Here is a 69,054-nt window from a genome sequence, read left to right as displayed (position 1 = left end):
ACTGTGACGTTAACGTGTAAGCTCAATAATGAACTCCAGCTCAACCAACCATATTGTAATATCTAAGTAATCATCTTGAAATATGACATTAATAATTGTAATATACATACATCTTATTGTGAGGTTGATTTCACATACACTACTTCGACGTTAGCTTGTCTACATACTTGAGCATAGCCAATTTAAATTAACCTTAGGATGCATAAAGTTCCTACCTACATAATAAAATATCTCTCTAAGTTACAATGATGACCTTATTTTATCAACCTCAAACAGAAGCCTTTTGTTCTACAGTATTATCCCACTTAACGCTTAACACTTGTCTATTTCGTTTTAACCTTTATATATACAGTCTATGGTTTTAAGTTAACTTGGAGGCTAAGATTAGCATCGTTAGCACCGATGTAGCTACCACTCGCTTACACGCAAACCCAAGCCTTAACATTCATTACGTAGCTGATTGAAATCATAAACACATAAATAAAGTACTCGAATTTCACTTACCGCAAAACGGCATTCATGCACCGTCTGTTTTAAGCGCAGAGCGAGTCACAATAGTCCCATATATAAGCATGAAGAACAAACAAACACGGCCGGGGTCAAGTTGTGTTCCCTGGATGAACTGACCAGGCAGAGTCCCTGTAGCTTCACGGACGGAGCAGCTAGCAGAGAGACAAGAAGCTAACAGCAGCAGTCACTTGACAGAGCTGTCACTCAATGTGACCACGCCCTAATTTATGCAAAAACTTTAAGACCTAATATAAATAAAAGGGTCATGTTAGAAAACAATTCACTCACAGATTCATAATCATGAAGGTGGAATCTAACTATATACATAATAAAATGTATTGCAGCCAGGGCTAGAAACGTTTTTTTTCTGCTGTGAAAATGGGCATTTTAACATGGGGGTCTATGGAAATTGCTCCTTTCTGCAGTCATCGCCTATCGGCCAATATATGAACTGCAGTTTGTGGCACTTCCGTATTGGCGTCCCGGCTCTTTCCCAGAGTTTGCCGCTTGGTAGCACCAGATTAACGGGAAGAATATCAACTAACTGAAGATATGAACCATTTTTATCAAAACAAAACACAAGTCTCATAAGAAGCGTCTAAATGACCCCTGAGCGAAACAATTCTAACGCACTGCGGCACACAATTCAAGATAAAAATACCCTTATTACTTATCGTAGCTGCACATACAATATAGCCGATTAAAGCTGAGACTACACTGATTATTTAGGTATAGTATCATCACTGAGCGATCCGAACTTGCGACAGGGGAAGCAAACACAGACATCACAACACGTACCTTTACGGAGCTTTTACGGCAGATCGTCTCACCGTAGCTGTCAATTAGGTCAAAAGACGTGTTCAATGGCATTAAAACGGAAAAAAAAAATGCTACAACTGTTGATACATAGGTTCATAATGTACCTGTGCCTTTGAAAAAATTATTTATAATCCATAATTCCATTTTGTATGTAGAAATCGGAGCGGAAAAGTTAGCTGCTAATGGTAGCCACCAGAGTGTATGCAGCTTCCGGTTTTGGTAACGCGTCACTCTCACTCCTTATTTGTTAATGTTTTGGTGTGTATATAACTTTCCCTCGATTCCATTGGCTCTAGCGGTTATAAAGAGATTTCATTCATCAAAATCGAGCAAGGGGGGCCAGAGATAGGTCAAATCCACCCAAATGACCCCAGAAGTGTTTTTTTTGGGCTAAATCTCTCTAAAAAGGTCAAATTTCACTTGTTTTGCATCAATCTTGATACAGGTGTATATATATATATACATATATATATATATATATATATATATATATATATATACACACACATATATATATGTATATATATATATATATATATATATATATGTGTGTGTATATATATATATATATATGTGTGTGTGTATATACTGTTATTTCACACACGCTAAATGGAGGAATTATTTCTGATTTTAGTTACATTTTTGAAAGAATAAGCCAGTGAAGTAATTCACAGTGATGAAGACGAGTATCAAATGGATTCTGGGTCACAGCCATCAACATCTGCCTCATCCGAACTACGACGTGCATCAGATCAGCATACAGTTGCCCCAGAGCCATCAACATCCAAGCTACGCCGCCGGACGTCTGCACCAGTACTAACTCAGCCTCCCTCTGCATCTTCTGATTCTGAACCATGGTCCCTCAATGTTACATTGCAGTGGTGAACAGCTTCCTTCTCCACATGGAGCTGCACAAGATGAGGGGTGACCCCGGCAGGACGAAGCCACACACCCAGAAGTCCTTCAGGGAGCTGCTTGCTGCAGACATGAGGGGTGAAGTCCCTGCAGCACCACCACCACTCCCCCCATCATCACTCGTATGCATTCCCAAGTATTATGGGGAAGATGCCACCGCGCTCAGGAGGTACTGCAGGAGGTGCTCTGATGCTGGCAACAAAACGGTGAAGACACCTATCTACTGCACTAAGTTCCTGGTCCCTCTGTGCCTCAATTGAAAGAACTGTTTCGAGGCGTGGCACACCTCTGACTAAACACATTCAGGTTTTGTGTACATTTTTTTTACCAGTGTTTACAAAAAAAATGCTTGTGGTTTTATTTCGGTTTTAGTGTAGTTTTATTGTATAGTGTGTTTTTGAAATAAATCTGCTCCTGTTGGAGACAAATGTATCCTATGTTTCCTCATATTTATTGAGTAAGTAAACCTTCCTCGAAGTGTTAGTCGGGTGATAAACATGTAAGGACTGTGGCAAAGTCCACCAACACACACCATTTAAAAAAAAAAAAACATAAATGTAATTTAAAAAAAAAATTAAATTTAAATTTTTTTTCTTTTTATAAAAACACTTGTGTTTGGATGGAATGATTACCTATAGTGATAATACAATTATTTTTACAGTATGCTACCTGAAAAAGGTCAAATGGCACTGATGGTATCCAAATGTGCCCAAAGGTCAGTCCGCCTGGACTTTCTTTTGCTAAACCTCTCTAAAAAGTTCAAATTTAACTTGTTTTGCCTCAATCTTGATACAGGGTACTTATGTTATATTTTGGATTCCTAAAGCTTTTAGTCTACCATCCCATCATTCAAGGGTGGTTTTCACTATAAGTAATGGTTTTTTTTTAGGCGGAGGTAAGAATTTACCTTTTTTTACTATGTTCCATCTGAATTTACTCTGACACAGAAACATCTATATTGATTCTGACACTTCTACATCCAACTCACAGATGTAACCTTGCTTTGATAAAAGAAATTATTCATATAACCCTTTTAGAAGTTAAGTTATAGTCATTTGTTTTGGGCATAGCATTTTCGAGCCTGAAACCTGAAAAACAGGCTCAGGGCTTAACAGGTTAATGGTGATTAGATTTTTAATTGCTAACACTTAACAGGTTTTTCTGGCTGTGTGTTTCCTGTTTCCTGCAGACGTCCAGCTGCTGGTGGTGGTTAAAGAAGAGCTTCTCCCTGACCAGCAGGAGTGGAGCACCAGTCTGGACCAGGAGGACCCAGAGCCCCCCCCACACATTAAGCAGGAACAGGAGGAACTCCGGATCAGTCAGGAGGGAGAGCAGCTTCAGGAGCTGGAGGAGGCTGATATCACCAAGTCCACTTTCACTCCTGACCCTGTGAAGAGTGAAGATGATGAAGAGAAACCTCTTTCCTCACAGCCTCATCAAAGACAAACTGAACACATGGAAACAGAAGCTGATGGAGATGACTGTCGAGGACCAGAACCAGCCAGGAACTCAGATCCAGAGAGCAGTTTACAACCAAAGACTGAGGACGACACTGGAGACTGTTCTGAACCTGACAATGGAGACTCTTCTGAACCTGACACTGGAGACTCCTCTGAACCTGACACTGAAGACAGTGCTGATTGGAAGGAGACAAGAGAACCTGCGTCAGGCTCAAACTCACTGAAAGATAGACAAGAATCTGTCAGTGATTCAAGCCGTAGTGCTGTAAAGAAACAATTTGGCTGCTCTGTGTGTACGAAATATTTTACATATAGAAGCAATGTTCAGAAACACATGAGAGTCCACACAGGAGAGAAACCATACAGATGCTCAGTTTGTAAGAAAGCTTTTTCAAAGAATATACATTTAAAGGAACACATGAGAGTCCACACAGGAGAGAAACCATTCAACTGCTCAGTTTGTACCAAATCTTTTTCACAGAGTGGAACTTTAAAGTCACACATGAGAATCCACACAGCAGAGAAACCATACAGATGCTCAGTTTGTAAGAAAGCTTTCGCACACAATATAAATTTAAAGGCACACATGAGAGTCCACACAGGAGAGAAACCATTCAACTGCTCAGTTTGTACCAAATCTTTTTCACAGAGTGGAAGTTTAAAGTCACACATGAGAATCCACACAGGAGAGAAAGCACACAGCTGCTCAGTCTGTAAGAAATCTTTTTCACAGAGTGGAAGTTTAAAGTCACACATGAGAATCCACACAGGAGAGAAAGCACACAGCTGCTCAGTCTGTAAGAAAGCTTTTTCACAGAGTGGAAATTTAAAGTCACACATGAGAATCCACACAGGAGAGAAAGCACACAGCTGCTCAGTCTGTAAGAAAGCTTTTGCACTGAATACAAATTTAAAGAGACACATGAGAGTCCACACAGGAGAGGAAATGTACAACTGCAATGTTTGTGACAAAAGATTTAAATGGCGTGGTGATTTAAAAAGACACAAGTGTGTTGGTCGTCAGTCCTCACAGCTTAATGAAATTCAAACTGAGGATAACAGAGGCAGAGCCTCCAACCAGCAGCTCAGCTGAACACATGGAAACAGAAGCTGGTGGAGAGGACAATGAATAAGTCTTATGACATTTCACACGTGAGAAAAATCTGTCTGACTGGATTAACATTGTTGCACAACATTCATATAAGACTTAAATTAACTCCATCTTTATCAGCACAAGTGGAAAATATGTTTAATGTTTTTGTCATACTGATTTTCTGATGTATACGTTAACCACTGACTGTTGATGAACCATTTTATTTTGGATTGAGGGCTCCAAGTTTCCATATAGAGATATAGGATGATTTGATGTATTGTTCTTTATTTCTAAATGTTTTGTATCATTGCTATCCTGTTAATGAGCCCTGTTTTACATAAATGTACCTGTTATCTGATTGTTTTTGCTTCTGTAACTGTAAGGGAATACATTTGTCTATTTTGTATCCTGATGACCTAATGCCGTTACATGTAATACGTTACTCCCTAAGCCTGATTTCACCCACCTGCAACCGATTCGCAAATAATCACGAATGTTCATTTCTTTGACCCCTTGACTCGACTATTTCTTGTTTAATAATCGTTACATCTCCTCAGGACCAAGTTCCTGTGTCCTGCCTTTCACCTGCTGATCACCCACTGCTCATTTAAGGTGGACTGACCTTTACAATGGACCAGCTAGTCTTAGTGTCTTAAAGCAAACGTTTTGTAAAGTGATGCTAGACCAAAGACGTGCTGTTGGGTTGTGTGCTCTCTGCAGGACGGTGTCTGTACTCAAAGATTGTTTATGAAATGAAAGCTTCACTCTGTTTTTGTTGTCCAAACGACACCAACAGAGCGATTCGTCTTCTTTCCAGCAGATGGCATAAATGTTACATCATCCAGTTCAACTGTCATCCACATATTAATGATTCAAAACAGCAATGTGTAAGATATGGCTAGTAATTGACTATTTCAACAGAATGTGAAGAGGTTACAGTCTTGAGGCCATGTCCAATATGTTTATGTTTTGTTTGATTAAATCTACTGAAATGAGCATTCAATGACTAAATTATTCTTAATTACTGTCATTACATCATGGGTTTGCATTGCAATATTAGAACGCATAAAACCCAACTTTATTTCTTCCAAGTTGCGGGTGTTCATTTTTTAGAAGTCTGCTGTGTTTCATCCAAGCGTCCACTTTGTGCTCCGATAATACTGAAAGTATCTGTTGTATGCTTTACCTGCTCCAGTAACAAAAGAGTAATTCACTGGACAGAGACAAGAGATAGTGGATGGACCCAGAGGAGAACCAGAAGATAGTCCGTATAGAGCCTTCAGGTTCTGAAGATTATCAGGGATAGAGCTAGAACAAAACTCCAAAAACCTGAATAGAGCTAGAAGATAGCCAGAACAAAGCCAAGAAAGACCCAGTAGAAAGACAGGAAGGAGCCAAAAGAGTTTGTATTTTTTAATATTCAAGCTCTTCTCTTAACCCCATTATAGCAGATGCCACATTGAATGGATGAACACATTTATGCATCAATAATTACAACAGAGTATTTCTAAATACAAGTTGTAAAAATACTTATATGTATTTAATACTAATAACATAATGATTAATTTCAGATGATAATACTTTTCAGGGTTAGGGTTAGGTCCGGTCTGACAGCGCTTAGCTCTCTGCTGCAGAGAGGAAGAGAATTCACTGCACTAAACAAAGTCAAAAATCAACATACAGTAGGCAACATAGGGGGGTGGGGGCTGGTGAACGGTATGGTAAATGTTTGTAAACACAATCCCCAGGATGTGTCCTAATCACAAACCTACAGACTGGGGGTTGGGAGATCACAGGAGGGGGGGGGGGGGGGGGGGGGGGGAAGAGCTGTGGAATGTGACCATCCCCCTTGGGAGGCTTCCTCCACACATTCCGATGGCCAATTAATTTTAAACAAAGAGTTCTCAACATACAGTATAGTCAACATGGGGGGTGGGGGCTGGTGAACGGTATGGTCAATGTTTGTAAACACAATCCCCAGGATGTGTCCTAATCAAACCAAAAGAGAAAATGTAGTTATACAAATACTGTTTCAATCACATTAGTATGCATACAAAGTGACAGGTCACACCTGCCTCTACTATACTACTACTTATGCTAATGAGCCCCTTTGATATGCTAATGAGCCCCTTTGTTCGAGGTGTTATCACATGTAGGTGTGATATTCCCCATTGTAGTAGATCCTTTGTTGTGTAATCTAATTAGCCTTTGATGTCTGATCCCTTTGTTGTCTATCCTTTGATGTGAGGGGTGAGGTGTTTGTGACATGTAGGTGTGAACTCCCCATTGTAGTAGATCCTTTGTTGTGTAATCTAATTAGCCTTTGATGTCTGACCCTTTGTTGTCTATCCTTTGATGTGAGGGGTGAGGTGTTTGTGACATGTAGGTGTGATATTCCCTATTGTAGTAGATCCTTTGTTGTGTAATCTAATTAGCCTTTGATGTCTGACCCAGAGGGGTGAGGTGTTTGTGACATGTAGGTGTGATATTCCCTATTGTAGTGGATCCTTTGTTGTGTAATCTAATTAGCCTTTGATGTCTGACCCCTTGTTGTCTAATCTAATTAGACCCTTTGATGTCTGTCCTTTGATGTAAGGTGGGAGGTATTATAACATGTAGGTGTGTGTGTGCACCGGTGTGTTATAAGCCTTTGATGTCAATCGAATTAGCCCTTTGATGTATGTCCTTTGATCAGTGTTTGTAACTATTGTCAAGGTAGTCTCTTTGAAGTTGTGTCAGACTGTCTCGCACCCCATCCTCCTCTCACCTCTTCCCCCCTTCCTTTTGCTGTGATGTCAGAAGATAGAGGTGGAGGGTGGAGTTAGATGATGTAAATAGTCCAAGTGCCATGGTAGGGGGGCATTACGGAACTCAGGAGTCCGCCCTTTGAGGCGTTGTTAACATTAATGCTTTTGTTTTTGTTACTAAGATACTTTTTAGATACACTTTTGAAGTGAGCAACACTTTACAACTGGTAGAAAGTTAAGTACTTTGTATGGAATTGGGTTTTCTTTGGAGCTGTTTTCAGTGAGACAATGCAGTTTCTGATCATTTTAAGTTTCAAGTTTCAAGGCTTTATGGCATATGCCCATTAGCTACAGTGTAGATATGTCAATGAAAAACATAGGTCACAGGCTCCTCCAACAGTGCACATAAAACAGATAAAATACTGCAATAGAATGTTTTGATATGACAGATTTGTGCGTAATTCTCTCACAAAGGAACTGTAAGATACACGTTTATGTATGGAAAACTTTATAACTTGGTAAAATATTCATTCATTTGTAATGAATTGAGTTTTCTTCAAGAATCAAACTCTAAATGGAGAGTTTGTGATTTTAACACTGTTTCGATGAAACAATGCAGTTTTGATAACTTGACTTGACTAACATTACTTTTTTTAAATATATGTTTTTAGATGCTTTACTTTTGATTTCTTTCATGTTATTTTAACACATTACTTTTTTCATATTTTTCAACATACTGTGATATTTGTTTTTTGCTCTCCTTTTTCCATTACATTTTTGAATATACAGACATTCAACGCAATAAGTCCCACCCCAATCAGCAAATCATCCAAAACTAAGGACCCCCCACTAAGACGAACAGATTTTCTTTAAGACTGTGACTCTTAAAGGCACTTTGGGATTTTAGTAAGACAATCCAGTTTTCTGGAAATAACTTAAATGATTTTCGTTTTTTCTCCTACAAAGATACTTATAGTTACACTTTAATGGATGCAAAACTTTATAACTTGGTAAAATATTAATTAATTTGTAATGAATTGAGTTTTCTTAAAGAATCAAACTCTAAATGGAGAGTTTGTGATTTTAACACTGTTTCGATGAAACAATGCCGTTTTGATAACTTGACTTGACTAACATTACTTTTTTAAATATATGTTTTGTTAGACGACTTTACTGATTTTTGCTTTTTTCTTCCTTGCTTTTGTTTGTGTTACTAGGATACTTTTAGATACACTTTGAAGTGTGCAACACTTTACAACTGATAGAATAGTACATTGTAAGGAATTCGTTTTCTTGGTAGAATATAAAGTACTTTGTAAGGAATTGGGTTTCTTAACAATCCTGCTCCACCATTAAATCACTTAATCTGCTACTTCCAGGCAAAAGCTTTAAAACTTGCATCGTGTATTAAGTCATGTCTTGGCAAAAATGAGAGTCCTGGGTGCTTTAAAACATTTCTTAGAACATTTTGATATATTCAAACACATAATGAACTGCAATGACTCACTGCTGCATCAAATTTATTTTACACTGTTGGGAGGACAAAACTGTGAGCCTCTCAGACCCTTTTGTTGTCAATCTAATTAGCCTGTCCTCATTCTAACTAAAGTAATTTAACCTAAGTGGAGCCAACCTAAGGAGTGGGCCCTACAGTCTGGGAATAGTTTACTTTTTAACATTCTACTCAAAAGGCCCGTAAATATTATCTCCGCCAATATGCTATATTAAAATATCATTTAAAAAATAAAATAAAAAATAAAACTCATTTCATGTTGAAATGATCAAGGAAAAGCCAGTCAATGTTATGCTAACACAAACAAAAGTTCTGTTTTATATGTTGAAATATAATTTAAAAAACAACGATATAGTATTTTCAAGTCTTACTTTAGTATGGTAAAATTAAGAATAAGTCACATTAAAGTTTGTCATGATTTTCCGTAAAAAAGTCAAGTATAGTTTGTCAAAAGAATATGAAAAAATCATTTTGTAGAGTAGTATGTTGAAAATCTCAGTGTTTAACTGAACACCCCTACATGTGATAACACCTCGAACAAAGGGGTAATTAGCATACAAAGGGGGGTCACTAGCATCAGTGGGGGAAAGGTGCTACGGAAATGAACTTTGAGGAGGGGGAACTTGTAAGAATTTCCAAGGCGAGAGGGGTCTTTGATAAAAAAAAATATGAACAGAGTTATACCGACTAATTATTTACGGCGTCCGAACGCATACCTCGTCAACCATCTGTTTACAAACTCAAAGATTATGATGGAGAAGAGATCAAGGGGACTTTTTTATGAGAAAGAGTTAAAAAAAGTGAAGGTAGTACTTTTTTCTGAACAGATTTTCTTTAAGACTGTGACTCTTAAAGACATTTTCTAGTAAGACAATCCAGTTTTCTGGAAATAACTTGAATGATTTTTGTTTTTTCTCCTACAAAGATACTTATAGTTACACTTTAATGGATGCAAAACTTTATAACTTGGTAAAATATTCATTAATTTGTAATGAAATTAGTTTCTTAAAGAATCAAACTCTAAATGGAGAGTTTGTGATTTTAACACTGTTTCGATGAAACAATGCGGTTTTGATAACTTGACTTGACTAACATAATTTTTTTTTTAAATATATGTTTTTAGATGCTTTACTTTGATTTATTTCATGTTATTTTAACACAACATTACTTTTTTCATATTTTTCAACATACTGTGATATTTGTTTTTTCTCTCCTTTTTTCCATTATATTTTTGAAAAACTACACAGTGATTTTTATCAAAATACAACATGCAACTAATACATTATACAATATTACGACTTTTTGCGATATTTTCAACACAATATACTTGTACCTTTTTCTGTAGGGCTTCAGGATATTTGGCATGTCATGCATAAAACCGGTGTCATCTTTCCTGAAACTGACGTGCTGTCCGTTTTACAAACAAGTTATCTTTCTGCTTCTTCACCCTCTGAATTTTCCTCCCCCGTCCCTATTCCTTCAGCCATCACAACAACAATCAAGTCAGATCTGTGAAATTAAACACCTCTCCCCAAAGCGTGACTTCCCTATTGAGGGAGTGGGGCAGTAGGGCCTAACCCGATTGGCCTAATATACTAACATGCAGAACGTATGGTATGTTTGAAAAAAGACTAACCATCTATCCAGTTCAAGCTGTCTTTAAGATGCGACATTGTGCTCTGACTTTTTCCGTAAAATCGTGACAAACTATTACTTATTCTTACATTTGACCTCTTGCTGCTTGGTTGAAAATGATAGATGAAAAAGCTACAACGCTTAAAGAACTTTCTAAAAACTCTCAATTCTACAGATGAATCCCCCCACTCAACGCAATAAGTCCGCCCCCCACTCAGCAAATCATCTAAAACGAAGGACCCCACTAAGACGACCGTTGAAAACTAGCCGGGGATCTGAGAAAAACCAAGTCTCCCCCGCGAGTTGCAGCCAGGAACAAACTCCTGTCTCCTATCATCACCACCATTGTGGAGACCCACATATTGCAGTACTACTGCTGCTGATGTTACTCCTGGGGCCAAGACGTCTCTGTTTATGAACATAGTGAAATCGGAGTTGGTTGATATTCTGGAGAGGGTGCTGCATCGGTACAGAGAAAAAATCTGCAATGGATGCCGAGTCAGTAACCCGGCCAGAGGCAACACGATTGTCTGAATGACATTCCAGAATATTTCTTCAGAAACAATTACAACGCGTTAATGAAAAGTCTTTGGCTCCCCGACTTCATTACAGTGAATGACCAGAGTCTTAATGATAAAAAAAAAAAAAACATTTACACGGCTGAATGGAGGATCCAAGGCGCTTCGGAGGCTTTTCTGTACAATCTCAAAAACTGCAGACGCCTCAAGGAGAGACTTGAAAAGATCCATGCCGAGCTGGATGGATAGGAAGAAGACTAATAACCAGCGGTTGATTGAAGCCGGGGATTTTTTTTTTTTTCGATACTTTGACTTTTCTTTAAAGTAAAATAAAAATGGGTAACTACTATGGAAAACAATCTGTATATATCTATCAGAATGCAGTCAATACCTGTTTAATAAGTGTGTTGTTGATGACGATTGAAAACAGAATGAATAGTGATCCCCGTGTAAACAGAACGGCTGAAGTTTGTAAACTAGAAGACATTTTGGATATCGTTCATTCTGGCAGTACTATTCCGGGTCATTGGGAAACGATTGTAAACGAAACTTTTAAAGTGGTACTGGAATCTTCATTTTCCGAAACATTCTGTAACATTACCGAAGAAATGAAACAAACACCAAAAGTGTTTTGTGTGTCAGTGTTTCAATATGTCAGTGTTTTGTGTGTCAGCGTTTTTGTGTGTCAGTGTTTCAGTGTTTCAGTGTTTCAGTGTTTTTGTGTTTTTGTGTGTCAGTGTTTCAGTGTTACAGTGTTTCTGTGTTTCAGTGTTTCAGTGTGTCAGTGTTTTTGTGTGTCAGCGTTTCAGTGTGTCTGTGTTTCAGTGTATCAGTGTTTCAGTGTTTCTGTGTTTCCGTGTTTCAGTGTGTTTGTGTTTTTGTGTTTCAGTGTTTTGTGCTTCTGTGTTTTTGGGTGTCAATGTTTTCAGTGTTTCAGTATTTCAGTGTTTCAGTGTTTCAGTGTTTTGTGTGTCAATGTGTCAGTGTATCAGTGTTCTGTGCTTCTGTGTTTTCAGTGTTTCAGTATTTCAGTGTTTCAGTGTTTCAGTGTTTTGTGTGTCAATGTGTCAGTGTGTCAGTGTTCTGTGCTTCTGTGTTTTTGTGTGTCAGTGTTTTCAGTGTTTCAGTGTTTCAGTGTTTTGTGTGTCAATGTGTCAGTGTGTCAGTGTTCTGTGCTTCTGTGTTTTTGTGTGTCAGTGTTTTCAGTGTTTCAGTATTTCAGTGTTTCAGTGTTTTGTGTGTCAGTGTTTCAGTGTGTCAGTGTTTTGTGTGTCAGTGTTTCAATGTGTCAGTGTGTCAGTGTTTCAGTTTTCAGTGTTTCAGTGTTTCAGTGTTTTGTGTGTCAGTGTTTCAGTGTGTCAGTGTTTTGTGTGTCAGTGTTTCAATGTGTCAGTGTGTCAGTGTTTCAGTGTATCAGTGTTTCAGTGTTTTGTGTGTAAGTGTTTCAGTGTGTCAGGGTTTTGTGTGTCAGTGTTTCAGTGTGTCAGTGTTTCAGTGTTTCAGTGTTTCAGTGTTTTTGTGTTTTTGTGTGTCAGTGTTTCAGTGTTTCAGTGTTTCTGTGTTTCAGTGTTTCAGATTTTTCAGTGTTTCAGTATTTCAGTGTTTTGTGTTTCAGTGTTTCAGTGTTTCAGTGTTTTTGTGTTTCTGTGTTTCTGTATGTCAGTGTTTCAGTGTTTCAGTGTTTCAGTGTTTTGTGTTTTTGTGTTTCAGTGTTTTGTGCTTCTGTGTTTTTGGGTGTCAATGTTTTCAGTGTTTCAGTATTTCAGTGTTTCAGTGTTTCAGTGTTTTGTGTGTCAGCCTTTCTTTGCTCTGATCAATCCCTAGGGATCCTCCCCTGGAAGGAATATAGCAGGACGAGAGAAAAACATTTAAAAAAAACGTATCTTAGAAGTGGCTATAGCATTTGATGCAATTCTAAAAGATAGTCAGATTCCTAAAAAGTTACAAACGGATGCTGGAAACATTTGTTTCTTCATCATCCGTTTGTAACTTTTTAGGAATATAAATATATATATATTCCTTCCAGGGGAGGATCCCTGGGGATTGATCAGAGCAAAGAAAGGCTGTAAACACTGACACACTGACACACAAAACACAGAAACACTGAAACACTGACACACAAAACACTGAAAAACTGAAACACTGAAACACAAAACACTGAAATACTGAAACACTGAAAACACTGACACACTGACACACAGAAACACAAACACAAAAACACTGAAACACTGAAACACTGAAACACAAAACACTGAAACACAAAACACTGAAATACTGAAACACTGAAAACACTGAAACACTGAAACACAGAAACACTGAAACACTGAAACACTGACACACAAAAACACAAAAACACTGAAACACTGAAACACTGAAACACTGACACACGGAAACACTGACACACAAAACACTGACACACTGAAACACAGACACACAAAACACTGAAACACTGATACACTGAAACACTGACACACTGACACATTGAAACACTGACACACAAAACACTGACACACTGAAACACTGACACACAAAACACTGAAACACTGAAACACTGAAAACTGAAACACTGAAACACTGACACACAAACACATTGACACACAAACACTGATACACTGAAACACTGAAATACTGAAACACTGAAAACACTGACACACAAAAACACAGAAGCACAGAACACTGACACACTGACACATTGACACACAAAACACTGAAACACTGAAATACTGAAACACTGAAAACACAGAAGCACAGAACACTGATACACTGACACATTGACACACAAAACACTGAAACACTGAAACACTGAAATACTGAAACACTGAAAACATTGACACCCAAAAACACAGAAGCACAAAACACTGAAACACAAAAACACAAACACACTGAAACACGGAAACACAGAAACACTGAAACACTGATACACTGAAACACAGACACACTGAAACGCTGACACACAAAAACACTGACACACTGAAACACTGAAACACAGAAACACTGTAACACTGAAACACTGACACACAAAAACACAAAAACACTGAAACACTGAAACACTGAAACACTGACACACAAAAACGCTGACACACAAAACACTGACATATTGAAACACTGACACACAAACACTTTTGGTGTTTGTTTCATTTCTTCGGTAATGTTACAGAATGTTTCGGAAAATGAAGATTCCAGTACCACTTTAAAAGTTTCGTTTACAATCGTTTCCCAATGACCCGGAATAGTACTGCCAGAATGAACGATATCCAAAATGTCTTCTAGTTTACAAACTTCAGCCGTTCTGTTTACACGGGGATCACTATTCATTCTGTTTTCAATCGTCATCAACAACACACTTATTAAACAGGTATTGACTGCATTCTGATAGATATATACAGATTGTTTTCCATAGTAGTTACCCATTTTTATTTTACTTTAAAGAAAAGTCAAAGTATCGAAAAAAAAAAAAATCCCCGGCTTCAATCAACCGCTGGTTATTAGTCTTCTTCCTATCCATCCAGCTCGGCATGGATCTTTTCAAGTCTCTCCTTGAGGCGTCTGCAGTTTTTGAGATTGTACAGAAAAGCCTCCGAAGCGCCTTGGATCCTCCATTCAGCCGTGTAAATGTTTTTTTTTTTTTTTATCATTAAGACTCTGGTCATTCACTGTAATGAAGTCGGGGAGCCAAAGACTTTTCATTAACGCGTTGTAATTGTTTCTGAAGAAATATTCTGGAATGTCATTCAGACAATCGTGTTGCCTCTGGCCGGGTTACTGACTCGGCATCCATTGCAGATTTTTTCTCTGTACCGATGCAGCACCCTCTCCAGAATATCAACCAACTCCGATTTCACTATGTTCATAAACAGAGACGTCTTGGCCCCAGGAGTAACATCAGCAGCAGTAGTACTGCAATATGTGGGTCTCCACAATGGTGGTGATGATAGGAGACAGGAGTTTGTTCCTGGCTGCAACTCGCGGGGGAGACTTGGTTTTTCTCAGATCCCCGGCTAGTTTTCAACGGTCGTCTTAGTGGGGTCCTTCGTTTTAGATGATTTGCTGAGTGGGGGGCGGACTTATTGCGTTGAGTGGGGGGATTCATCTGTAGAATTGAGAGTTTTTAGAAAGTTCTTTAAGCGTTGTAGCTTTTTCATCTATCATTTTCAACCAAGCAGCAAGAGGTCAAATGTAAGAATAAGTAATAGTTTGTCACGATTTTACGGAAAAAGTCAGAGCACAATGTCGCATCTTAAAGACAGCTTGAACTGGATAGATGGTTAGTCTTTTTTCAAACATACCATACGTTCTGCATGTTAGTATATTAGGCCAATCGGGTTAGGCCCTACTGCCCCACTCCCTCAATAGGGAAGTCACGCTTTGGGGAGAGGTGTTTAATTTCACAGATCTGACTTGATTGTTGTTGTGATGGCTGAAGGAATAGGGACGGGGGAGGAAAATTCAGAGGGTGAAGAAGCAGAAAGATAACTTGTTTGTAAAACGGACAGCACGTCAGTTTCAGGAAAGATGACACCGGTTTTATGCATGACATGCCAAATATCCTGAAGCCCTACAGAAAAAGGTACAAGTATATTGTGTTGAAAATATCGCAAAAAGTCGTAATATTGTATAATGTATTAGTTGCATGTTGTATTTTGATAAAAATCACTGTGTAGTTTTTCAAAAATATAATGGAAAAAAGGAGAGAAAAAACAAATATCACAGTATGTTGAAAAATATGAAAAAAGTAATGTTGTGTTAAAATAACATGAAATAAATCAAAGTAAAGCATCTAAAAACATATATTTAAAAAAAAAATTATGTTAGTCAAGTCAAGTTATCAAAACCGCATTGTTTCATCGAAACAGTGTTAAAATCACAAACTCTCCATTTAGAGTTTGATTCTTTAAGAAACTAATTTCATTACAAATTAATGAATATTTTACCAAGTTATAAAGTTTTGCATCCATTAAAGTGTAACTATAAGTATCTTTGTAGGAGAAAAAACAAAAATCATTCAAGTTATTTCCAGAAAACTGGATTGTCTTACTAGAAAATGTCTTTAAGAGTCACAGTCTTAAAGAAAATCTGTTCAGAAAAAAGTACTACCTTCACTTTTTTTAACTCTTTCTCATAAAAAAGTCCCCTTGATCTCTTCTCCATCATAATCTTTGAGTTTGTAAACAGATGGTTGACGAGGTATGCGTTCGGACGCCGTAAATAATTAGTCGGTATAACTCTGTTCATATTTTTTTTTATCAAAGACCCCTCTCGCCTTGGAAATTCTTACAAGTTCCCCCTCCTCAAAGTTCATTTCCGTAGCACCTTTCCCCCACTGATGCTAGTGACCCTCCTTTGTATGCTAATTACCCCTTTGTTCGAGGTGTTATCACATGTAGGGGTGTTCAGTTAAACACTGAGATTTTCAACATACTACTCTACAAAATGATTTTTTCATATTCTTTTGACAAACTATACTTGACTTTTTTACGGAAAATCATGGCAAACTTTAATGTGACTTATTCTTAATTTTACCATACTAAAGTAAGACTTGAAAATACTATATCGTTGTTTTTTAAATTATATTTCAACATATAAAACAGAACTTTTGTTTGTGTTAGCATAACATTGACTGGCTTTTCCTTGATCATTTCAACATGAAATGAGTTTTATTTTTTATTTTATTTTTTAAATGATATTTTAATATAGCATATTGGCGGAGATAATATTTACGGGCCTTTTGAGTAGAATGTTAAAAAGTAAGCTATTCCCAGACTGTAGGGCCCACTCCTTAGGTTGGCTCCACTTAGGTTAAATTACTTTAGTTAGAATGAGGACAGGCTAATTAGATTGACAACAAAAGGGTCTGAGAGGCTCACAGTTTTGTCCTCCCAACAGTGTAAAATAAATTTGATGCAGCAGTGAGTCATTGCAGTTCATTATGTGTTTGAATATATCAAAATGTTCTAAGAAATGTTTTAAAGCACCCAGGACTCTCATTTTTGCCAAGACATGACTTAATACACGATGCAAGTTTTAAAGCTTTTGCCTGGAAGTAGCAGATTAAGTGATTTAATGGTGAAGCAGGATTGTTAAGAAACCCAATTCCTTACAAAGTACTTTATATTCTACCAAGAAAACGAATTCCTTACAATGTACTATTCTATCAGTTGTAAAGTGTTGCACACTTCAAAGTGTATCTAAAAGTATCCTAGTAACACAAACAAAAGCAAGGAAGAAAAAAGCAAAAATCAGTAAAGTCGTCTAACAAAACATATATTTAAAAAAGTAATGTTAGTCAAGTCAAGTTATCAAAACGGCATTGTTTCATCGAAACAGTGTTAAAATCACAAACTCTCCATTTAGAGTTTGATTCTTTAAGAAAACTCAATTCATTACAAATTAATTAATATTTTACCAAGTTATAAAGTTTTGCATCCATTAAAGTGTAACTATAAGTATCTTTGTAGGAGAAAAAACGAAAATCATTTAAGTTATTTCCAGAAAACTGGATTGTCTTACTAAAATCCCAAAGTGCCTTTAAGAGTCACAGTCTTAAAGAAAATCTGTTCGTCTTAGTGGGGGTCCTTAGTTTTGGATGATTTGCTGATTGGGGTGGGACTTATTGCGTTGAATGTCTGTATATTCAAAAATGTAATGGAAAAAGGAGAGCAAAAAACAAATATCACAGTATGTTGAAAAATATGAAAAAAGTAATGTGTTAAAATAACATGAAAGAAATCAAAAGTAAAGCATCTAAAAACATATATTTAAAAAAAGTAATGTTAGTCAAGTCAAGTTATCAAAACTGCATTGTTTCATCGAAACAGTGTTAAAATCACAAACTCTCCATTTAGAGTTTGATTCTTGAAGAAAACTCAATTCATTACAAATGAATGAATATTTTACCAAGTTATAAAGTTTTCCATACATAAACGTGTATCTTACAGTTCCTTTGTGAGAGAATTACGCACAAATCTGTCATATCAAAACATTCTATTGCAGTATTTTATCTGTTTTATGTGCACTGTTGGAGGAGCCTGTGACCTATGTTTTTCATTGACATATCTACACTGTAGCTAATGGGCATATGCCATAAAGCCTTGAAACTTGAAACTTAAAATGATCAGAAACTGCATTGTCTCACTGAAAACAGCTCTAAAGAAAACCCAATTCCATACAAAGTACTTAACTTTCTACCAGTTGTAAAGTGTTGCTCACTTCAAAAGTGTATCTAAAAAGTATCTTAGTAACAAAAACAAAAGCATTAATGTTAACAACGCCTCAAAGGGCGGACTCCTGAGTTCCGTAATGCCCCCCTACCATGGCACTTGGACTATTTACATCATCCAGGGCTCAACACCAGTAAATACACCTCTCTTTATCCGCTCTCCTAGCCTCCAAGGGCGGACTCCTGAGTTCCGTAATGTCCCCCTAACATGACACTTAGATTATTTTCATCATCCAGGGCTCAACACCAGTAAATGTAGCCTCATGTAACTTCATATAGGGATTCATTAATAGTTGTGTGAAGTAATTAAACATTACAAAATACAATATCAGGGGGTCATTAACATATTTTAAATTATTATTTTCCTCTCAGAGAGACTTTGTTGTAGTTAGTAAAGTAATTAAACATTAGTTCACAAGCCATACAACTTAAGAGAACATCCTTAGTTAACACAAATCATATTAAAAACGAATCTAATTTAGAGAGGACAATAAAAGTTTTAGGTGACTTAGTGAGTGAAAATTAATGGCTGATAGCAAAATCAGGAGGTGACGTGCAGGTGGGAGGGGTGGGAGGGGGTGTGAGGGGAGACAGTCTCACACATCCAGACTCCATTTTTCATGAAGAGCCTCAGACGGAGGGTCTGAACCCGTCACAGATACTGCACCCGTTTCTTGACTGGTGCTCCCGACGGATGGCGGTAAGTTGTCACAGGCGTCTCGCTGATTAAACCCATATCGATGCGTCTCTTTGCCCTTTTCGTTTTTGAAAGTTTAGGTGACTTGGTGAGTGGCTTTTTATCTAGTTTGCACGGATTTCTTTTTCATCTAACTCCACCCTCTATCTCTATCTTCTGACATCACAGCAAAAGGAAGGGGGGAAGAGGTGAGAGGAGGATGGGGTGCGAGACAGTCTCACACAACTTCAAAGAGACTACCTTGACAATAGTTACAAACACTGATCAAAGGACATACATCAAAGGGCTAATTCGATTGACATCAAAGGCTTATAACACACCGGTGCACACACACACCTACATGTTATAACACCTCTCACCTTACATCAAAGGACAGACATCAAAGGGTCTAATTAGATTAGACAACAAGGGGTCAGACATCAAAGGCTAATTAGATTACACAACAAAGGATCTACTACAATAGGGAATATCACACCTACATGTCACAAACACCTCACCCCTCTGGGTCAGACATCAAAGGCTAATTAGATTACACAACAAAGGATCTACTACAATGGGGAATATCACACCTACATGTGATAACACCTCGAACAATGGGGCTCATTAGCATATCAAAGGGGCTCATTAGCATAAGTAGTAGTATAGTAGAGGCAGGTGTGACCTGTCACTTTTTATGCATACTAATGTGATTGAAACAGTATTTGTATAACTTACACTCATAAAATAAATGGTAGACATATCAGTACTCTTAGTGCCAAGTTGTCTCAGACAATCTGCATTTCCTAATGTGGGACAGTTCTGTGCAAAATGTGGGACACTGAAAAGTCTATGTTAAAAAGCCTCAGTCACCTTAGTTCATGTACTAAAACATCTCAGGTCAGTAACACTGAAAGCTAAATGTGCAATACCATGTTCAGCTATGTTACTATTTATAATGTTATTGTTGTTACAACAGAAGATGTTTTTCTTTAAATTGAAGTTAAATGCATCAATCTGGTGCACTTTGAGGGCAAAATTAAGAGATTTATGGATACAGCTCTCAACACTCATATGAAACAGAACTGTTCTTACAATGTGTGTTGGATACCCATATCTAAATAAATATGTGTGTCCCGGGCCAAGGAGCGTATTGAGCAGGAAAAAAGAAGAGATGGAATGATGGAGCAACTGCGCTGTCATATGTGTGGGCTGGACCTGTATAGTTTAATTTACAGGAAAGGAATGAGCAGAGGGTAGAGTTGTACTAAAGAGACGCATTACCATGGAAACCAAACAATGGTGTAGCTGTATTGAAGTCCGAGTGGAAACAGTAATATTTGGAGCGTTATGTTAGAATGAAACAGCCAGGTCGTGACTCACAAAAAAAAAGTGTTACTTCACTAACTGTAAGCTTGTCACTTATGCCCCTTTCACACCGGCGCTTTTCCAGCTCCTGCTCGGAGCTGGAGCTGGAAAAGCGCAGTTTTTTCCTGTTCACACCGCAGCGGCGGCGCGTCATAGCTCCGGAATGCGGTTCACTTCCAGCTCCAAAAAATTGTCGGTCCAGAGGCAAGAGCTTCGGAGCTATGACGCGGCGTCGCTTACGTCTCTTACGTCGAGGCGTGCAGGAAACCTTACTTTGACCATCCGTTCGCTGTTATTGATCATTGTGGAGATACATGGGCTGTACAGGTTGTCATGTCCGACTATCACAAGTAGAATCATAATGAAAAATACGCCGGTAAAATGTGCCTGTAGAAAACGGCTTAGAAAGTAGTCAGTTTAGCTTCGGTTGCTATGCTAACATCACCCATGTTATACCAGAGAAACTTTCATAACAGCGTTGTGATGCCAAACAGCGTCAATTCAGACTGACACACATTCACTAAAGGGGAACTGGGGATATGTATCAGCTGCTTGTGTGACAGTCAGACAGTGAATACTTTAGAGCCGTGTGAGCTAACCCGGAGCTAACGGGAGAATAAACTCCCGTGGAAGTGCAGCCAGCACTGCAGCGGTCGGTAAATGCAGCTGAAACACATTAATAAACAATGAACCACGGCACTCTGGAGAAAAGTATAAGGTTGGAGAAGTCGTTATTTAATTTAATCTGGCTTCGTATGATTAAAAGCAACACGATCATCGACCCGACGTAGTCCCCAGCCCGTTGTTGTTGTGGGAGGAAATCAGCGACGTAAACTGTGACGTCATGACGCAGCAGCGGCAGCTCTGGGCAGTGTGAACAGAGCGGGAGCTGAAAAGGGAAACCGGAGCTGAACCAGAAAAGCTCTCGCTAGGAGCTAGAAAGGGAAAAGCGCTGGTGTGAAAGCCGCATCAGAGTAACCTACAGTTAACTTAACTGCTGGAGAAGAAAGATCAGGGGGGGGGAGAGAGCTGTGGCTGATGGGCCATTAGGTGTGTAAACACACAGCTGATCACCTGAGGGCTGCCGTTTCATTCAGGTGCCGTTTACACGAGGACAAAACGGCTTGTATCTGCATAGTTTATCTTGCGTATAGCCCTATTATTTACACGAGGCCAATAGAAACGGACCCCACAAACGATAACGGGTCCCAAGGTGGATAGATTTGCAAACGAAACGCTCTGGGGGGTCAAACGAGTCCGTGTAATCGCCTCTATACGAATATTGCCTGAAAAAATAACGATAGCCCCACCTCTCCCCGCCTCTGCTGCTCACTGCTGTAGCATGGCCAGTAGCCATCTGTAACGATCAACTATCAAAAATAGCTGTGTTAATTAAACGCACAAGGGGTTCTTGAATGAAATAATATTATAAAAGGCAAACCAGAATTGTTAACGCCCAATATACTCCTTAAACAAAATAAACGGAGTCAGATTTCATGCATTGATCCATTATATTGACAATTTTCCAGCCAAACAACACAAACAAAATTAAACAGTCCGCTCTGTGATACACCAAAATTGTCTTTACTGCCTAATCCAGGCCGTTATTGTTCATTGCTCCTGCGCCCGTCGGCGGCAAAAAGAGAAATGTGTGTAGGCCTATTCAGGCTATAATCCACACAAAAAAAGGAAACACGGGGACCGGCGTGTCCCAGAGGAGCGATCTCACCCGGTGTTTGTAGAGAATATCTCTCTTTCTGAGCACGTCCTCTCCACGGAGACGTGCTTCTTGGTCGGTCGATGCAATATCCACAGATTCGGTTTCTTTCAGTTAACTTCCCCGTTGCATTTATCCATATATTTACATGCTGAGGAAATTACTATATCCCGCTGAATACCAGCAATCGCCACACACACTTCCTCCTGTCAGTAGCTACTGCTAGTGCTACTGCTACTGACCATGCTACAGATGTTAGTGCAAAATCTACAGCTCCTCTACCACAACCATCAGCAACAAGTGGACATGGAGAATTACATTTAACTACTACATGTTGCTAAATCCACCGCGGGGCTAAAACAGAAGGGTAGCCATGGCAACATTGCTCCGGGGTCTTCTTCGCTGCTTTTGGTGTATTTTGTGGCGGAAGTTACAGCGCCACTTACAGTCCCGGCATATGTACTACAGCGTGTCCAGCGTTTCCAGCGGTCTCGTTTGAACAGACACGTTAAATGAAACGAATGCATGTGAACGTTCCCGTGTGCACAACACCTCAGACTGTTTAAAAAAAAACAACGGTCTGATTTTAACAACTCAATGTGTGATTGTTATAGCAGTAATATTAGACACTAATAATACAGTAAACTATTAACACTGTACATATTGTTTGCCCGACGGGTTTAGGATTATCGGTAGTGAGAGCCGTGCTGCATTTTCCTCTGGTCGGATGTGATATAAAAACAAACCGATTATTTTTGTAGTTGTAAACTCACGTGGATTAAACTACATGTATTAGTGCATTCATTTCAATTCGGCGAACATATGATACATTAAATGATCGTGAGGATGATGATTACAAATCGTTTGTATGAGCCGGTCTGCATTTCCTGACAAAAAAACATAGCGATGGTTTTGTACTTACACCAACGTGGATTAAACAACATTATTTTGTTAAATAAAAACATGGTGATGTTTTGTAAATGATTACATGTCTCTTATTTAGCACAGAATATGATCCTATCCGTGACATATGGATCTTAACAAATATCCGCTATATCAGATACCTCTACTGTAGATCTATCAGCTGTTTATTTTTTATTTCACATGAGTTCCACTGTGGCAGCTTTTTAATCACTGCACCCCCTGGTGGATCCATGATCCATTGCAGCTGGTTTCATTATAATTAAATGTATTTATCAACGGGGCGTATCAAGTCCTGCGGGGGGTTTACCTTTTCAGCAGGGGCCCACCCCGTGCAGATCAAGGACCCGCACGGGTAGGCGTCTGAAGTGAAGTGCTACATCTGTATGTTAGTTTTGGTTCCCGTTGAATTCTGGTTAATAAATATATTTTCTTATATATATTCTTGTCCTTTCCACACTTTTTGTTATGGCCAAGAGCCAGGCCATGACAGATGGGGGCTCGTCCACTTCTCTTATCCGTACTACAGCAACGGATAGGTAAGATTTGTGTTAGGAGTTGGTGCGTGTGTGTAAAGTGTGTTGGGAGCGCAGGCAGTGCGGCCGGTTTCTGTGTTTCGGCTCATTAGACCGCATGTGGGAAGGACACTATATTTCAGATCGTTGTTTGGGGACTGATTAAATTACTTTGTGAGGCTTTGATTTGTTTGGTATTATATGTTGGGAGAGTGCTTGCCAGTTGTGCTTAGCCGTTGTCAGCTGTTGTTTGTTTTTTTCTCTCTCTCTCTCGTTGACACTGATCCCTTGATTTGGGTGTGTAGTGTTGCGGAGAAAGTGGTTGAAGCTTCGGCTTGGGAGTAGTGTTGCTAGCCTGCTAGTCGCTTTGCTGGGCCAGTGGTCTCCGGTGCATAAATACCCGCCACAAGTAACTGCATGAAGACTAGGGAGGAGATTAGTCAGTGGGATGGTAATAGTTAGTGGGGAAACTCCAGTCAAAAAGTTAGTATTGTTCCACTTGGTACGCATAATAAACGCTGTGGTGTCTGTTTAGTTTAGTTTAGTTTTTTGCTCTTCTCTCGGCTTATAGGTCCGGTGTTGTGTTCCAGTGAGGGGTCGTTGTAATATAATATGGCTGACGTAGAGGCATTCATTAAAGCTCCGTCTCAGGAGTCTCTTGGCACTTTTTCAAAAGAGCAGCTGCTCTTGATTGCTGAGCATTTCTCTGTGTCTATTGTCGATGATAAAAGGATGAAAGAGAACATAAAATACTCTATAGTGTCGACATTAAGTGAGACAGGAGTGTTTCCTGCAGAGAAAGGGGAGGTTTTGTTAAAACCTCTTTTTCAGGCTAGTGCCCTTTCGTTTGAGCAGCAGAAAGAAATGTTGTTGTTGCAGCTGGAACATGACAGAGTAAGGTATGAACGTGACCGGGAACATGACAGAATAAAGTGTGAGTTGGAAATTGAAAAGGAAATCGCAGTGGAGCAAATTCTACAAGAATCTGAGAAAGCCAAACTAGAGATGGAGGGACATTGTCTGTCTATTCTCAGAGATGGCGCGTGGTCCGGTGAGGGGACAGGTGCCAAGGTCTCCTCATCGTTTCGATGTTAATAACTTGCGTTTGTTACCTCACTTTAATGAAAGTGATCCTGACACGTCTTTTGTAGCGTGTAACGTGTAGCTAGAGCTAGAGATTGGCCTGATGCAGACTGCACTCTGATGCTTCAGTGTGTTCTCACAGGAAGAGCACAGTGCGTGCGCATATTTCTCTTTATGTCTGGAAGATAGCTCTAGCTATATTACAATAAAATCGGCGGTGCTTAGATCATATGAACTGGTGCCAGAGGCCTATCGACAGCGTTTTAGGTCCTTTGAACAAAAACAAGGTCAAACATATGTGGAGATGGCGAGGGATTTGTCTGTTCATTTTAAGGGTTGGTTAACTGCTCTTGACATTGCTTCTTTTGACGATTTGTGTGACCTGATGATTTTGGAGCAGTTCAGAAATGTTCTTCCTGATCGCATTGCAACATATGTCACTGAACGAAAGGTCACTTCTGCTGCTGAGGCTGCTGTGGCAGCCGATGAGTTTGTGTTGCTCCATAAGAGTAATTTCAGAGAGCGTTCTGTGTTTCCCAGTGGTTTTGGTGAGAGAGGTAATGGTTCTGCTGCTGTTTCGTCTGAGATAAGTTCAAAGCCAGCAGGTTTTTTGAACTCCAACTTTGGAAATGTGAATCACTGTAACTATTGTCATGAGGAAGGACATTGGAAGGCAGAATGTCCTGTTCTAGGGGCTAGGAACTGGAGAGTGAGAAGTGATGTTAGGCCTGCTGCATTCACTGCCCCGGTAAAACGCTGTTTTGGTTCTGAGGTGCCTACATTTCACGCCTGTAACCCCAATGTTTTGGCATCGTTTGCCCCTTTCATTAGAGATGGATTTGTTTCATTGGTCAATGGTGATGTGAAAGTTCCAATACAAATCTTGAGGGACACCGGATCCTATGATTCCTTCGTCGTAAAATCTGTCTTGCCTTTGTCTGATGAGACTGACACTGGTGACTGTGTTCTGAGTCGTGGGATGGGATTGAAGGTTCACCCTGTTCCTGTTCATAAGATATATCTTGACTGTGACCTTGTTAAGGGTGTAGTGGCTATTGGGGTACGTCCAGCTTTGCCAATCGAGGGTATACATTTCATTCTGGGCAACGGTTTGGCAGGTAGCAGAGTATGGACTGATGTATGGACTGATGTTTGATGGTGGTCGTGGCAGCGGCGGCGTTGATGGTGGTCGTGGCGGCGGCAGCGTTGATGGTGGTCGTAGCGGCGGCGGCGTTGATGGTGGTCGTGGCGGCGTTGATGGTGGTCGTGTGCTTCCCAGGTACCTGTGTTGCTAAAGATGTGGCTGGGTGTTGGAGGCGCGGTTGGCAGTATGAGGGTTGTATGTTACAATTGTTGGTTTTCTTTAAAATAGGGTAACATATGTTGTTTGTTTTTCATTACTGGTTGGTTTTTTGTTTTTGTTTGGGATGGGGTTGGTTTGTTATGCCGGTGGTCCTAGGGACACCGACTTTAAGGGGGGGGGGGGGTGTGACTACCCCTGCTTTACTGTCTCCTGTGGTGTGTGTATGGCCCTTTAATGTTCTCCCTCTGTTTGTATCAGCGCTGATTGAGGACACCTGGCTGCTGGCACCGGAGGATTTAAAGGCCTGAGCCAGAGTCTCAAGCTCTCTCTCCACGGAGGACCTGTTCTGGGAGCGGCCACTCTTGTTTATACTTTTGCCTTGTCTTTATGTTAGTTTTGGTTTCCGTTGAGTTCTGGTTAATAAATATATTTTCTTATATATATTATTGTCCTTTCCACACTTTTTGTTATGGCCAAGAGCCAGGCCATGACAGTGCAGACAGAGAGATCGAAATAACGTTTCCAACAATCCTCAATACAAAATACAATAATACAAATATACAAATATGTATACAAATATGAAATATGTATATCCTATATATATACAACCAACAGACACATTTACACATATGCACACATTACGATAAAACAACAATCAATATATACAAAATAACAAAATAACAGTCACTTCAATATCTGTGGGTATCATCCAATATTGTTTTAACTACATCATAACTAACTGAGTATTTCTACTTTTAGTCAAGTACATGATCTGAGTACTTCTACTTCTACTCAAGAACAAAATCTGAGTACTTCTACTTTTACTCAAGTACAAGATCTGAGTACTTCTACTTTTACTCAAGTACAAGATCTGAGTACTGAGTTCTACCCCCTCTGACTGAAGTGTACATTTAATATACTTTAATGGAGTATTACCATCTTAAGCTTCTTTAATCTTACACTCCTTTTCAGTTCAGACAGAAATATAGTGTTTGTCTCCACTACATTCATTTGTCAGCTATAGGTACTAATTACGCCTAACACCTAATACATTATGATATGTTGATAAAGATGAAGTTAAGCTTGAATCCCAAAAACAATTTGATTCTGTGGGGGTCTTTCCTTTGTCTTAGGTAATATTATATTAATATATATATATATTAATATTATAATGTGTTTAAATTAGTCTCAAATGTTGCACAGTCGACAGTCTTATCAAAGTAAAAAATAATCATAAAAACACACACACACACACACACACACACACACACACACACACACACACACACACACACACACACACACACACCACACACACACACACACACACACACACACACACACACACACACACACACACACACAGACACACACGGACACACACACGGACATGCAGCGTATTGCACAACTGTCACACTCACATTTCTTATGGAGGCAGGAAGTGTTTAAAAGGATTGAGTTTACTTTTATACGGTTTTCTCAGAGGTCAGACTATGCATGCACTTTATGGGATGGATCAGAGCATATTGAGTTTGTTCCTGAGAACAGAGTGACAGCAGGGACTGATTCCCCCCCCTTCACTTCCTGGTGACAGCTGAGATCTGACAGAGAGATAGCAACATGCTAACTGTGCTCTCTGATGTCTCAATCAGTCCCTCAGTAAACACACACTGTTCACAGGACTCTGACACGTACATACAATCATCATATAGGCTTCAACATGTCATGCTATATACAGGTTAAGAATAGCAGTTAAATATGCTGCATCATTCTATATTTACACGCTTTGCACATATGTATCTACAGTGGGGGGGTGCTGTACCTTCTAGAGCAGTGGTTCTCAACTGGTCAGGCCTCGGGACCCACTTTTTACTTGGTCAATACATCGTGACCCAACATTTTGAAGCACTCAAATCTATTCAACAAAAAATCGTGCTGTAATATATACGCTTTTCAGAATACAATATTAATAAAAGTGAAGTACAGTGCATATATCCCTTCACAGAACTAAAGTATGCTTTTAAAAAAGGTTTAATGAGATAATGGAATCAAAGCTGAACTATATAAAAAGGCACACATGCTGAAAACCCAACCCCAACAGGGGGGTCTGGGGGGATTCTCCCCCAGGAGATTTTTAGAAATACTAACATAAACTACGCATTCTGGTACACTCTGAGAAGAAAATAAATAAATCTATTACTACCCGACATATTAATAATATTTTATGCCATTGTTTGTTTTTCACTTAGTTCTGACAGCTTGCTGAGAGAAGAGTAAAGAGGAGATTCTGTGTGACTTACTTTAAATTGTGGGTAAGGGTAGATAGCTCCCATTGTTCTGTGACCTGTCAATCATCAAACCGGGGGTCATATTTCATTATGTGTTCATTTTTATCTGAAGTTGTACCCATGGATGTATAAAGAATAGTTCTACCTCAGCTATTCTCCGTGGGGACTTCCGGCAACAATCTTGATTCTGATTGGCCAGAAGACTCGAAAAAACATCAGCAGAGATGTTTTATTGAGAAGATGATCACTACGTGACAGAAGTTTTCAAAACCATTTATGGTCTCCGGTACTTCCAGTCCAACGCCTACTGCATGCACAGCGTTAGAAAATCGGTCCTTCAAAATAAAAGTTTGCATTTTTTCTCAAAAAAAAAAAGAATTCCAATTTTTTTTTCAACTTTTTTCTTCACTCACACATCCGCGACCCACTTGAAACGGGTCCCACCAGTTGAGAACCACTGTTCTAGAGCCCCCTGAGAGTGTTCCTGGTTATCTGAGTTCACTTTAACCCTTGGATGGCGTTCATATCGTTGTTATTCAGCCGGTGTTCGGGGGTCTGGAGTCCTGCTGAGCTACTGGGTTTGTAAATGAACACAACCAAACAATTGGATGTAAACATACTCAACAGATGTTCCCTTTATCCAAACTACAAGCCGTACAAACAGCTGATAAGGTTCATGTTTGCCCTTTACCTTTGTTGGATCACAATTATAAATAAAGACCATATTTGTTTTTATTTTAAAATGCAATTGAACAAAACCATGTTGTTATTAAATCACGATATGACAAATGTACAAATAAAGGGTTTTTCTTAAGTATTTTTTTAGAGCATTTACAACATTGATGTGAGTCTACACAACACTTCAGCCCCGTTAACACCAGTGGAGAACCGTGTCTATCACAACTGGACCTTCTGTAGACACACAACCGCCACCAACACACATACCATTCTCATTTATTCATTTTATTTACATTTTATTTATATAATTAAATCAATGTTTTTGTTTGTTTTATCTGAGTGTTCCAGGGTCTTCTCTGAATACCTTGAAAGCCCTGACGGTTCACCTCTGGTTAACACACAGCCTTTCAGAGCAGCCTATCAGAACAGAGCTTCACTGTGTGTGTGTGTGTGTGTGTGTGTGTGTGTGTGTGTATGTGTGTGTGTGTGTGTGTGTGTGTGTGTGTGTGTGTGTGCGTGCGTGCGTGTGTGTGTGTGTGTGTGTGTGTGTGTGCGTGCGTGCGTGCGTGTGTGTGTTTGTGTGTGTGTGTGTGTGTGTGTGCGTGTGTGTGCGTGTGCGTGCGTGCGTGCGTGTGTGTGTGTGTGTGTTTGTTGAAATTGGTCTCCGACTGAACTGTTTCAAACACGACATGTGGTCTTAATGTGATCTTATCAAAGAGAGAATTATAAAAAAAACATGTACTAAAGCACACCACAACCACCAACACCCACACACTCCGCTGCAGACTCTGCACGGAGGAGCAGCGGAGTCCATGGGGGGGGGGGGGGGGGGGGGGGGGGGGGGGGGGGGGGGGGGGGTGGCTGCGGACTGCAACTCCTGATCAGAGCAGAGACACACGTTCACCAAGCCGAAAAAAACAATATCCGGTCACAGAGATCTGCTATTTTAAAATAAAGTCAACACATATCGACCCTAAATATAGTCTATATTAAGAACGAGGAAAGTTTTAACTTAGGCCTATATATCGTTTTTTGAAAACATATGATAACTGTGCGAGGGTGATGACGTCAGAGCATCGTCATGTGCAAGAGACAGCCCCAGCCCAATTTAACCCCTGCTCAGAAGACACACTCTCTAAAGACACACTCTCTGAAGACACACTCTCTGTCTCTGAAGACACACTCTCTGAAGACACACTCTCTGTCTCTGAAGACACACTCTCTGTCTCTGAAGACACACTCTCTGCTCAGCCTCTGATGTGATGATTTGACATGTAGCTGAAGAGAGAAGAGAGCGGGAAGTGACCATCAGATATCAATATATCAATACCATCAGATATGTTTCCAGAGAGACTCCACCTCTCGCTTTACGCTGATATAATGCGGGGACAAAACATGAGATGCTCAGAATAAAGAGAGCGAGAGAGAGAGAGACAGAAGAGAGACATGGATCACCTGCTGCTGCTGATGATGCTACTGCTCTGTAGCTCAGGTAGGAATACACTTTATTATTTATTATATTCAAATATCTTTGTGATCTGTCAAGAAAAAACTACTCGTAAACACTGACAGCAAGACACACACACACACACACACACACACACACACACACACACACACACACACACACACACACACACACAATGCTACGATGTGTGTGATCTTAGATAGTAATTCAAATTTATTAAATATATCCTACGTCAAATACTCTACATGTGTTGTACAGACTTTTGTGATTTGTGATTGGCCCACATTCAGACCAATCAGGAATTGAGCAGCACTAAACTTGTAGAAGCCGAGTATGTTGTTTCTTTGCACACAATTGAAGGCTCTATACGCCCCGAGGTGATGGGAAATGGACCATTAATACACTCCTCATCTCCTTCCACAAGACCCTGGTAGCCATGCCAAGTGTCATGGGGGCATTTAAGTCTGCCTTAACTTTCGGGGTCTCCACTGCAGAATGTGGGACCCTGGAAAGCCTCACGCAGTAGGGAGATGGTTTGCAGGTGGAATAAACACCTTGGTGCTTACTCTGTATTCTGTGTTTGCTGCTCGGTCAGCGGTTTCCCAAGTTGAAGGCCCGAGCAAAGCTGCTTTGTTTAGTTATTATGAGTGTGTGCCTTGCTCCTGAGTGCTGTGTTCCCAGTGATCATGCTGCCGTGCACACGGAGTTTCAGACGGGGTTTCTATGCTGCTCTTTATTTCTGTGTCTCTACGCACTGATGTTGGCCATGCTGCTGATCTTATCTACATGACGGGTTAGTGGGTACACATTCCAACCACACACACACACACACACACACACACACACACACACACACACACACACACACACACACACACACACACACACACACACACACACACACACACACACACACACGCCTCCACAGAGAGTGTGTCTTTAGAGAGTGTGTCTCACAGTTGTGCAATAGCTCCCTGTTCTTATCGTTGGTGGTGTGTGTGTGTGTGTGTGTGTGTGTGAGTTTGTTTTCAACAAGGGTGTAACTTTGGTTTGAGAAGTGGGGGGGCACAAAACAGGGGTCCTCTGCAATGAAAACATTTGTTTTTCCATTTCCTGCCTTTCTACAAATATATTAGGGACTATGGTGTTAACAAGGCCAAGCAGAGTGTGTAGTGTATATGATGAGAGTGCAGATGGATCTAGTGTCCTCTCCATGTGAACCTGATGTGTTTCTTTACATTGAAGCTAAAGCATCAATCTGGTGCACTTTGAGGGCCACATGAAGAGATGTATGGATACAGCTCTCAACACTCACATGAAACAGAACTGTATATATTTCAATCATCAAAAAACCATTAGAATATGCTCACAAGCAATAACACATATTTGATCACCTCCTCTCTCCTCTCTGTATCTCACCTAGTCTGCATCCTTTCTTTTTATTGATGCATATGTTACTAATCACTCCCCTTTCAAACTGTGTCTTTTATTTTGTTACTGACCTATAGCACACAGTGGAATGATTTATTAACTTATTTGTTACAACTAGGCCTATATTAAATAGATGGAGATATTAGTTTACAAAGATGAGCAAAGCGTTTGAGAGCCACTGAGATAATTTAGACTAAAGTTTACAATCTAATCCCTCAGAGAGTCCTTTAGCTCACTGAGCGGACGTGATCTCTCTCAGTCCCCCAGGAGAGAGATCTCCCTCTCCTTACTGTTGAGACAGCTTACAATCTCCGTTAGCTCAGAGCTAGCAACAGATGCTAACAACAACCCCCGTAACTGGTTCTCTCTCTGGTTCTCTCTCTCTCTCTCTCTCTCTCTCTCTCTCTCTCTCTCTCTCTCTCTCTCTCTCTCTCTCTCTCTCTCTCTCTCTCTCTCTCTCTCTCTCTCTCTCTCTCTCTCTCTCTCTTAATCCCATGGTTTTAATGTGAAAAATGATTTTCCTCCTGTGGTTTCTTTGACTCCTGTCAGAGTGTGTGTGTATGAGTGGGGTCCACATACACACACCGTCTGGTTTCTAAGTATAAGTGGGGTCCATATATTTACATACAAGCACACACACATAACCGGGGTCACTTTACACACTATATTACACACACACACTTACACACACACACAAACCGACTTTTAGATGGTGTCCATATGTACACCCAATCTGGTTTTGGGGTATACGTGGGGTCACTTCACGCACTGTCTTACACACACACACACACACACACACACACACACACACACACACACACACACACACACACACACACACACACACACACACACACACACACACACACACACACACACACACACACACACACACACACACACACACACACACACACACACACACACACACACACACACACACACACACACACACACACACACACACACACACACACACACACACACACACTGAACATCCCATCAGTGTGTTTATACTCAGTTATATGAAGGCATTCATATTTGTGTGGAGCCAACTCAAAGTGTGTGCCCTCTAACACGTTCTAACACCTCTATTATATCATTCACACTGATCTCTATTATTGCATATTTGAGTCTGCCTACACCATTGTTAATTATTGTGAATTACCTGTGGTTTCTTTGACTGCTGTCTGAGTGTGTGTGTATGAGTGGGGTCTATATACACACTGTGTTACACACACACACACACACAAAAAATACACACAAACACACTCACAAAAACACATGTACACATACTCTTAAACACACACATTAACATTGACACACACACACAGAGGTACTGAGGTGGGATCCATCTATACACACCGTATCTTTTTTAGGCATCAGTGGGGTCACTTTAAATACACACGAACACACTCACACAAACAAACTCTTACATCAAGTTTTATCATCAAATACTTTGATATTTGTCAAACACACTCACACAAATGCACACACACACAAATGCACACACACTCACACACATATACACACACACACACACACACACACACACACACACACACACAGAGACACACCAACTTACATTCACACAAAAACACACACACACAAAAAAACACACACACACAAACACACACCCACACAAACACACACACACACACACACACACACACACACACAAACACACACACACACCACACACACACCCATGGGAGGATGCTCAAACAATATACACAAAAACACACTGTCACACACAAACATACACACAGACTTGAGGACACACACATGCACCCCCCCCCCCCCACCCCTTCTGAAGGTGGTACAGCATGGATCAGAGCAGGCAGGATCCTGGAGTAAACAAAGAGATCATCATCATCAGAAAGAGCAGAGGTCACTGACTAGAAGCAGCTTCCTGGAGACGTTCAGCTACTGACCTGTAGGGGGCGACCACACACACACACCATCTGGTTTATAGGCATACCCGGGGTCCAAACATTCATAAAGTCTGGGTTTTAGACAGATGTGGGGTCCATACAGTTAAACACTCACACACTCAAACACACACACATCCACACGCACACACAGACACTTACACAAAAACTCATACAATTATACACATGCATTCACACACACACACGACCTCTACCGACACACACACACACACACACACACACACACACACACACACACACACACACACACACACACACACACACACACACACACACACACACACACACACACACACCAGGTAATATTAAAACAGGTACGGATCAGTTAGTTAATGTCTGCAGTTAGTGATAGGGGAGTGAGGCGTTCAGGTGACAGCAGAAGGTGGGAACTGGCAGCATCCTCTGTGGTTCCTCCTAATGTAATTGTTGCTGTAGAACATGTGTCAGTGTGATGATGGTGCTCCATGACTCATTTGAACTGAAGGAGCATATTCTCTAAAGTGAACTGTTGCTTTAACTCTGAATATGTGACTTCTCTGTATGAACGTGTTATTCTCAGCTTTAGTAAACTGGTGAAATGACTCCAGAGTGAGTTCACTGACATGTTTCTGAGATGATAGAAAACTCTGTTTACCTTATCTTCTGATTTCTCCTCAGGACTCCAGGCTGAAGGAGAACACACCTCAACAGGTAAAGTGCTCAGTTTATTCACCCTGTTACTCTTTAAGTGATTACAGTCTGTAAACAACCTTTATCATAAAGCATGATGTAGTTTAAAGACTTCACCACTAACTGATCCTAGTTTCATCATTTATGATTCTACCATGTTTGTGAAACCAGGATATACTTCAAAGGTAAACAACAAACCATCATCACCTTTTCATCACCACCACTTTTCATGATTATACTTTATAAATACCATCAGATCATCACATGTTAAAACCATGTTGGGGTTCTCCATCAGATCATCACATGTTACAACCGTGTTGGGGTTCTCCATCAGATCATCACATGTTACAACCGTGTTGGGGTTCTCCATCAGATCATCACATGTTATAACCATGTTGGGGTTCTCCATCAGATCATCACATGTTACAACCGTGTTGGGGTTCTCCATCAGATCATCACATGTTACAACCGTGTTGGGGTTCTCCATCAGATCATCACATGTTAAAACCATGTTGGGGTTCTCCATCAGATCATCACATGTTACAACCGTGTTGGGGTTCTCCATCAGATCATCACATGTTACAACCGTGTTGGGGTTCTCCATCAGATCATCACATGTTATAACCATGTTGGGGTTCTCCATCAGATCATCACATGTTACAACCATGTTGGGGTTCTCCATCAGATCATCACATGTTACAACCATGTTGGGGTTCTCCATCAGATCATCACATGTTACAACCATGTTGGGGTTCTCCATCAGATCATCACATGTTACAACCATGTTGGGGTTCTCCATCAGAACATCACATGTTACAACCATGTTGGGGTTCTCCATCAGATCATCACATGTTACAACCATGTTGGGGTTCTCCTGTGAGCAAGTCTGCTTGTTTACAAAATAATCATCATTAATATTAATCACATTATTCATGAATAGGGTTGCATTACAGTAAAGTAGGTGCACTAGCTCAAAGATATAATGAATTTGCTATCAGAATAAATTAATAATAATACAAATATATAATTGTTAAGAGGACTATTAATGATATTGATTAGTAAGACCAATTGTCAAGTTCTTCCGGGTTTTGGCCTGTATTCAGTGTTTTGCCCAAACTTGAGAGGCTGGAGGGCAACAGAGGACGCTTGGACAACTCAGATTCTTTCTTTTGTCTTTATTTTCAGCTCAGCAGTTATTTATAAGACACTTTTCATCAGATTCTCATCAAGTTGAAAACCTTCAAACACAGAGGACAAACAAATGTTAGCACACATGCAAACAAAATCACAAACAATTTGTATGCCTCATTGCATTGTTTCTAACAATAATAATAATAATAATTCAGTCACATTCCATTTTCAGGGTATTATAATTCAAATGATAAATTGTGAGTTATTCTACAAAACATCATTAACTTAAATGAATTAATAAGAAAGACTCTTTCTCTACTTGAAACCAAGCAACCCAGAAAACCTCACTGAACACCATCTGCGCTGTCAACAAATATACACTAAACAAAACGGAGCGCACACAAACCACGCTGCGTAAAAGCCGTTGATTGCGCAACAGCACTCTCACACAATAAGGCAACAGATCAAGAACGCAAAGCGCAATAAACAACGGAGAAACATACCAACGGCGTCTCTGGAGCCTCACACACACTGTTGCCAACTTCTCCCTCCGTGGCTTTGGGAACAAAAGACCGGCCATCATAATTACTGTCCCTTTTGTTGCTGTGTTACCGGAAGCGGCATTCATATTTTTTAATAACAGCTCGCTTATCATTAAGAAAAGTAGACTACGCTATTCAAAATAAAACAAATACCCCCTTTGGTATTGAACAATACTATCACAATAATAACCTAAACGAAAATACATACAAATAATTATTTATCCGTCCGTTTTTCTCAGATATTATTATTTTTCTTTCAATATTGACTTTCGTCGAGACACCAATATTTGTAAACAGATGTCCCTTATGAAACAAAAATATATTGTAATATATTGGTAAATATAATACAATATATTGGATCATACATTTCCATATATGGGAAAGTAGTCCTTATATTTTTAAATATATTGCAATATATGCATGGACCATGTATGGCTATATATTGATACATATAAAAAAAATATATTGCAATGAAAACAAAAACTGCACTATACATTTATATGTAATAGTTTTATTGAAACACTCATTTATCTTTCATGAGTTTACATAAAATTGAACAGATATTCATAAACAGTTATCTCACTTCGTTTTGTATAGTTACCCACTTTATATATGAACATATGTTTGATGGTAGCCTACATATAAAAAAAGTACAAATTGTCCATTGAATGATGGAAAATAATATACAGTTTATAAATATATATAGACACACACATATATGCACGCATATATATATGCATATATGCACGCATATATATATTCATATATGCGTGCATATATGCACGCATATATATTCCTATATATATATGAATATATGCACGCATATATATCTATGCATATATTACGGCCGACCGGCTATTTGGAGTGGAACGCAGCCCATCCACGGCAGACAGCCCAAACAGTATTCGAATGCGCCACTTCCGGCTGATTTCGGGGAGCCCCCCCCCCCTCTCCAGCAATAGATTGATCTGATTGGCAGATTCAAATCTGCGTTGCTGCCTCTGTCTGTTGATTCTGTCGCTGAGTGTCAAAGAGAAAGCATTCATCAGGTGCTTCGAAACGGAAAATTAAAAAGAAACGAGAGGAAAATACAGCACCAGAGTCAGGTATGTGTGTGAGCATTTAAAACTATTTTAAATTGAAATAATTCTGCATGTACACTATAAGTAGTCTAGTTGCTTAATCCGTATGTCCCGTCTCTCGGCACTACACCAGCTACATTAGCTAACGTTAGTTAAATTAGCTATGTTAGTTCCCTCGTGTATGAGTGTATAACCGGTCCGCAGCTTTGTGAACATTCAATTTCGAAGATTTTCGATGTTACAGTCAACTGAAGTCGACCCAAAACAGCCAAAAATAGCGGACCTTTAGATCGCTAACATTTTAGCATAAGTCAATGGAGTTTAACATAGCGAAAACTAGCCCCACGGCTAACGGACATTTTCTGACTAGTGACGATGATGAGCTAGTTAAGTAATGTAACCACAGTTAGTCTATGTCTTGTAAATTCCCCTTGTTCTCCTTGATCTGCATTATATCGTTCGTGTTTTAGTCAGGCACATTTAGGGACAGCTAAAGTAGTTCAGCTACGGGTCTTCGAGCTGGTTACACATGTGCGTTCAGGACATTATTGCGCATCGTCACATGCATAATTACCATTGTCACAGAGAGAATGCGTTCGTGAAGAATGTGAGCATATATGCAGATCTTTAGTGTTGGTAATGTTATAAGATTGTATGCATAGTGTCCTGCTCAGTCAGTGTGTTAATGAGTCTTGATGTCCCGTTTTTAGTTTCTATGTTGTTCAGGAATTGAGCTAATGCTAGCTAGTTAGCTAAGTTAAGCTATGATAGTGTGTGGATGAGATGCTAACTTAGCTTTTATTAGCCGTGTGTTTGCAATGTGTCTAATGTGTTTTAGCAACAATTAGTATTGCTGTTGCTTATTATTAATAACCATCGTCTGGTTAGTTATTGTAATTTGAACCTTATTTCTATTTCTGTGTATTTTGCAGAAACCATTCATTCATTCTCTACTCTACGTTAGGCTATGTGTTGTGGACTAATGCATTCAAGTTAGTTCACATTTTAGTTGTTATTGCCCCTGCTGACAATTGTGTGGATAATATGTAGCCTACAGTCAATGGCATTTCACATTTTGCTCTCCAGTGTATGTTATTTTAATGTTGACCCATAATACTATATATCTATATTATTTTACAGGAGCATTGTTGAGATTCATAGGTCGAACTAAGCCTGCAGAACCACAAGTCAAGAGGACAGAGGAGCCAGATAGCAGTGGTGACTGAGACAGAATAAATAAGGAGAGAGGGCCCATGCAGAGGCAGACATCAGTAGTGAGGAATCAGACCCAAAAGATACGAGGACAGAGGAGCCAGATCGCAGTGGTAAGGAACGCACTGTCATTTAATTTCACTGTTATTTTACTTTTCACATATCACTTTATTCACTATTCAGCTTAGTTATCCTTGCCATGAAGGATTGAATGGATGAATGTTCTATATTATTTTAATGACAGATTGAACCACAGCAATATTGTTTTAGAGATTTTATATGTTTAACTGCTATGCCTGTCATCTCTGCTCTGTGTCATTGTGTTGTCTCCTGGGTTCTGTAGTGCCTGGAGTCTGTCTTTTTATTTTTTTCCTCCCAAACCCCATCCCCTCAGGATGCCTTTTGCCTCCTGTCAGGTCATCATTGTAATAAGAATTTGTTCTTAATTGATTTTCCTGGCTAAATAAAGGTTCTACTACTATTTATTCAGTTATTTTATTACTGGTACTGCTAATTGCATTATGCGTATTGTTGTATATTGTATATACGTATGTATTTACTACTACTACTTACAAAATCAAGGGTTGTAGCTTTGTGTCAGTACATATTTCAGGGTTTTTCTATGCCTTTGTTCATCTAAATTCTAATACTCATAGGCGACTACCACTCCTGCCGAGGCCCAGTTCTCCCTTCCCACCACCCCAGGCTCATTGTGCTAGGTAAAACTCTCATTCAATAAAAGTAGTCTTTTAAAGGTGGGGTAGGTAATTTTGGAGAAACCAGCTCGAGATCGCTAGAATTTGAAAATACACAGCCGGAAAAAATGTGCCACTTCCTTACAGAGCCCCTCCTCCAACACACACGAACGCGCACATGACCAATGAGGGCACGAGATAAGTTTGTGCACAGATGGAAGGCTGACAGGCAGGTAGGCCATCCAGTCATTTCAACCGGGCCGGCTAAAATGATTGGTTGTGCTTTTTACAGTACCACAGCTTCCACAGATGATATTGTTTTATGGATTTTTTGTCAAAGCACTTCAGATATTCATTGCTATCAGGATGTTAAGAGCATTCCATGGAATATAACAAAAAGTGTATCTCGAGCCGGTTTCTCAAACTTACCTACCCCACCTTTAAAGATGAATGCAATTACATTTAAAAAAGTTTTAAACAGAACTGTCACAGATGCAGATGCTTGGTCCAAATTCCATAAAATATACCAACCAGTAGCGCCACACTCAGACGAAAATGTACAAAGCCTATTCTTCCACTATTTGTATTCCCACATTATTCACCAAGCCAGCCCATGCTTTAATATAGATATTATGGATATTGTTATAATTCCTGCTGTCTTTTGTGAACTTCTAATTATTTGTAATTGTTCTGTTCCACAGATGCTGTAGTAAACCACCATCCAGGGACCAAGACATCAGATATAAGAACATCCATTAACACAAGAATTTGTGAGTAAAGGCACGAAAAAAACAAGATGGACGATTAAATAGGGTACAAGACTGTTTTTTTGGCCCTGTTCCGGACCTTGTTTTAATGAGTGATCAGCTCATGTTTAAAGTTGTCACCAGGTGAAACAAAAAACAAGATTGTTAAATAGGATAACAGACTGCTCTTTTTGGCCCTGTATGAAATAACAATGCATCATTTATTAACTATACCTATACAAAATGTAATACATTTTCCCTTCATTATGTAATAACACCTCCTTTTGTAATAATTTGCCCATTATGTAGTGAACAAGTTCAATGCAAATATGTAATACATGTCGCCACATTTTGAAATATATTATTACATATTGCTGTGGTTATTACAAAATGAGTTGCAAACAATAACATTACAACTGTTTATTTATTTATTCAACCATGAATCATCCTTAATCATAATTTAAAAATATTTCAGTAGAATATCTTTCATTGGCCAAAACTAGATCAAGTGTTACCATATTCATTAGCCAACATGTATATCAACATCAATTTTGGGATATATTTACAGTTTGGTTATGGTTACATAATGAATATTACAGTTTTTTAAAAGGGCAACTCACGCATTTTGTAATAACCATTGCAAAATGTAATAATTTATTACAAAATGCAGGGACATTTATTTTATATTGCGTTCAGGCTGTTACAGAATGCAGCAGATTATTACAAAATGTGGGTTTTATTACATAATTACATAAAAATGTTCTTGAGTCATTACATAATGTGTTGTTTATAGGCCTTTTCTTTTATTCGTTCCTTGTCCTTCTTTTAATGAGTATTTTGATAACTGTTACACATTGATAGAAACAAACAAATTAAGCTTCTCATTATTCAGACTCAGCTCTCAGCGCTTAAGCTTCTTTTAAATGTTGATAAAACCAAGGTAATGCTCTTTTCAAAAACTAAAAAAGACACCAGAGCCTGTTTTAGATATTTTAATTACACAAGGAATAAAACTTGAAGTGGTTGCCTGTTACAAATACCTTGGTATCTGGCTTGATGATTGTCTCACTTTTAAACTTCATGTCAATAACCTGCTTAAAAAACTGAGGGTTAGACTAGGTTTCTTTTCCAGGAACAAGTCCTGTTTCTCACTTGAGGCCAGAAAAAGGCTAGTCACTGTGACCTTTTGACCTGTGCTGGACTATGGTGATCTGATCTATATGAATGCACCTGCCAATTGCCTGGTCAAGTTAGATGCCGCCTATCACAGTGCACTGAGATTTGTGACAAACTGTAAAGTATTAACCCATCACTGTACCCTGTATGCAAGGGCAGGTTTGCCTTCACTAACTGTACGGAGGCTCAGTCACTGGTACATTTTTATATACAAAGCCATGTTAGGGAAACTTCCTTCCTACATCTGCTCCCTGATCTCACGGCGAATTGTAAGTGGCTACTGCCTGAGATCGAATGCTGTGGTTTTATTAAATGTGCCAACTGCTAGGACTGTCTTAGGGAAGATAGCATTTAGATGCGCAGCTCCGCTAACTTGGAACAGTCTGAGCAATTTGGTTCCACTAAATGTTTTTAAAGCAAGGATAGATGCTATCCAATCGGAAACTGTTGGAACCTGTAAATGTTACTAGCTATGTAAACTGTAGTCACTGTAAATATGCTGTATGATGTCCTTTTTTGTTTTTCTGTTATGTTTATATGTATTCATGTGGAACCTACTTGCAGCAGGTCACCCTTGAAAAAGAGATCAATGATCTCAATGGGATTCACCTGCATAAATAAAGGTTTGAAATTAAATGAAAGATTTTTTTTATCAGAACATGCATTTCTCCTCATTGTGAACATATATTGCACTCATGTTCAGAATATATGGTACGTACATGGTCTTTTATAAATCTGAATATATATATAGTGCATACATGTCCCCATATAATTGTGAATATATAGCGCATACATGTCCCCATATAAATCTGAATATATAGCGCATACATGTCCCCATATATTTGTGAATATATATAGTACATGTCCCCATATAATTGTGAATATATTCTACATACATGTCCCCATATAAATCTGAATATATAGTACATACATATCCCCATATATTTGTGCATATATATAGTACATGTCCCCATATAATTGTGAATATATTCTACATACATGTCCCCATATAAAACTGAATATATAGTACATACATGTCCCCATATATTTGTGAATATATATAGTACATGTCCCCATATAAATGTTAATATATAGTAAATGTATGTTCACATATATACACAACCAATATATTATATATATTTACATATATTACTCAATATATGGAAAGCGGCAATTACTGATGTATTATCCCATATATTACAATATATTATCACAATATATTATTCAATATATATATATTGTAATATATTAACACAATATATTATTCTATATATCTTCAATATATTTTCAATATATTTTGTAGATATGAATAAATATGTTTTTCATGTTGATTATTAATCAGTATCACTTGGTGTAGCCAACAGCAAGATTTCCTTTATTAAATCTTTTCAATTAACCAGTAAATCAGAAAACAAAATAATGCAATATATTGACAGTTAATATATGGGGAAATATATTTTCTTTGCGTAAGGGGTAGCACTCCAGATAGGACTCCAGCTTACAGCTTCCTGCCTAAGACCTGCCTAAGACCAGCATCTGGGAATGTTAAGCCCTCCCACTATTTTCCAAGAGGGCGTTGCCAGATTTTCAATTTCAGGATTTAACCAGGAGATGGCGCTTCATTCACAAATACAGAAAGACAACTTTTCATGGACTTTCAGTTGTGTTTAGAAGAGCATTTGAACACATCAATATTTTAGATCAAATAAAGTATATCTAATCCTGTAATTCAATAATATATAGTCTTTATATATCAAATAATCATAATAATAATATAAATGTTTACATTACACTTCTTTATTTGTCATGCGATCTACCTACGCTGTAAAAAGTATTATCTCTTCGATTTACACACGGGATCTATTGCACTTCTGTCCATCCTGGGAGAGGGATCCCTCCTCTGTTGCTCTCCCTGAGGTTTCTCCCATTTTTCCCTTTGAAATGTGGGTTTTTCTCTGGAAGTTTTTCCTTGTACGATGTGAGGGTCTAAGGACAGAGGGTGTCATTTTCTCATACTGATATTCTGAACAAACTGTGCTGTTGTATTTGCTGTAAAGTGTCTTTACTGTAGGGTATTTTTATTATATGTACAGCACTTTGGCTCGACCAAAAATCGTTTTAAAATGTGCTATATAAATAAAACTTGATTTGATTTGATGCTCATACTTTTACCTTTACAATCGTTTGCTTTAATATGCAGTATATTTTTTGCATATTTTTGTGTTTGCTTCCTCCTGCTCCCTTTCGGACACATACTGTATGATTTATTATTATTATTAATATGAAGATATTATTAAGATAAGATAAGATGTTACTTTATTGATTGAACATTTTAGTTTAGAATGTGCTATCCCACGGTAATTCAGAAGGCTCACAACTCACATTCCGACCATTATTTAAAACAATAGGTGCTTTCATAATAATGATGAGAAACTATGAAATAAGAAATGAATCAAATTAAAATGTAATTATCATATCATATATTATATAGTGTATTGTATTTTTAAGTAATATCATGCATTAACCCCATTATAGCAGATGCCACATTGAATGGATGAACACATTTATGCATCAATAATTACAACAGAGTATTTCTAAATACAAGTTGTAAAAATACTTATATGTATTTAATACTAATAACATAATGATTCATTTCAGATGATAATACTTTTCAGTGTCTGTCTCATGCAGCAGCTGATCCAGTAATGACTGACCCGGCCGACAGTAAAAATAAACATTTATAACTAGTTTAGGTAGTTTGAGAGGTAATTAAAATAGCTAAGGGTGATGATCTGACTTGAAGTGTGTGTTTTGCTCCTTCCGCTGCATCACAGCATATACTGTGTATATCACCATTCTTTAATTAAATGTTTGATAAGTGCATGCAGATCACAGTACAGTAAAACACGTACACAGATACATTATTTTGTATTTTTATTAAATTTGACAATTTCAATTTCACTTTCCACTATGTACAGGTATCTTGGGTCAGTCTTGTCTTCCAAGCATCAGGAAGTAAAGTCCCTTGGTTTGTGACAAGATGTGAAGTCAACAGATAGTCACTCAGAGGGGGGTACTATTTCTTTTCAAATGCATATAGGCTATATGCCACCCATTTACATGTAGGCTACACTGCTCTTCCCGTCAATAATTTGAATTTGAATGGGATGGGGAGACGTCTGTAAAAATGAGTGGCCAAACTAAGACCTAGTTTTTCAAAAGAGAAAATGCAGATATTACACTCATAAAAGAAATGGTAGACATATCAGTACTCTTAGTGCCAAGTTGTCTCAGACAATCTGCATTTCCTAATGTGGGACAGTTCTGTGCAAAATGTGGGACACTGAAAAGTCTATGTTAAAAAGCCTCAGTCACCTTAATTCATGTAATAAAAACATAACACTCAAAGCTAAATGTGCAATACCATGTTCAGCTATGTTACTATTTATAATGTTATTGTTGTTACAACAGAAGATGTTTTTCTTTAAATTGAAGTTAAATGCATCAATCTGGTGCACGTTGAGGGCAAAATTAAGATATTTATGGATACAGCTCTCAACACTCATATGAAACAGAACTGTTATAATAATGATGAGAAACTATGAAATAAGAAATGAATCAAATTAAAATGTAATTATCATATCATATATTATAATGTATTGTATTATTAAGTAATATCATACATTAACCCCATTATAGCAGATGCCACATTGAATGGATGAACACATTTATGCATCAATAATTACAACAGAATATTTCTAAACACAAGTTGTAAAAATACTTATATGTATTTAATACTAATAACATAATCAAATCAAATCAAATCAAATCAAGGTTTATTTATAAAGCACATTTAAAAGCGATTTTTGGTCGGGCCAAAGTGCTGTTCATGTAATAACTACAATCACATAAAAACACATTTCTATAATCACAATAAAAGACAATAAATTACAACAGATATTTAAAAAAAAAAACACAGGGAAAAGTCAGGAGTCGTGCTCCGCTCTGACTAAAAGGCCAGGGAGAAGAAGTGTGTCTTAAGAGTAGATTTAAAAACCCCTAGGGTCTGGGCCGACCTCACATGGAGGGGCAGAGTGTTCCAGAGCCTCGGGCCAGCTGCTGCGAAGGCTCGGTGCCCTCTGGTTTTGAGCCTGGTCTTCGGCACTATCAGCAACAGCTGGTCAGCAGACCTTAAAGCTCTTGTTGGGGTGTAGCGCTGGAGGAGTTCAGCTATATAGGCCGGAGCCAGCCCATTTAGTGCTTTAAAAACAAATAAAAGGAGTTTAAAATCAATTCGGAACTGAATTGGAAGCCAGTGCAGTGAGGCCAGAATTGGGGTGATGTGGTCACGCTTTTTGTGGCCAGTGAGTAGACGTGCAGCTGCGTTCTGGACTAGCTGCAGGCGTTTAATTGACGCCTGGTCCATACCCACGTACAGAGCGTTGCAGTAGTCCAACCTCGAGGTAACAAAGGCGTTAATAACCCTTTCCAGGTCCTCAAACGATAAAAACGACTTGGTCTTGGCCAATAGTCGTATTTTAAAAAAAACAGGTTTTGACTACGCTGCTGACCTGCTTATCGAATTTAAATGCGCTATTGAAGGTCACTCCAAGGTTCGTGACAGAGGGGAGGATATTATTTTTGAGGGAGCCCAGAATATCAACCTGGGAGGCTAGAGGTTGGGGTCCAAAAAAGATAACCTCAGTCTTGCTCTCATTGAGGTTGAGGAAATGTTGGCTCAGCCAGGATTTGATCTCTGCTAAGCAGTCCATCAATAGCTGTAATGAGTTTACATTTGAATTGAGTGGCAGATAGATTTGTACATCGTTGGCGTAGCAGTGGAAGAGGTAATTAAAATAGCTAAGGGTGATGATCTGACTTGTAGTGTGTGCTTTGCTCCTCCCGCTGCATCACAGCATATAGCCTACTGTGTATATCATCATTCTTTAATTAAATGTTTGATAAGTGCATGCAGATCACAGTACAGTAAAACACGTACACAGATACATTATTATTGTCTGAGACAACTTGGCACTAAGAGTACTGATATGTCTACCATTTATTTTATGAGTGTAATATCTGCATTTTCTCTTTTGGTTTGATTAGGACACATCCTGGGGATTTCAGAATGGTACTGGGTGTTGATTTATTCTATTGGCTTCATATCGCAATATATTCCAGAAGTCTGAAATGCAAAAAATGTCCCACATTAGGGCAATTCACCCTACTTAACCCCAAATAAAAGAACCCAATAAAAAGAGTAGTTAAATAATAGTGAAGTCACGTTGTAATAACAATAACTCATCTCTCGGTTTGAGTGTTCTTTTTCTGCTTTGCCAAAAGCCACTGTGTCAAGTGTCTAGTGACTATTTTTCTTAGCGGATGCATGTCAATTGAAATCAATACATATAACTATTTTTTAAATCAATAAAAACATTTTCTAAATCCATAAAAGCATTTCAATTAATATTGGGAGTCATGTCGTTACGTTGTTGAGAATGTGGCCATGTAATAAGCGGGATAATTTGCAGCGACTTGGTCATTATGGGGAAAATAACACCCGTCGGGATCCTGATCTGCCTGACGAGGCTCCATTCAAATATAAATATTTTTAGTGAATTACTGAGTTTAGGCACGTTAATAACGTTTTAATGAAGTTGAATACAGTATATTCATATTTGTCAGTGATTTCATGTCAATTCGGCGAACATAAACATAAATGATCGTGGTGAAGATGATGATTAAATTAGGATTAAAAATCGAGAGCCGGGCTGCATTTCCTGTCGTTCGTTTTTTTTGACTAAACAACATTATTTTGTTAAATAACAACATGGTGATGTTTTGTAAATGATTATATGTCTCTTATTTAGCACAGACTATGATCCTATCCGTGACATATGGATCTTAACAAAGATCCGCTATACAGTAGTACCAGACATACTGTACATCCAGCGTAATGTATCAGAGTTGATTTCACATGAGCTCCAGTGTGGAACCCCACTGCACCCCCTGGTGGATCAATGATCCATTGCAGCTGGCTTCATTATAATTACATTTATTTATCACGGGGGCGGTCTCAAGTCAAGCTGGAGGTTGTCTCTTGATCGAGGGCAGACCCCGTGCCGACCACATGCCGACCACGGCCCTCGCGTTTCAAACTGTCCTAAATTAGGTGCTACATCTGTAGCTGGTTCATGTCGTCTCATTGAACTGTAGGTCACTAAAGCTTTGCACAGAGGTTGCATTATGTTATTTATTCATTTCTTTGAACACATATCTGGTTATTGTTGTCAGGTTGGGAGATTGCAATGTTACAGCATAGATATTGGACTGCAGGAAATGGTATCTTGAGATTTCTAGCTGACTTTGACTTTGACATTCAATGCTCTTGGCTTTTATTTTTGTATATTTAATTCTACCTCCATACAGAAAACCAATAAACCGATATTTAAAATCTAAAATCGGACCATTCTTGAATCAAATCAGAAAAAAGGCTTTTGTGTTCCTTTTTTCTGTTTTTGTTGAAAATCTTTATGGGATTTTTGGGGATTTGTTTCTTGTGTTAAAAGAGAAACACACCTGTACACGGAACCATATTGTACATGTTCACCAAAGGGTTCAAATGACAGTGCCACACATAAACATGCTACTAATCTCTACGTTTTGCTTTCTGATTAAACAGTTTTTTAGCTCTACTTAATCATATGTTTCATGTTTCAGGTCCTATTAGTTTATAGATGTGGGGGAGATGTTATACTTGATTAAAAGAAGAGGTACCACAGTGTAGAAATACTGTAACAAGAACAAGTCTGGTATTGAAATCTACTTAGGTAAAAGTATTAGGATCAAATAATGCTTAAAGTACCATCATTAATATGACTCATACAGTACGACTATTTTCATAATGATATATTATAGTCTGGATTATAATCAATGATCCATTAATGTGAACATCATTTTTAATTTAGCAGCTGGTAAAGGAGGAGATAACTTTAACCTGTTAAGCCCTGAGCCTGTTTTTCAGCAAAAGTTCAATAGTCCATATCCATATGCGTATATTATTTTATGCGTGCATGCGTGCGGTCAACAAAAATTGTCCTTCTCCAGCTCACTCCCCCTCCATCTATCACAAAGTGCGTATTCAACCTTTCTATTGCCTCTCTCAATTCACGCTCAGCTCCGACGAAGTTGGTTCCATTATCTGAGCGTAACTCCAATACTTGCCCACGTCTTGCGATGAAGCGTCGAAGAGCATTAACAACGGAATCTGTATCCAAGGATGAAGCTACTTCGATGTGGATGGCTCTTACTGTTAAGCATGTGAAGAGAACACCATACTTTTTAACCTCTTAAGCCCTGAGCCTGTTTTTCAGGTCTCAGGCTCGAAAATGACATTCCCAGAACAAATGACCATATCTTCCCTTCTAAAAGGGTTAAATTAATAATCATTTTTCTCAAAGTAATGATAAACCTGTGAGTTGGATGTAGAAAAGTCAGAATCAATATAGATGTTTTTTATTTTAAAGAAAATTCAGATTTTACATAGTAAAAAACTGTAAATTATAGTGTCCGTCCAAAGATTATTTTTTACTTATAGTGAAAACCACCCTTGGATGATGGGTTAGTAGACTAAAAGCTTTAGGAATCCAAAGTACAACATATATTAAGTACCCTGTATCAAGATTGATGCAAAACAAGTGACATTTGACCTTTTCAGAGAGATTTAGCAAAAAGAAACCACTTCTGGGGTCATTTGGGTGGATTTTCCATATCTCTGACCCCCCTTGCTCGATTTTGATGGTTGACACCTCTTTCTGACCGTTAAAGCCAATAGAATCGAAGGGGCAGTCCCCCACACACACACGTTGTGAAGAGAAAAGGTGAGGGCTTCGCGCATGTAATTTTGCATCAGAGTGGACCTATCTCTAGCTTTGACATCTGGAAACGGAAAAGCAGTTTTAATGCTTATGGATTATCAGAAATCATTTCAAAGGGACACAGACACATTAGATTAACCTATGGATTAACTTCAGCAGCGTTTTTATCGTTTTAATGCCATTGAAGACCACTTTGGAGAGACTACAGAGCCAAGGTAAAAATGTTAGCATTTTTAGCTACCTAGCGTCACCTGTTTTGATGTCCGTTTTTGCTTATAACGTCGCAAATACGTATAATTCAGTGGTATTGTCGGTGTCAAACGATTCTGTGTCACCTCACGATGTGAATCGATGTGTTGGATGTGGTGAAAAGATAAATAATAAGGTTTTGTGAGTGATTTTCAGTGCAGTAAGGTGTTAGCATTTTTCGCTCGTTGCTAATTCAGAGGCTCAGTGTTAGCATTGTGGGTTTTCTTTTGAAAAATGTTTTAAAATGATCAGTTAGATGAGTTTCTTCCCGTTACATGGATATAAAACATTCATAGTTTTATTAAATGAACATGCCCTCAGACACTGTTTCCTGCAAGATGTTGCGGCAGTACCACGGCACCGCGGTCTCTCGGGCTTAACAGGTTAACCTGTTACGCACCGCCCCCCCGGTACCGGGCGGATAAACGCGTCATTTGCAGGAAACAATGTCTAAGGAATCTTAATATTTAATAAACTATGAATGTTTTATATCCATGTAACGGGAAGAAATTCAGCTAACTGATCTTTGGAATTTTTTTTCTCCAAAAAAACCCCACAATGCTAACACTCGCCACGAGCGAAAAAATGTAACCTATCTCTGCACCTAAACTCACTCATAACTCCCTTATTACTTATCCTAGATGCACAGCCAACCCATCGATTAGCATCTCCTGGAGACACAGAATCTGTGTAAAAAACCTCAACACTCAGTGATAAACATTTGCGACGCTATAAACGAAAGCGTACATAACATGTGGAGCTAGGTAGCTAGAAACGCTAACGGCTTACCTTGGTCAAAACTGGTCTTCAATGGCATTAAAACGATAAAAAAACGATGCTGCAGTTAATCCATAGGTTAATCCAATGTGTCTGTGTCCTCTTTGAAATGATTTCTGATAATCCATAAGCAATAAAACTGCTTTTTCGTTTCCAAATGTCAGAGCGAGAGATCGGTCCACTCTGCTGCAAAATTACATGCGCGAAGCCCCCACCTCTTCTCTTCACAACGTGTGTGTGTGGGGGACTCCCCCTTCGATTCTATTGGCTCTAACGGTCAAAATCGACCAAGGGGGGCCTATGGAAAGAAAACCATTTTCACCCAAATCACCTCAGAGGTGGGGTGGTTTTGGCTAAACCTCTCTAAAAAGGTCAAATGTCACTTGTTTTGCATCAATCTTGATACAGGGTACTTATTATATGTTGTACTTTGGATTCCTAAAGCTTTTAGTCTACTAACCCATCATCCAAGGCTAGTTTTCACTATCTGTAAAAAAGAATTTTTGGACGGACACTATCATTTACAGTTTTTTACTATGTAAAATCTGAATTTTCTTTAAAATAAAAAACATCTATATTGATTCTGACACTTCTACATCCAACTCACAGATGTAACCTTGCTTTGATAAAAGAAATTATTCATATTACCCTTTTAGAAGTTAAGTTGTAGTCATTTGTTTTGGGCATGTCATTTTCGAGCCTGAAACATGAAAAACAGGCTTGGTGCTTAACAGGTTAATGACTTGTTAAACTTCCAGGTATCTTTATCCATAACAGAACTTTATCATTAAATTGTTGTTTTATTAATAATATGAACCTGCCAAGTAACCTCAAACTTATTTTGTCGGATACATGTGATGTAGCAGTATTATAAAACGATATACTCCAGTAAAGTAATTCAAACCTGTACTTACAGTACTTGAGTATATGTACTTTATTACTTCCCACCACTGGTTTATAGAGAGCTGGAGTTAATGATCTGATTATCACTCGGAAGTATTAATAATATAAATGATTAATTATTAAAATATGCTAATATCAATGAAGGTACATGACTCTCTTGTTTCTCTTCAGAGCCTGGTGTTAAGCTGGTGGGAGGAAAGAGTCGCTGTGCAGGAGACCTGGAGGTGAAACATGAGGGAGAATGGAGACCAGTGTGGGGCCGTTACTCTCTCAGGAACCTGAAGACAGCAGGTGTCGCCTGCAGAGAGCTCGACTGTGGCTCTGCTGTTTCTGTGGGACGGAGAGAGGAGTCCTCAGGGAGATCTGTGTGGAGGATCAATACTGACTGTGTTCAGTCTGGATCTGCTCTGAGGGAGTGTGCACTATCAGGTTCCTCTAACAACATCCTGACTCTAACCTGCTCAGGTAAACCAATCAGTGACATCATCAGTGACATCATCTGTCACATCGTCGATGACATTTTCATTTATAGTTTTCATTTTCATGTTTTTACAATTTAAAAATACACAAACCCAAATAACAAATGATGAACAATGTATGAAGCAGCCGGGCGTAGTGGGAGGGCTACTGGGTCTATAGGCCCACCCACTCATTCATCAAAAATGACTGAGAGAAAATATAGTTAGATCAAAAAATAATAGCAAAAATAAGTTTCCCTTTAAAATAATTCATACAATTAGAAACAACATTTATTGACGTAATCAGGCTTCTGTTGTGTGAGATGTTCTATCCAATCAAAACAGGCCAACGTAAAATGGCCTGTTGTGATTGTTGTAGCTCACATAGTCACAGCGCGGCGCCAACACAACGTAGGACGTCCCACAGACAGGAAAATATAGCACTCATTTACAGAGTCACAAGAATCCATGTTCAGAGATTTAAAAAGAGTGAGAGGGGAGAGGCCAGAACCATCACCCTCACAGCAGGGGCCGTCTAGAGGCCAGAACCATCACCCTCACAGCAGGGGCCGTCTAGAGGCCAGAACCATCATCCTCACAGCAGGGGCCGTCTCACTCCAGATTCTGCCTCTCTGCTTTCTGTGTCCCTAAAATGTATCAATGTAACGTGAACCAAAAGAAATGAACAAGCAGTATTACATTTCATTTCACTCATTGCAGCCTGGAGCACGGCTGATATGAAGAGTCATGAAACCCACCGGGTTATTTGGAGCCTCCACCTCTAGAATGATACAATTCACCATTTAATGGAAAACACAAGATCAATAAACAAACAACAGCTTGAATTCAATGATGACGCCATATTTAAGAACAACGTGTTTACAAACATCAATCAGATAACACATGTGAAACACACATGTAAGAGTAAAGAATGAAACCTTTTGAAAGTGTCTGTGTGAGAGCAGAGGTGGAGCTGAGCAGAAGGAGCAGAGGGTCTGCAGAGGAGGTGTTGTTGAAGACACAGGGGAAGGGTTCACTAATGGAGACCACTTGCTAGAGGGTATCAGATGTAGATGTGAGGGTACCTGCAGTCTGTGTTCTTATAAACATGTGTTCTGTTGTTCATCATCAACTCATGTTGGAACTGAGTCCAGTTTGAATCTCTGAAATATAGTTTCATCTCTTTGATGGTGTGTCTTTGACCTCTGTTTGATCTTCTGTCCTCTGCAGACTCTGTCAGGCTGCTGGGGGGGACTGGTCTGTGCTCAGGCAGACTGGAGGTGAAGTCTGACCAGTCTAACCCGTCCTGGTCGTCAGTGTGTGAGGCTGACTTTGACCAGCAGGATGCTCAGGTGGTCTGCCGGCAGCTTGGCTGTGGGGCTCCTTCAGTCCTCCAGGGGGCGCTCTAGGGAGAAGGGGAGGCTCCAATGTGGACCAAAGAGTTCCAGTGTGGAGGCCATGAGGCTGCTCTCCTGGACTGTAGCTCAGCCTCAGAGAGAAACACCTGCTCACCTGGCACAGCTGTTAGCCTCACCTGCTCAGGTAGAGAGGAGCTGTGATTGGTTCATTCTGTTCTCATCAAACTCACTTTATTCTCTCTCTGATCTCTCTCTTGTTTCTCTTCAGAGCCTGGTGGTGTTCAGCTGGTGGGAAGAGAGAGTCGCTGTGCAGGAGACCTGGAGGTGAAACATCAGGGAGAATGGAGACCAGTGGACGGCTATTACTCTCGCTGGACCCTGAAGGCAGCAGCTGTCGCCTGCAGAGAGCTCGACTGTGGCTCTGCTGTTTCTATGGGACTGAGAGAGGAGTCCTCAGAGAGATCTGTGTGGAGGATCAGACCTGACTGTATTCAGTCTGGATCTGCTCTGAGGGAGTGTGCAGCATCAGATCCCTCTAAACACATGCTGAATCTCACCTGCTCAGGTAAGCTTATCTTTGACATCATCAGTGACATCATCAGTGACATCATCGATGACAGTCGTTTTAAGCAACCACAGTTCATGGGGGGTTAACCGAGATTAAAAAGTGTCTGGAACAAATCCAGACATGATATAAACGTCACTGAACATTCATCTGGTAGAAGAGTCACATCTCATTTAGTATCCATCACAATCTGTATGAAAACCCGTTTGATATTCATATGGCAGAAGCTGTGTTTGTTTATTACGGTAATCAGGTGTAATCAATGCATACACAAGGTTTAAAATCAGAATATACGTAATATTTAATATGAGAGAGACTTTATATTTAACATCCTTTATTTAGGACACAGTGTTTACAATTTCCACTGACAGCTAAATGTATGTTTCTATGTGAATATGCATCAGTGCACGGTACTTTGAGGAGCAGCTGGTGTTAGGAGAGCGTTAGCTGAATGCTGGATGTGTTGGGGGGCATGTCTCTTCTGCCTGGGGCCCCCAGAGGGTCTTGCAGTGCCACTGCTCACAGCAATGAGGCCAGATCAATGAAACCAGGATACATCCTTTACCGTCAAACTGGGTCTGAACACAGCTACCTGTGTGTTTGATAAATACTTTCTGATGTTATATTTATGATATGCTACTTATCAGCTACATGGCCCTAACGTGTGAAGTTAGACAAGCATCTGTACCAGAGCTTTTCACACGTAGACTCTTGCAGGCCAGAGGAGCTGGAGTGAGTCAACAACAACACAAAGACATATCTGAGAAGAGATCAGGACGAACAGAAAGAGGGAGAGGAAAAGAGAGATGAAGAGACCAGGAGGCTCAGAGCAGGAGGAAGAGGAGGAGATGAAGACATTAGCGAAGAAGAAGAAATGTATGTGAGGAATAAAGAAGAAGTGTCAGAAAGAGGGCCAGAGGCAGGGGTCAGGAGGCAGAGGAGACTCCAGCTGGACCACATGGTATGTTCTTATTCTCCTCACATATTCCATCACAGTAGCTCAATCTAGCAGCTCTTAGTATTGACACATATTGAAATGTGTTGCTGCACAGGTCACCTTTAGCTCTCGGAAGAGATGGGTGATGTCATCTGTGTACTTCATTATAACTAAGTACTTTGACTGTACTCACAGTAAACAGAGTTCTAGGGTATCATGAGTACTTTCTGCTGTTTTATACTATATGTTAGTTTGTTTGTCTGAACACCTTGTTTCTCTTGTGCGTTAAGAACACTTGTGTTAGGCCATGATTTAACAATAAATAGGTTATATATACAGTATAAAATACCACGCCCTCCCATGCCACCCTGACCTCTTGACCCCATTTTGCCACCCCATGTAAAATGTTCTAGAACCCCCACTGTGCAGGTGTGAGGTGAGCCAGGTAACACACTGCTGCTGCTCTGGCAGTGATAACTGGGAGCCTCTTCTTAGGAATAGAACAGCCAACATGTCTGCAGACACAAACTCTGTCAGAAGTGTGCAGCTGTTAAAGCCACTGACAGCCGATCCAGCAGCGATCAGGAATCACAAACGGAAGTCCTTTAACGTCACACTCCGAGGAAAGGACGTGTCATTGCTCTGAAAACACATTTCCTTACTCCCTCCCTCTTCGTGTGGAGGAAAGGACGCAAGTGAGGGAAGCATGGACTCAAGTTCAGAGACTTAGGATGGACCTCATATCGTGTTCTTCCAAGCTAGAGTAGAAGTGATTATTGCGGCAGTAATCTTTCAAACAAAGTGCCGCGAGGGACTAAACAAGAGAAAAACATTGTGGACGCGCAAAAACTCAGTCTTTCCAACAGTATGCGTTTGACCTTTTATTTCCAAAGCAAAAGTTCAATAGTCCATATCCATATGCGTATATTATTTTAATGCGTGCATGCGTGCGGTCAACAAAAATTGTCCTTCTCCAGGTCACTCCCCCTCCATCTATCACAAAGTGCGTATTCAACCTTTCTATTGCCTCTCTCAATTCACGCTCAGCTCCGACGAAGTTGGTTCCATTATCTGAGCGTAACTCCAATACTTGCCCACGTCTTGCGATGAAGCGTCGAAGAGCATTAACAACAGAATCTGTATCCAAGGATGAAGCTACTTCGATGTGGATGGCTCTTACTGTTAAGCATGTGAAGAGAACACCATACTTTTTAACCTCTTAAGCCCTGAGCCTGTTTTTCAGGTCTCAGGCTCGAAAATGACATTCCCAGAACAAATGACCATATCTTCCCTTCTAAAAGGGTTAAATTAATAATCTTTATTCTCAAAGTAATGATAAACCTGTGAGTTGGATGTAGAAAAGTCAGAATCAATATAGATGTTTTTTATTTTAAAGAAAATTCAGATTTTACATAGTAAAAAACTGTAAATTATAGTGTCCGTCCAAAAATTATTTTTTACTTATAGTGAAAACCACCCTTGGATGATGGGTTAGTAGACTAAAAGCTTTAGGAATCCAAAGTACAACATATAATAAGTACCCTGTATCAAGATTGATGCAAAACAAGTGAAATTTGACCTTTTTAGAGAGATTTTGCCAAAAACCTCCACTTATGGGGTCATTTGGGTGGATTTGACCTATCTCTGGCCCCCCTTGCTCGATTTTGATGAATGAAATCTCTTTATAACCGCTAGAGCCAATGGAATCGAGGGAAAGTTATATACACACCAACACGTTAACAAATAAGGAGTGAGAGTGACGCGTTACCAAAACCGGAAGCTGCATACACTCTGGTGGCTACCATTAGCAGCTAACTTTTCCGCTCCGATCTTTACATAAAAAATGGAATTATGGATTATAAATAATTTTTTAAAAGGCACAGGTACATTATCAACCTATGGATCAACAGTTGTAGCATTTATTTTTTTCGTTTTAATGCCATTGAACACGTCTTTTGACCTAATTGACAGCTACGGTGAGACGATCTGCCGTAAAAGCTCCGTAAAGGTACGTGTTGTGATGTCTGTGTTTGCTTCCCTTGTCGCAAGTTCGGATCGCTCAGTGATGATACTATACCTAGAGTAAATAATCAGTGGAGTCTCAGCTTTAATCGGCTATATTGTATGTGCAGCTACGATAAGTAATAAGGGTATCTTTATCTTGAATTGTGTGCCGCAGTGCGTTAGAATTTTTTCGCTCAGGGGCCATTTAGACGCTTCTTATGAGACTTGTGTTTTGTTTTGGTAAAAATGGTTCATATCTTCAGTTAGCTGAGATTCTTCCCGTTAATCTGGTGCTACACATTAATAGTTTCATAAATGTTAAGAAGCCCTGAGACATTATCTCGAAAAGAAAACGGTGGGAGGGGTACAATGGGGGGACCGCCGTGCTTAAGAGGTTAACTGTACTCCTTCCTCGCTTGACCTCAAAAGGTCCAAAATAGTCAACTCCAACACGAGTGAATGGAGGTTCATCTGGAGAAACTCTGTCTCGAGGTAAATCTGCCATTTGCTGCATTCCTGGAGCTCCATTTAGTCGCCCGACAAACAATACATTTTGACAGGGTTTTCCTTATAGCCACACTAGCACCAGGAATCCAGTATCTTTGTCGCAGGCTAGATAGCATGTGGTTACCGTGTCCCACATCTTGGTGTACTTGCCGTAGAATGATGTCAGAAATGTGAAGATCTTTTGCCAATATAACAGGATGTTTAGATTCTTCAGGCATTGCTGCTCTACTGAGACGTCCTCCCACTCTCAGAACACCATCTTCAAGTACTGGGTTGAGCTTGTAGATGTGACTAGTGCTTTTCACACCTTCTCCCTTTTGCAAGCCTTTGATTTCATCAGGAAATGCTGCTTTGGCAAAAGCAGATCATTTCTTTCTCAGCTCTTCTACTTTTATTGGCTGCCATGAAAGAGCCTTTTCCATGTAGGCCGAAACAATTTTCTGTGCATTACCAAAATGCTCCTGTAGCAAAGCCTTTGCTTTGGCATATCCTCTGTCAAGGGCCATATGCTGACAGCTTCTGACAAGCTCCAAAGGCTGCCCCCTGGTGTACTGTTCGAGAAAATACAGGCAGTCTTTAGGGCTGTGAGTCTTCTCCTCAATGCTGTGCTCAAAAGCTCTTATGAATGTTTGATATTGAAACGGAGAGCCATCAAAAATCTGAATTTCTCTTTTAGGCAGAAAAGAAAGAGACTGTTGCTGAACCAACATGGATGTTATTTCATTTTGTCTTTCCAAGACATTAATTAAAGGATTCTGAGCACTGCTGCTTGGTGCCAGTGCTGCTGGGTGATTGCTTTGGTGCTGTGACTGTGGATACGATTGTGATGAACTTTGATGTATATTGGCCTCTGAGCTTCTTGTGGCTTGATGTTGCAGATGTCCATATTCTGCTTCATGTTCTCTGTGCAAAAACTGTACGTCAGACTGACCACCTGTAGGCCTGTTTGTGTCAGGCACAAATGTTTTTGCTCCAGCACTGAGTGTGGCTTCCTTTCGTCCCCTTTCCAAATAAGAATGCATGCCATTGGGACTCACAGATGTGTTACTTGCAGCACGAGACCTTCCAGAGCGTCTTAGCACATTCATTTTAGCCCTTGATGCAGCTATTTCCACTTCCATTTCCAGTTGCTCCCTCTTTTTCCTGAGCTGTTCCTCTTGTACATCCAATGCATGCTTGTCTTTTAATAACCTTTGTCGTGCCAAGAGAGCGGCCATGTCAGCCTCAGCTTTGGTGCATGATGTGTTACGAACTCAGACACTTAGGATGTAGGACCCAATTGCACGACCCGGGAGACAGAGGTAAAGTATTTGTAAGATACTTTATTTTCCAAATACAGCAATGAACAACAAAAAGGGTAACTATCAAATCTCTAACCGAGATGACAAAAATAGAGGAACAAAATGAAAGCGCTCACGTAGTGAGGAATCAAACTTTACAAGAGCACAAAGAGCATAGACCTGACCATAGCAAGAGACAATACGAACTGACAAAGAACACTTGGGAGACAGGGGAATATAAGCACAGGGTAACTAGACACAGGTGGGACCAATCAGGGGCGGGACTGACATTGATGAGCACAGGAGACACAGGTGAAAATAATCAGGAAGCCTGGAATGAGAGAAAGCAAACGTAAATAACATGCATCTCTCTAGCATTTCTGTCGGTGCACAACAGTACCCCCCCCCTCTAGGGCCAACTCCTGATGGCCCAGGCTGATTGTAAAAATCGTGGATAAGCGTCTTGTCTACGATAAATGACGCAGCTACCCAGCTTCTAGCCTCAGGACCGTAACCCTTCCAGTCTACCAGGAATTGCTTCCCCCTCCCCCTATTACGGACCTCCAGTAGCTTACGGACCTTGTAAACCTCACCCCCTTCAAAGAACTCGGGCGGTGGAGGGGGCTTGGAGGCGGGAACAAGTGTGCTCTCACACACCGGCTTGATTTTACTGACGTGAAACGTCGGATGTACTCTCATAGTTCTGGGGAGTTGCAAGCGTACAGACACCGGGTTGATGACTCTGGACACCGGGAAAGGACCCACAAATCTCGGAGCCAGTTTCTTTGAGGCGACATGGAGTGGTAAGTCCTTAGTGGAAAGCCAAACATTTTGGCCTGGTCTGTAGGAGGGAGCGACCCTGCGATGGACGTCTGCAACAGCCTTCATCCGAGCTGAACTTCGGAGAAGAGCCTGGCGAGCACCAGCCCAAACTCGTCGACAACGTCTGATCATGGCATGAGCCGATGGAACCCTCACCTCTTCCTCGTTGTTAGGGAAAATTGGAGGCTGGAAACCATTGACACAATGGAATGGAGAGAGACCTGTGGCTGCCGTAGGAAGAGTATTGTGGGCAAACTCGACCCATGTGAGGTGGTCACTCCAGGTAGTCTGGTTCCGGGAGACGAGACAACGTAGCGTAGTCTCTAGTTCCTGGTTCAGACGCTCCGACTGTCCATTTGACTGAGGATGATATCCTGATGACAAGCTGACGGTGGCACCTATGAGTCGACAAAACTCCTTCCAGAAAACGGAAATGAATTGTGGACCCCTGTCAGAAACAATGTCATCAGGGAATCCATGGATCCTGAATATGTGATTCATCATGACCTCTGCGGTGACTTTGGCAGAGGGAAGCTTGGTCAATGGGATGAAGTGAGCCATCTTTGAAAATCGATCCACCACTGTTAGGACCGTAGTCTTGCCTCTGGATGAAGGAAATCCTGTCACAAAATCCATTGAAATGTGTGACCAAGGACGTTGGGGAATCGGCAGGGGCTGGAGCAAGCCCATCTTGACTTGTGATGAGGTCTTATTACACGCACACACCGGACAAGCCGCTACGTACTCTGCCACATCTTTCTTCATGGCTGGCCACCAGAAACGTTGTTGTATCCTGAACATTGTCCTTGTTACCCCCGGATGGCACGAAAGCACAGATGAGTGAGCCCAGTGGATGACCTTGGAGTGAAGGGCCTCAGGAACAAACAGCAGATTGTTGGGACACTCGCTAGGTGCTGGATTCTTGACATTCGCCCTTTTTACGTCCGACTCCACTTGCCAGGAAAAAGCTCCGATCACACGGTTAAGTGGAAGGATGGTCTTGGGCTCTACCGCAAGTGGTTCTGGATCATAAAGACGAGACAAAGCATCGGGTTTTTGATTCTGAGACCCGGGACGAAAAGAGAGGGTGAAATTGAACCTACTAAAGAATAGTGTCCACCTGGCCTGACGGGAGTTGAGACGCTTAGCCTTTCTTATATATTCCAGATTCTTGTGATCTGTCCAGACTAAAAACGGCTGCTCTGCACCCTCTAACCAGTGTCTCCATTCCTCGAGGGCAGCTTTTACAGCTAACAGTTCCTTGTTCCCCACGTCGTAATTCCGCTCTGCCGTTGTCAGTTTCCGCGACAGGTAAGCACATGGATGCATCTTGTTGTCTTCTGCAGAACGTTGAGACAGTACTCCTCCAATTCCCTCATTGGAAGCATCAACCTCGACCATAAACTGGCGCTGGGGATCTGGAATGGTGAGTATGGGGGCTGATGTGAATCTCTCTCTGAGACGTTGGAAAGCGAAGTCCGCCTGGGGAGTCCACTTGAAAGGAACCTTAGGAGAAGTCAGAACATGTAGAGGGGCAGCAACAGAACTGAAATTCCTAATAAACTTCCTATAGAAGTTAGCAAACCCTAGAAACTGTTGGACCTTCTTCCTGGAGTCTGGTGTAGGCCACTGGGATACTGCACTGATTTTAGCAGGATCCATTTGCATATGATTAGGTGAGATTATGTATCCTAAGAAGGATACCTCTTTTGTGTGGAACTCACACTTCTCTGCCTTGACATATAACTGATTCTCTAGCAGTTTCTGCAAAACCTGACGGACATGGTTAACATGAGACTTAGTGTCTGGGGAGAAAATCAGAATATCATCCAGATACACAAACACTGAAATATTCAAAAATTCCCGTAAAACCTCATTCACAAGAGCTTGAAACACAGCCGGTGCATTGCATAGTCCAAAAGGCATTACTAGATACTCATAGTGACCACTCTGAGTGTTGAATCCTGTCTTCCACTCATCCCCTTTTCTTATTCTAACCAAGTGATATGCATTTCTTAAATCTAACTTGGTGAATATTTTGGCAGTTTGAAGTAGTTCAAAGGCAGATGTCATGAGTGGCAGAGGATAGCGGTTCTTCACCGTAATGTCATTTAGTGGACTGTAGTCTATGCAAGGTCTCAGAGACCCGTCTTTCTTTCCCACAAAGAAAAATCCCGCTCCGGCTGGAGAAGATGAAGGACGGATAATTCCTGATTTGAGTGAAGAGGAAATGTATTCGTCCATTGCTGCTCTCTCAGGTCTCGAAATCGAATAAAGTTTCCCCTTGGGAATGGGGGCTCCCGGTAAGAGATCAATGGGACAGTCAAAATCTCGGTGAGGAGGTAGCGACATGGCTTTGGATTTGTTAAAGGCTTCCTTTAAATCATGGTAACAGGAAGGTACCTTCTGTAGATCAGGATAGTCGGGGTGATCTATAATGATTTTACGAGAGTCTGTTGGTGCATTAACAGGTTGTGGAAGTTTACACCTGCCCATACAATCCTCCCCCCATTCCTTAATTTTCCCTGAACGCCAGTCAATGTGAGGATTGTGGATCTTTAGCCATGGAAACCCCAAAATAATCGGGTGCTGAGCCGACTCAAAAATATGGAATTGCATGCTCTCGGTATGGTCCTTATTCACAGTAATCTGAATGGGCTCAGTGCAATGGGTAACTGTGAACAACAAGCGGCCGTCTAAGGCACTGGCATTAATAGGATGAGATAGCGGAACAGTCTTTATTTCTAGCTGATTTACTACGCCCCAGTCCATAAGACTTTCGTCAGCCCCTGAGTCTATTAACACACCCTGGTCAATGGTTTGATTGTTAATACAAATGTTTACCTGCGTAACAGGTCGAGGAGGAAAGTCTGCGGGAAACTTGCTCACCAGCGCCCTCCTTTTGACTGGTGAGCACGATCTTTTCCCGGGCATGAAGCGAGTTGATGATCCGACTGGCCGCAGTAGAAACAACAACCCTCCCGTAGACGGCGCTGCCTCTCCTCCAGAGAAAGCCTGGTTCTTCCCAGCTGCATGGGTTCCCCGGAGTCATTCGGAAGTGTAATCCTCTGACGGTGTGGTAACATGGGCTGGACATCCTCGGCTGGCGGCGCGACCCACCAAGATGCATTCTGGGAGCTGGGAATAACGTCTCGGTTGCGTCGACGCTCCCTCTCTCTTTCCCGAAGACGGTTATCGATCCAAGGTTCAAGGTTCAAGGTTCAAGGTTCTTTATTGTCAATCTGACATAGCTACAGAGTAATTATGCAGTTGAAAATCTTATGTCACAGGCTTCTCCAACAATGCAACATAATAACATAACATAATAACAATAAGAGCAAGAGCAATACAAAAATAATAATAGTTATAAAAATGAAATAAAGTTATGATGTGGAATAGTGCAGTATGAGTCTATATACAAGTTATTGGAATGATATATATATATTAGGTATTAGATACATACTACTGATTAGCAGTTGAATGTTTGAAGTTGTTTCAACAGTTCAATTTTTTAACAGTCTCACTGCCCGCGGGAAGAAACTGTCTCCGAATCTTCTTGTCCTTGCCCGGATGCTGCGGTAACGTCTGCCAGACGGCAACAGAAAGAACAGTTTGTGGCTGGGGTGATGGGGGTCTTTGATAATCCGTAGGGATTTCTTCCTGAGCCGCTGGGAGTAAAGGTCCTCCATGGATGGCAGCTCCGTCCTGGTGATGTGCTGTGCAGTTTTCACCACCCTCTGTAAAGCCTTACGATCGAGGTCGGTGCAGCTGCCGTACCAGGCCGTCATGCTGCCAGTGAGGATACTCTCTATCGTGCACCTGTAGAAGTTGCAGAGTATCCTGGAATCCATTTTGAACCTCCTCAGCCTGCGGAGGAAGAAGAGCCGCTGTCGAGCTTTCTTGGTGATGGTGGTGGTGTGAAGAGACCATGTCAGGTCCTCAGTGATGTGGACCCCAAGGAACCTGAAGCTTTTGACTCTCTCCACCGTAGTCCCATTGATGGCGATGGGGGCGTGTCCCTCTCCCTGCTGCTTCCTGTAATCCACAATCAGCTCCTTTGTTTTGCTGATGTTGAGATGGAGGTTGTTCTCCTGGCACCAAGATGTCAGGTTTTCGACCTCCTCTCTGTATGCCGTCTCGTCATCGTCTGTGATCTGGCCGATGACGGTCGTGTCATCAGCAAACTTCACGAGGGTGTTGGAGCTGTGTGTGGCCACGCAGTCGTGGGTGAACAGGGAGTAGAGGAGAGGGCTGAGCACGCAGCCTTGAGGGGCACCGGTGTTAAGAATCAGGGTGGAGGATGTGATGTTTCCCACCCGCACTGCCTGGGGTCTGCCCGTCAGGAAGTTCAGGATCCAGTCGCAGAGGGCGCTGTTGAGCCCGAGGTCTCTGAGCTTGATGGCCAGCTTGGAGGGCACAATGGTGTTGAATGCTGAACTGTAGTCAATGAACAGCATTCTCACATATGTGTTCCTGTTCTTCGGGTCCAGGTGTGAGAGGGCAGTGTGGAGGGTGAGGGCTATGGCGTCGTCTGTGGACCTGTTTGCTCTGTAGGCAAACTGCAGGGGGTCCAGAGATTCAGGGAGGGAGGAGGTGATGAATAATTTGACTAACCGCTCAAAGCACTTCATTATGATGTAGGTGAGTGCTACTGGGCGGTAGTCGTTGGGGCAGGTGATGATTGTCTTTTTGGGGACAGGAATGATGGTGGAGTGTTTAAGACATGTGGGGACTACAGACTGCAGCAGGGACCTGTTGAAGATGTCTGTGAACACCTCTGCCAGCTGAACTGCACACACCCTGAGAACACGGCCAGGGATGCCATCAGGTCCAGGAGCCTTGTGTGGGTTAACCCTTTTAAAGGATTTACACACATCTGCCCTATTTAAAACAAAAGGGCAGTGTAGCTCCTGGTCCCTCTGTACCTCCACAGCCTGGCTGCTCTCAAAGCGTGCAAAAAAAACTGTTTAGCTCATCTGGGAGAGATGCGCACGCAGACACTCCCGCAGCACCCCCCCGCTGCTCCTTTGTAGTCAGTCATTGTCCTTAGTCCCGCCCACATATTCCTAGTGTTACAGCCTTTGAAGTCAGATTCCACCTTCTCTTTGTACTGTCTCTTTGCATTTTTTATTGCTCTCCGGAGATCATACCTAGACTTCCTGTACTCCTCCAAATCTCCCGCTGTGTGCGCGAGAGTGCGCGCTTTCAGTTTGCCGCGCACCTCACCGTTTACCCAGGGCTTTTGATTTGGGAATGTCCGTACAGAAACCTTCGGTACCACGTCATCGATGCATTTCCCAATGTAGCAGATGACAGTGTCCGTGTGTGTGTTGATGTTATTGTCCTCAAACACACTCCAATCCGTAGATGCAAAGCAATCCTGCAGTGCTGAATCTGACTCCTCGCTCCATCGTTGTACTGTCCTTGTTATCGGTCTGTCCCTTTTAAGTTTCTGCTTGTAAGCAGGCAACAACAGTAGTGAGATATGGTCTGATTTGCCGAAGGGAGGGCGAGGGAGAGCCTTATATCCATTCCGGAAAGGGGAATAAACATGGTCCAGTATGTTTCCCCCGCGCGTCGGGAAGTTGATGTGTTGGTAATATTTTGGCAAAACCTTCTTCATGTTGGCGGTGTTGAAATCTCCGGCCACAACGAACGCCGCATCTGGCCGTGAAGTCTCGGTTTTATCAATAAACCCAAACAGCTGATCGAGTGCCGTGTTGTTGTCGGCGAGTGGCTGCGGCGGGATATACACTGCTGTTATCACAACAGATGTGAATTCCCTCGGCAGATGGAAGGCCCGACATGAGATCATGAGGTGCTCTAGCTGTGCGGAACAGTCCGATGAAATAATCTTCACATCTGAGCACCAGTTGTTGTTAGTCATTACACACACACCGCCTCCCTTACTTTTCCCCGAGTTTGCAGTCCGGTCCTGACGAAAAATAGAGAATCCGTCAGGGACAATAGCGGAGTCCGGGATAGCGGGGTTGAGCCAAGTCTCAGTGAGAATTAACACGTTACAGTTCTTAATGTCCCGTTGAAAAGCAATCCGGCTTCTGAGTTCATCTAGCTTATTTTCAATGGATTGAACATTAGCCAGAAGAATACTCGGAAGAGGGGGCCGATTCTCACGTTTTCTCAGTCTGACCAGCAACCCGGCCCGGCATCCTCGCTTTGTCTTCTTCTTGCGTCTCTCAGGTAGAACAGCAACAGGTAGCCATGGTGAATCTCCATTGTCTGTCGGAGGGTTAATATTGTCCACGAAGTTTCGCAATTGGAAAAGTTCCTCTCTGCTATATTGTATGGCAGAGTAGGTGCGGTCGGCTAGCATGTTGCGAACCATGTTAAAAGTAAAACGGCAAAAGTAAAAGAAATATGTACAAAATACGAAAATGGGCAAAGTTGGAGAGGAGCACAAAGACAATGCGGCCATCTTCACCGGCGCATTACATCTAACTCGATTACTCGATGGCGTAATCAACCACCTGACGGTTGAGCTGGCGTATATGAAAAAGTTTTCTGCTGGCCTCTGTAGCAGGCGATGAGTGGTCAAAAATACGACTCATAGTCTCTATGAAATCGGTCAATGAGTAACATAGTTCAGTTTCTCTTGACCATTCTGCAGTAGCCCAGGCTGCAGCTCTTCCCGTTAAATGAGACACAATAAACGCCACTTTACCATGGTCCGATGAAAAGGCTCCTGGGTTGTGTTGAAAATGCAGATCGCACTGTACCAAAAAGGCTCTGCAATTAGAAGAATCTCCGGAAAATCTCTCCGGAAGAGCCAGCCGTAAAGGGGAAGAAACAGCCTGACTTGGGAAATCAGCTGGAGCATTGACAGGCAACCTCTCAGTGGTGGATGACGTCACCGGAGGAGCAGTCTGTTGGTGAGTGAAAAAATGATTCATTTGGACAGCCAGTTGTTGCATCTGTGTGGATAATGCTTCCTGAATCCCGGCCTGGCGTCCTCTTAGTTCTTGCATTTCCTGGTTGACTAGGCCCAGCTGTTCCTCGTGATGAAAGATCTTCACGCCCTGTGCTGACAGCGCTGCGTGAAGCGTTCTTGGGTCGGCTGGGTCCATAATGGTCAGTTCGTTCTGTTACGAACTCAGACACTTAGGATGTAGGACCCAATTGCACGACCCGGGAGACAGAGGTAAAGTATTTGTAAGATACTTTATTTTCCAAATACAGCAATGAACAACAAAAAGGGTAACTATCAAATCTCTAACCGAGATGACAAAAATAGAGGAACAAAATGAAAGCGCTCACGTAGTGAGGAATCAAACTTTACAAGAGCACAAAGAGCATAGACCTGACCATAGCAAGAGACAATACGAACTGACAAAGAACACTTGGGAGACAGGGGAATATAAGCACAGGGTAACTAGACACAGGTGGGACCAATCAGGGGCGGGACTGACATTGATGAGCACAGGAGACACAGGTGAAAATAATCAGGAAGCCTGGAATGAGAGAAAGCAAACGTAAATAACATGCATCTCTCTAGCATTTCTGTCGGTGCACAACATGATGATGTAGTTGAAACACTGGACCTGGTTCCAGCAGAGCTCCGCTTGCGAGACCCAATGCTTCCTACACTGTCGCTTGGTTTTATTTCATCTTGTGCTTCAGAAGTTTCAACATTTCTCCCAGAGTGTTTTGAAACATGAGACATACTTTGCTGGTGTTCATCAGATATCTCAATTGAGGGAATATGTGCAATGGTGCTGCTCGGTTGTTTCCCAGTTTCAGAAAGCCATTGCTTGACATCGTCGATAAATCCATTATTGTATTTCAGTGTCTTGGCAAACCATACATTTTGTTTTTCCTGTTCGTCTGTAGGAAGAAGAGGAATTACAGACTTGTGTAACAGGGTGGTTTCTTTAACCAGTTTAATTAAATGCTCAAGTTGAGTTTGTATTTGTGAGGCGTTGTCATCCCTTTGCATGAGATCCTTCATTGTTTTAATCACACTTTTCATTTTGTGAACCTTTGATTGACGTTCCTTTTGGAGCTTTTCCATTTTATTTGCCAAAGCCTTGGCAGTGAGTATCGACTCTCTCTTCTGTTCATCCATTTTTGCCACGCCCACCACCTATAGTGACTCAAAAACATGTAATAAACACAGAAAAATACTTCAAATGTGGCTCCTACAGTGATATTAACATTGTTTTCCGCTTCGTTCTGATGCCTTAGTTTTACCGGGAAGTGGGCAGGGCAGTCATTTCGCTCGGAAGGGACGCACTCATGTGATTGGATTAAATGATGCAGACATCTGATTGGCTACAGAAACTCCCATCTTGAAAAAATGCATTTGTGAATCTAGCGGCGTCAGGGTGTCTCAGAAATCCACTCACAAAAGCCTTTTTTATAGAAATGTAACAACATCAAATCTGTTATTGATGCACAACATTTAACACTTTTAAAGTCATATATTAGTGGATTTATATTGCATTTATTTAAAACAATAACTATTTGTGTGTGGATCAGAAATATATTTGTGAAACTTTTTTACATTTATACAAAACGCTAAGTATTTGTGTGTGCATTGAAACATATCTGTGTGGATGGAGACATGTGTTAGCTGCCTCAGGAGTCCCCGGGGACAACCAGGCTGAAAGGACTCCTGCTTCAGCTCCACCTCTCTCTGAGCCTCTGGTTTCCAGCAGCAGGTTCTTTGGGTTCCACCATAACAGCACCAAGACCTCCTGGACACAGCTCTGATCAGCTCAGCCGGGGCTCCTCGAGGCGTCCTTCACCCCGAGAAGCTCCTTCAGAGCAGAGTCCAGCTCCTTTGGCTTTCATCTTTTAGAATTCATTTTCCAATGGGATTTTTGTTCTAGGATCAGATTCTATTAGAGAGGTGAGAAATAATAAAACCTTTCTTTAAAACATGATGTTGAGTCCCTGAGCAGAAGGAGCAGAGGATCTGCAGAGGAGGATGCTTTGTTGAAGACACAGGGAAAGGGTTCACTAATGGAGACCACTTGCTAGAGGGTATCAGATGTAGATGTGAGGGTACCTGCAGTCTGTGTTCTTATAAACATGTGTTCTGTTGTTCATCATCAACTCATGTTGGAACTGAGTCCAGTTTGAATCTCTGAAATATAGTTTCATCTCTTTGATGGTGTGTCTTTGACCTCTGTTTGATCTTCTGTCCTCTGCAGACTCTGTCAGGCTGCTGGGGGGGACTGGTCTGTGCTCAGGCAGACTGGAGGTGAACTCTGACCCGTCTAACCCGTCTAACCCGTCCTGGTCCTCAGTGTGTGAGGCTGACTTTGACCAGCAGGATGCTCAGGTGGTCTGCCGGCAGCTGGGCTGTGGGGCTACTTCAGTCCTCCAGGGGGCGCTCTATGGAGAAGGGGAGGCTCCAATGTGGACCAAAGAGTTCCAGTGTGGAGGCCATGAGGCTGCTCTCCTGGACTGTAGCTCAGCCTCAGAGAGAAACACCTGCTCACCTGGCACAGCTGTTAGCCTCACCTGCTCAGGTAGAGAGGAGCTGGGATTGGTTCATTCTGTTCTCATCAAACTCACTTTATTCTCTCTCTGATCACTCTCTTGTTTCTCTTCAGAGCCTGGTGGTGTTCAGCTGGTGGGAGGAAAGAGTCGCTGTGCAGGAGACCTGGAGGTGAAACATCAGGGAGAATGGAGACCAGTGGGGAGCTATGACTCTCTCTGGACCCTGAAGACAGCAGCTGTCGCCTGCAGAGAGCTCGACTGTGGCTCTGCTGTTTCTGTGGGACGGAGAAAGGAGTCCTCAAGGAGATCTGTGTGGGAGATCAGATCTGACTGTGTTCCGTCTGGATCTGCTCTGAGGGAGTGTGCAGCATCAGCTTCCTCTTCCTCCTTCCTGACTCTCACCTGCTCAGGTAAGCCCATCAGGGACATTGTTTATGACATCATGTCCTCTGTCTCTTTGTTAGTCTCTCTCTCTCTCTCTCTGACAAAGAGACTATCCCTCTCTGCTACCTGGACTGTCACAGACTGAAAGCTCTTTGTAATGTCTTCAAAGCGGTGTCTTCAGACTGAGAGGAGGTTTTCACAGAGACTGTTTTCTCTCTCTCTCTCTCTCTCTCTCTCTCCTCTCTCTCTCTCTCTCTCTCTCCTCTCTCTCTCTCTCTCTCTCTCTCTCTCCTCTCCTCTCTCTCTCTCTCTCTCTCTCTCTCTCTCTCCTCTCTCTCTCTCTCCTCTCTCTCTCTCTCTCTCGTCTCTCTCTCTCTCTCTCTCTCTCTCTC

At 40.7% G+C, this 69,054-nt stretch overlaps 1 protein-coding gene and 1 pseudogene across 1 annotated transcript; both read left to right on the top strand.

Annotated features, from left to right (window-relative positions):
- The first annotated feature begins 4,023 nt into the window (after nt 1–4,023).
- LOC117484536 (zinc finger protein 79-like) lies at nt 4,024–5,306 on the top strand. Its single transcript, XM_034132966.1, has one exon. The coding sequence runs from the start codon at nt 4,039–4,041 to the stop codon at nt 4,795–4,797; it is 759 nt and encodes a 252-aa protein (XP_033988857.1). The 5' UTR covers nt 4,024–4,038; the 3' UTR covers nt 4,798–5,306.
- A 25,055-nt stretch (nt 5,307–30,361) lies between these two features.
- LOC117484537 lies at nt 30,362–68,688 on the top strand (annotated as a pseudogene).
- Nucleotides 68,689–69,054: the final 366 nt, after the last annotated feature.

This window comes from Trematomus bernacchii, unplaced genomic scaffold (genome assembly GCF_902827165.1).
Source record: "Trematomus bernacchii unplaced genomic scaffold, fTreBer1.1, whole genome shotgun sequence".
NCBI classification, from domain to species: Eukaryota; Metazoa; Chordata; class Actinopteri; order Perciformes; family Nototheniidae; genus Trematomus; species Trematomus bernacchii.
Note: the sequence above shows the minus strand (reverse complement) of the source record. Positions and strands in the feature narration are given on the sequence as shown.

Bases quoted from the DNA above. Each gene is read 5' to 3' on its own strand.
- LOC117484536 (XM_034132966.1), top strand. From the start codon at position 4,039: ATGAGAGTCCACACAGGAGAGAAACCATACAGATGCTCAGTTTGTAAG.